Below are 72,089 nucleotides of genomic sequence, written 5' to 3'. Positions count from 1 at the left end.
TTTTAAATGGAACTCTTTTTAAGATGGGGAAACATCTTACTGGTTTATGAAGTTGGTGTGATTTTATGGAACATGTTTTTATTAGTTGTAGAAAATATGTAAATCAAAGATATGAGAATTTGAGACATAGATATGAGGATCCAATAGGTGGCAGTAGTGCAACAACAATGGATGCAAACTTCCGTTACAATGTAAAGGAGAAGAAGAAGAAAAAGTAGGAGAAGAAGAAGTAGAAGAAGACAAAGAGGACAGCACATGGTCTGTTTTGTTGAATGTTTGAGTTTTTCTCTATTAAATATCTCCAGTCCAGCTTAAACCAGTGAATCAGCGAGCAGTGAACTGCAGAAACATTGACAGAGTTTAAAGAAATCATCGTCCAGTCGGAGGAAGAGATGGATGATCAGCGCAGACTGCTTGATTTCTCCCGGACTCCCCAGATCATCTTACACCGAATAGGTAGGAAACAGCAGCGTTTGGATGCAGGTTAAGGTCTAAATGTCTGCACCTTTCTGCATGAGGATCATTTTAGTAAACGCTCTTTTCCCGGATAAATGTTTTGTTAGCAGGTAAATGAACGCAGACATCACAATGAGAATGGCTGATTTATGGAGAGAAAATGGAGTTTCTCACAATCTGAGCTTTGTGCTGCGTCAGTGTTTCGTTGTGTAGTGGAAGTAGTGTCAGTAGTCAGTTAAAACGTTGTAGCTCTGGAAGAAGGGACTTTGTAACGGCAGCCCCAAAACAAATACACACATCATGTGCAAATAAAGTTGCCGAAAGTGAAGAAGAGTCTGTTTCGTGAGTGCAACACTATTTGTGTGTTTGGTTTCCATCCATCCGTTTTCTAACTCGCTTATCGCGAGAGTTGCTGATGCATCTCCAGCAGTTGCATATTTAGGTTTATATTGTACATATTTCATACTTTAGTTGCACTTTTCCCAACTGGATTTTCTTTCATTGTACATGTGTAAATCCAAATGAATTCAAAGTCTTTCTATCTTGTTATTAGAGGATGATCAGGGTCTCTGCTCCAACTCTGTATTTCTAACGGGTTTTGTCCAATTTTAGATATTTTTCCATGTAGAGTTTTTTTTGGGGGCTTCTGGGAGAAGCTTTTTACAATATATCCCACTTTGTTTCAAACTGCTTTTCAGCATTATGGAAGAGGAAGATACAGCGGAAACGCTATAAAACCATCAGAAAAGGTTTGTTTTGGAATGTTGCCATACAAGATGGCGCCCAGCGACGTAAACGTCACACGCAGTGAACAGATAAAAATTAAGAAATCATTTAAAATCAATTTTCTACATCTGGGAAGCAATTTGAACAAATTCGTGAGCTTCACACATTTGAAATTTTAAGTGTCAGGTGTTTTAAACAGACATTTGATGAAGTACATTTGTCGCCTTTCTTGTTGATGCATAAAATATATACATATAGAAAAACTTTCACACATAACATGTATTGCATGCATGAGAAATATTTCACTCAGCAAACTGACAATGACTGAGAGCTCTGGCTCGGATGAAATTTACAGTTCGGACAACCACCTCCATTACATGGTGCATTTTTAGCGACTTGCAGCTTAATGCTTCCTGATGCAAAATACAATGAAATGTCCAAAACTCCCTCCTTTATTTGCAGCTTGTACTTTCTCTCTGAACTTTGTCACAACACCTGTCTTTTTCCCAATCATTGACGGCGCACCATCAGTAGCCAGGCTTTACGGCGCGGGACGGTCCAACAACAGAGTGGAAAATGTCTTCAGATGTCGTGGTGTCGGCCATTTTTATTAATTTTTTTTCTTCAATGGTAATGTCCGGCTGGGGGCATTTAGACCCCGGGCCGGGCTAAATCGTTTGGCGGGCCGCTTCCTGTCTAACTTAGAAAAGCAAATAAGAAAGGAACAAAACTAAACAACTATTAACCTACAAATAAATTCATGTTTATAACTCAACCCCAAGGATTTAAAGTGCACAAAATTAGATTTAACTATTATTCAAAGTAATAAAAGAAGTAATGTATTGAAATATACAGTTTACTATTAAATACTAACAATAATCCCTACGACATTTAATTTTGTAATCAATAAAATTATTTTTTTAATCCGTTCATTTGAGAATTCTCCAAATGTCAGCTGGATTTGTCGACTGATGTGTATCTCTGTCTACGTTGTTGAATTTTCAATGTTATTTTGTTCATTTCTGTCTTAAACTGTGAACAATTTCTACTATTTACTTCAGTAAAGTTAACAATTATTCTTTTTATCTGTTTGCTTGTCCAGATTCCCTGAAGTGTAACGTTTATAACCAGGAGAGGAGATCCACTCTGGATGAGTTAGAACCTCTGCAGGTGAAACAAGAACAGGAAGAGCCAGAAGATCATCAGATAAAAGTGGCAGAGAAAGAAGTTTACTGCACTCAGGGTGAAGAACTGATTGCATTAAAACTGGAGACTGATACCTGCATGGTGGTTCCTGTTGATGAGCAAACATACCAAACTGAATCAGAACCAAATGGGAACCAAGACATCTTAAAAAAGCCTGATGAAACTGAGAACCAACATCAGGACAGAAGAAAACCTTTATCAGGTGTCATCTGTAAAAAACAATTGACTGCCAAATTTGCTGTCAGTGATCATATCAGAATTCATAAGGGTGAAAAACCGTTTTCATGTGTGAACTGTGGAAAAAGTTTTTGTCGAAAACAGCATTTAACTCGGCACATGAGGATTCACACTGGTGAAAAGCCGTTTTCATGTGTGAACTGTGGAAAAAGTTTTAGTCATAAACAGGATTTAACTCGGCACCTGAGGATTCACACGGGTGAAAAGCCGTTTTCATGTGTGAACTGTGGAAGAAGTTTTAGTCATAAACTTTGTTTAACTCGGCACATGAGGATTCACACTGGTGAAAAGCCGTTTTCATGTGTCAACTGTGGAAAAAGTTTTAGTGGAAAACAGCATTTAACTCGGCACATGAGGATTCACACTGGTGAAAAACCGTTTTCATGTGTGAACTGTGGAAAAAGTTTTAGTCAAAAACAGCATTTAACTCAGCACATGATGATTCACACTGGTGAAAAACCATTTTCATGTGTGAACTGTGGAAAAAGTTTTAGTCATAAACTTTGTTTAACTCAACACATGATGATTCACACTGGTGAAAAGCCGTTTTCATGTGTGAACTGTGGAAAAAGTTTTAGTCGTAAACAGCATTTAACTCAACACATGATGATTCACACTGGTGAAAAGCCGTTTTCATGTGTGAACTGCGGAAAAAGTTTTAGTGAAAAAAAGGCATTAACTCAACACATGATGATTCACACTGGTGAAAAGCCGTTTTCATGTGTGAACTGTGGAAAAAGTTTTAGTGAAAAACAGCATTTAACTCGGCACATGAGGATTCACACTGGTGAAAAGCCGTTTTCATGTGGGAACTGTGGAAAAAGTTTCAGTCATAAACAGAGTTTAACTCAGCATGAGGATTCACACTGGTGAAAAGCCGTTTCCATGTGTGAACTGTGGAAAAAGTTTTAGTCATAAACTTTGTTTAACTCGGCACATGAGGATTCACACTGGTGAAAAGCCGTTTTCATGTGTGAACTGTGGAAAAGTTTTAGTCATAAACTTTGTTTAACTCGGCACATGAGGATTCACACTGGTGAAAAGCCGTTTTCATGTGTGAACTGTGGAAAAAGTTTTAGTGGAAAACAGCATTTAACTCGGCACATGATGATTCACACTGGTGAAAAGCCGTTTTTCATGTGTGAACTGTGGAAAAAGTTTTAGTCGAAAACAGCATTTAACTCGGCACATGATGATTCACACTGGTGAAAAGCCGTTTTCATGTGTGAACTGTGGAAGAAGTTTTACTGAAAAAAGGCATTAACTCAACACATGATGATTCACACTGGTGAAAAGCCGTTTTCATGTGTGAACTGTGGAAAAAGTTTTAGTCATAAACTTTGTTTAACTCGGCACATGATGATTCACACTGGTGAAAAGCCGTTTTCATGTGTGAACTGTGGAAAAAGTTTTTTGTCGAAAACAGCATTTAACTCGGCACATGATGATTCACACTGGTGAAAAGCCGTTTTCATGTGTGAACTGTGGAAAAAGTTTTAGTCATAAACTTTGTTTAACTCGGCACATGATGATTCACACTGGTGAAAAGCCGTTTTCATGTGTGAACTGTGGAAAAAGTTTTAGTCATAAACTTTGTTTAACTCGGCACATGATGATTCACACTGGTGAAAAGCCGTTTTTATATGGGAATTGTGGAAAAAGGTTTAGTCAAAAACAGGATTTAACTCGGCACATGAGGATTCACACTGGTGAAAAGTCTTAAAAGTTCACTATAAATGTCATTGTAATAAAAATGTGTTATTTACTGGAGGGTTTACATCTATAAAGTGGTGGAAATTTTTTAATTAAGTTGTTAAATGTGATATTTATTTGCCCCTAGGATGTGTGTTTGTAGCAGTATGAAGCAGGCCGATTTGAGAAGCAAATGCCTGAAGCCGCAGCTACACTGATAGCTTGACTAGACGAAATATGCCAGTCAGAAAGAAAATGTTATCACCTTAGCAGGAGAATGGATCAAAGACTAGAAGTCCTGAGAAACTCTTGTTTTGTAGCCCAGAGAAACAAGAAACAAGAGAAAAGTTTTTATAACCTCAAGAAATTTACAGACAGGATCTTCAAGAGCTACGAAAATGTGCTTGGAAGACAACAGCTGCATGGATGCAGGATGACAACATTGTTTGAGCAGAGACTTGTGAAATCTGGTCTCCTTCTATGCAAATGATTTGTAAGCAACGCCTCAATGTAATAAATATTGAGTTGTATGAGAGCACGTTAGAACTGGCCTGGAGACGGAGATAGCAGACGTCCTGAAGCTGGCTCTCCATTCAATTCTATTGCATTTAAAACTTCAACTGTATCTCTTTCGTCATATTGTGAAATGTTTGATAAATGTTTTGTGTTCAGATCCAACAGTTTCCTTGAGAGATTTACTTGCTGTTGTTTTGTAATTGTTTTGCTTACAAATATACAATATATTTGCTTATATATGCTTACAATAAGTAATTATCTTGTTTGGATTAAAAACATTTAATCATTCTTATTCAGCGTTATTCATTTATGCATTATAACAAGTAATCGTCTCACAAAGTTTCAATGTTCCAGAATCTTATTGTAGCATTCATATTAATGTTATAATATTGTGCTTTTAATGCTTCTTGGGATTTATTTGAACATTGTTCTGCAAAAGCAGTGAAAAGGTCAACTGCCATTCTAAGTGCTCTTGTGGACCATTGTGACTAATTTCATGCATTAACAGAGTTTGACTGGACATGGACTCCCTTCCAGAACATTCTCACAAGATTGGACTTGAGGAATTGATTTGTATTATTCTATTCTGTATAGACAAAGTGTGAGGGATGGATGTTGTTTATCTTAATACACTAATTATCAAAAATACAATGTGCTGTTATGCACTGATGTTACATTTTCTTTGATGATTAGATAAAAAAAATCCATTTAAAAACTTTATGAAATCACTCATTGATTGTTCATGATTTTTTAAAAGTTTGGTTATTATTGTCTTCAGTAATTCTCTGTGTGTCTTTTGTCTTAGTTGTATTTTTGTTTTTTCTGCTCTTTTCTATACGAGGAAAACATTTCACGTTCTGCAACGAGAACGGCACTGAGAAAAATCTGTAGATGTGATGATCGTAGGATCCACAAGGTGGCAGTAATGCAATGACATGAATGCAGTTAGTCATAAAACCCCAAAGAAGAAGAAGACAAAGCAAAAGAGATGAAACGAGGTTATGCTGTTCATAACAGAATTATTTAAATCTGAAGACAAAGGTATAGTTTGGAGAGGAAGCAAGAAGATTTGGAAAATTAGGTGGGATATAAATAAATGGAAGGCATTTATATACAATTGATGTAGTAATGGTTAGAGGAATAAACAAGGGAGGAGATAATAATGAATAGAATAAGAACCAGTCAGTTTTTTTAAATGTAACTCTTTTTAAGATGGGGAAACATCTTACTGGTTTATGAAGTTGGTGTGATTCTATGGAACATGTTTTTATTAGGTATAGAAAATATGTAAATCAAAGATACGATAATTTGAGACACAGATATGAGGATCCAATAGTGGCAGTAGTGCAAGAGCAATGGATGCAAACTGCCGTTACAATGTAAAGGAGAAAAAAGAAGAAGAAGAAAGAAGAAGAAGACAAGTGGACGACACATGGTCTGTGTTGTTGATGTTTGAGTGTTTTCTCGAATAAATATCTCCAGTCCAGCTTAAACCAGTTAATCAACGAGCAGTGAACTGCAGGAACATTGACAGAGTTAAAGAAATCATCGTCCAGTCGGAGGAAGAGATGGATGATCAGCGCAAACTGCTTGATTTCTCCCGGACTCCCCAGATCATCTTACACCGAATAGGTAGGAAACAGCAGCGTTTGGATGCAGGTTAAGGTCTAAATGTCTGCACCTTTCTGCATGAGGATCATTTAGTAAACGCTCTTTTCCGGATAAATGTTTTGTTAGCAGGTAAATGAACGCAGACATCACAATGAGAATGGCTGATTTATGGAGAGAAAATGGAGTTTCTCACAATCTGAGCTTTGTGCTGCGTCAGTGTTTCGTTGTGTAGTGGAAGTAGTGTCGTAGTCAGTTAAAACGTTGTAGCTCTGGAAGAAGGGACTTTGTAACGGCAGCCCCAAAACAAATACACACATCATGTGCAAATAAAGTTGCCGAAAGTGAAGAAGAGTCTGTTTCGTGAGTGCAACACTATTGTGTGTTTGGTTTCCATCCATCCGTTTTCTAACTCGCTTATCGCGAGAGTTGCTGATGCATCTCCAGCAGTTGCATATTTAGGTTTATATTGTACATATTTCATACTTTAGTTGCACTTTTCCAACTGGATTTTCTTTCATTGTACATATGTAAATCCAAATGAATTCAAAGTCTTTCTATCTTGTTATTAGAGGATGATCAGGGTCTCTGCTCCAACTCTTATTCTAACGGGTCGATTTTTTCAATTTTAGATATTTTTTCCATGTAACATTTTTTTGAGCTTCTGGGAGAAGCTTTTTCACAATATAGCCCACTTTGTTTCAAACTGCTTTTCAGCATTATGGAAGAGGATAATACAGCGAAAACGTGATAAAACCATCAAAAAAATTTTGTTTTGGTATGTTGCCATACAAGATGGCGCCCAGCGACGTAAACGTCACACACAGTGACGTCACTTCCAAGCCTCTGGACTTTCAGCAAATGGACCCACAGTTCTTCCTGTCTAACTTAGAAAAGCAAATAATAAAGGAACAAAAAATAAACAACTATTAACCTACAAATAAATTTATGTTTATAACTCAACCCCAAAAATTTAAAGTGTACAAAAATTACATTTAAATATTTTCAAAGTAATAAAAAAATTATATATTGAAATAATACAGTTTACTATTACATACTAACAATAATCCCTACAAAGTTTAATTTTGTAATAAATAAAATATTTTTTTATCAGTTCATTTGAGAATTCTCCAAATGTCAGCTGGATTTGTCGACTGATGTGTATCTCTGTCTACGCTGTTGAATTTTCAATGTTATTTTGTTGATTTCTGTAAAACTGTGAACAATTCTCCTATTACTTCAGTAAAGTTAACAATTTCTCTCTTCTCTGTTTGCTTGTCCAGATTCCCTGAAGTGTAACGTTTATAACCAGGAGAGGAGATCCACTCTGGACCAGGAGAAGTTAGAACCTCTGCAGGTGAAACAAGAACAGGAAGAGCCAGAAGATCATCAGAAAAGAAGAACAGGAGGATCTAGAACACCTGCAGATAAAAGTGAAGAAAAAGAAGTTTACTGCAGTCAGGGTGAAGAGCTGATTGCTAAAACAGGATTCTGATACCTGCATGGTGGTTCCTGTTGATAAGCAAACATACCAAACTGAATCAGAACCAAACAGAAACCAAGACATCTTAGAAAAGGATGAAACTGAGAACCAACATCAGGACAGAAGAAAACCTTTATCAGGTGTCATCTGTAAAAAACAATTGACTGCCAAATATGCTGTCAGTGATCATATCAGAATTCATAAGGGTGAAAAGCCGTTTTCATGTGTGAACTGTGGAAAAAGTTTCAGTCATAAACAGAGTTTAACTCAGCACATGAGGATTCACACTGGTGAAAAGCCGTTTTCATGTGGGAACTGTGGAAAAAGTTTTAGGGAAAACAGCATTTAACTCGGCACATGATGATTCACACTGGTGAAAAGCCGTTTTTATATGGGAATTGTGGAAAAAGGTTTAGTCAAAAACAGGATTTAACTCGGCACATGAGGATTCACACTGGTGAAAAGTCTTAAAAGTTCACTATAAATGTCATTGTAATAAAAATGTGTTATTTACTGGAGGGTTTACATCTATAAAGTGGTGGAAATTTTTTAATTAAGTTGTTAAATGTGATATTTATTTGCACCAAGGATGTGTGTTTGTAGCAGTAGGAAGCAGGCCGATTTGAGAAGCAAAATGCCTGAAGCCGCAGCTACACTGATAGCTTGACTAGACGAAATATGCCAGTCAGAAAGAAAATGTTATCACCTTAGCAGGAGAATGGATCAAAGACTAGAAGTCCTGAGAAACTCTTGTTTTGTAGCCCAGAGAAACAAGAAACAAGAGAAAAGTTTTTATAACCTCAAGAAATTTACAGACAGGATCTTCAAGAGCTACAAAAATGTGCTTGGAAGACAACAGCTGCATGGATGCAGGATGACAACATTGTTTGAGCAGAGACTTGTGACTGAAATCTGGTCTCCTTCTATGCAAATGATTTGTAAGCAACGCCTCAATGTAATAAATATTGAGTTGTATGAGAGCACGTTAGAACTGGCCTGGAGACGGAGATAGCAGACGTCCTGAAGCTGGCTCTCCATTCAATTCTATTGCATTTAAAACTTCAACTGTATCTCTTTCGTCATATTGTGAAATGTTTGATAAATGTTTTGTGTTCAGATCCAACAGTTTCCTTGAGAGATTTTCTTGCTGTTGTTTTGTAATTGTTTTGCTTACAAATATATTCATGCCTTACAATAAGTAATTATCTTGTTTGGATTAAAAACATTTAATCATTCTTATTCAGCGTTATTCATTTATGCATTATAACAAGTAATCGTCTCACAAAGTTTCAATGTTCCAGAATCTTATTGTAGCATTCATATTAATGTTATAATATTGTGCTTTTAATGCTTCTTGGGATTTATTTGAACATTGTTCTGCAAAAGCAGTGAAAAGGTCAACTGCCATTCTAAGTGCTCTTGTGGACCATTGTGACTAATTTCATGCATTAACAGAGTTTGACTGGACATGGACTCCCTTCCAGAACATTCTCACAAGATTGGACTTGAGGAATTGATTTGTATTATTCTATTCTGTATAGACAAAGTGTGAGGGATGGATGTTGTTTATCTTAATACACTAATTATCAAAAATACAATGTGCTGTTATGCACTGATGTTACATTTTCTTTGATGATTAGATAAAAAAAAATCCATTTAAAAACTTTATGAAATCACTCATTGATTGTTCATGATTTTTTAAAAGTTTGGTTGATTATTATTGTCTTCAGTAATTCTCTGTGTGTCTTTTGTCTTAGTTGTATTTTTTTTTTCTGCTCTTTTCTATTACGAGGAAAACATTTCACGTTCTGCAACGAGAACTGGCACTGAGAAAAATCTGTAGATGTGATGATCGTAGGATCCACAAGGTGCAGTAATGCAAAGACATGAATGCAGTTAGTCATAAAACCCCAAAAGAAGAAGACAAAGCAAAAGATGAAACGAGGTTATGGCTGTTCATAACAGAATTATTTAAATCTGAAGACAAAGGTATAGTTTGGAGAGGAAGCAAGAAGATATGGAAAATTAGGTGGGATATAAATAAATGGAAGGCATTTATATACAATTGATGTAGTAATGGTTAGAGGAATAAACAAGGGAGGAGATAATTATGAATAGAATAAGAACCAGTCAGTTTTTTTAAATGTAACTCTTTTTAAGATGGGGAAACATTTTACTGGTTTATGAAGTTGGTGTGATTCTATGGAACATGTTTTTATTAGGTATAGAAAATATGTAAATCAAAGATACGAGAATTTGAGACACAGATATGAGGATCCAATAGGTGGCAGTAGTACAAGAGCAATGGATGCAAACTGCCGTTACAATGTAAAGGAGAAAAAGTAGAAGAAGAAGAGAAGAAGAAGAAGAAGAAGAAGAAGAAGAAGAAGAAGAAGAAGAAGAAGAAGACAAAGAGGACGACACATGGTCTGTGTTGTTGAATGTTTCAGTGTTTCTCGAATAAATATCTCCAGTCCAGCTTAAACCAGTTAATCAACGAGCAGTGAACTGCAGAAACATTGACAGAGTTTAAAGAAATCATCGTCCAGTCGGAGGAAGAGATGGATGATCAGCGCAGACTGCTTGATTTCTCCCGGACTCCCCAGATCATCTTACACCGAATAGGTAGGAAACAGCAGCGTTTGGATGCAGGTTAAGGTCTAAATGTCTGCACCTTTCTGCATGAGGATCATTTTAGTAAACGCTCTTTTCCCGGATAAATGTTTTGTTAGCAGGTAAATGAACGCAGACATCACAATGAGAATGGCTGATTTATGGAGAGAAAATGGAGTTTCTCACAATCTGAGCTTTGTGCTGCGTCAGTGTTTCGTTGTGTAGTGGAAGTAGTGTCAGTAGTCAGTTAAAACGTTGTAGCTCTGGAAGAAGGGACTTTGTAACGGCAGCCCCAAAACAAATACACACATCATGTGCAAATAAAGTTGCCGAAAGTGAAGAAGAGTCTGTTTCGTGAGTGCAACACTATTTGTGTGTTTGGTTTCCATCCATCCGTTTTCTAACTCGCTTATCGCGAGAGTTGCTGATGCATCTCCAGCAGTTGCATATTTAGGTTTATATTGTACATATTTCATACTTTAGTTGCACTTTTCCAACTGGATTTTCTTTCATTGTACATGTGTAAATCCAAATGAATTCAAAGTCTTTCTATCTTGTTATTAGAGGATGATCAGGGTCTCTGCTCCAACTCTTTATTTCTAACGGGTCGATTTGTTCAATTTTAGATATTTTTTCCATGTAACATTTTTTTGAGCTTCTGGGAGAAGCTTTTCACAATATATCCCACTTTGTTTCAAACTGCTTTTCTGCATTATGGAAGAGGAAGATACAGCGGAAAGGTGATAAAACCATCAAAAAATGTTTGTTTTGGTATGTTGCCATACAAGATGGCGCCCAGTGACGTTAACGTCACACGCAGTGACGTCACTTCCAAGCCTCTGGACTTTCAGCAAATGGACCCACAGTTCTTCCTGTCTAACTTAGAAAAGCAAATAATAAAGGAACAAAAAATAAACAACTATTAACCTACAAATAAATTTATGTTTATAACTCAACCCCAAAAATTTAAAGTGTACAAAAATTACATTTAAATATTATTCAAAGTAATAAAAAATTATATATTGAAATAATACAGTTTACTATTAAATACTAACAATAATCCCTACAAAGTTAATTTTGTAATAAATTGACTTAGTTTTGACTGCCGAAGGAGGAACAGCTTATCCTGCTCTCTCGTCCTTACTGATAACTCTGCCTGTGAATTATTTTTTAATTTTAAGGCGACAGTTTTTATAGTTATATTTACATTATTGACATCTTAACTGGATTTTTCCAAACCTAAGGACTGGGGGATTTTCTTACTTTTATTTTCACCTTACTTTTCTTTACCTCCAAGTTAAACCAGGGCAAAATGCCTCCGGCTGACCCCAAGGACATGAGCAGTATTTTACAACGACTTCAGTTTATAGAAATGAAGATTAAACTACTGGAGGTGAACTTTGAGATCAACGCTACTTGTGGAAATGAAACAACTCTTCCTCAAATCAACGGAGAGGTCGGGAGCCCTGCACCGAGCAGCTCACCCTGGAACGCTCTGGGTGCCAAGCCGAAACGGGAGTCTCGCACTGCGGATCCGATGAGACGATTATCAGGGAGAACCCCGCACCTGGACGAATCAGCGTGGCCGGCTCTGAGCCGAAACCCACCTTCAACTTCAACACCTGCTCCGCCAAAGAAAGACAAACAAGCAGCTGCAACCAAAACGCCTCCACCGACCCCACGGACAAAGCACCAGCACCAGCAAGCCTCAAAACATTCTGACTCTGTGGGAATCCCACTGAAAAACAGATTTTCTGCACTCCAGCCTGAGCCTCTGAGTGAAACTTCGCCTTCAAACATCAACAGTGAGGCAAGACCAACACATCCATCCCCCAAAGCTCCCAAGGACAAAGCGACCACCAGGAAAACTAAAGGTAACCCAAAAGTGCTTGTTGTTGGAGATGAGGCAGTAAAGGGAATCAGTCACGTTTGCAATCCAAGGAAAACAAGAGTGATGTGTTTTCCTGGTGACACTGTATCTGATTTAACCAACAAACTGCTCTCTCTAACCACTGATCACCCAGATATTCAGACTTTAGTTGTGCATGTTGGAGCTAACGATCTGGCAAAGCAAAAGTCTGAGATTCTAAAAAAGGACTTTAACATTCTTCTGGACACTATGGGAAAACTGAGAATGAAGTTATTTCTCAGTGGTCCAATTCCATCACCTCAATGGGGAGACGAAAAACACTCCAGGCTGCTCACGATCAACAAATGGCTGATTAAAACCTGCTCTACCAGCTCAGTGACCTTCATCGATAACCTCTGGATCTATTGGCAGCGCTTTCACCTTTTTGGAAGAGGAGGACGCAATCTTAATAAACATGGGATAAAGCTACTCACTGCAAACCTTTTTTATTTTATCAACAAGGACAGCAACAGGATCATCGCGTCAGAAGAACAGGCTCAAGGATGTCTGCCTAGGATGGAACGCTCCCGGATCAGGAGCATGATATTCCAAAACAAGCTGATAAATCGACTGGAGATGGAGCGACTGCTTCCCTCGCTCCTTCCCCCCTTCCTCTCTGCTCCTCCAAACATTCAAAGGATTCAATGGATACCAATGAAGAAATGTCTTCCGGACCAGAGTTTCTTAAATTTACAGATGGAATGAATCAACAGGTTCGCCTCGGCACGTCTCTCCTTAGCACTCACGTAGCAGACCTCACTACATTTAAGCAACCTGCCCCTGACTTCCCAGAGGATCCATCACTCTGCGTTTCTGAGGTCTGAGGCCGGGGACCAGATATTATCTTTACACCCGTCTCCATCCAGAATGTGTCTGGCCCCCGGGTTCTGCAGAACAGGACATTACCTGTCCGGATCACTACAAGAAAATTTACAAAAACCAGAAATATGAAATACAGTGGTCCTAATTCAAACCTCAGAGTGATCCCCTGCCTAAAGGAACCTCAGACTGAAAATCTTTTGGCCTCCAAGCCACTTAAAGTAGCTCTTTTAAATATCAGATCACTCTGTGCTAAAGCTCTATTAATTAATGATTTCATCACTGAGTATAATGTTGATGTTATGTTTCTGACAGAAACATGGTTGAATGACGATAATGACCAAATTGTACTCATTGAATCAGCGCCTCCTGACTACAATTTTTTAAGTGAGAATAGAAAACATAAAAAAGGAGGAGGTGTGGCTTCTATATTTAAAAATACCATAAACTGTAGTAAAATGTCTTTGGGTCATTTCACATCTTTTGAGTATCTTGGAATTCAGGTTAAAGGCTTCAAACGAACTTTGACACTAACTTTATACAAAGCTCCAGCATATGTGGAAAATTTTTTTACTGACTTGAATGATCTTCTTTCTCTCATATGCATTGACTATGATTGTTTAATAATTGTTGGTGATTTTAACATTCACGTGGACAAACCTGAAAACAGAGGAGCAAAAAAGCTCTCTGATATTTTAGAAAATTTTGGTTTAACACAACATGTTAAACAGGCAACACACACTCAAGGACACACACTGGACCTGGTTATCAGTAAGGGTGTGACTATTTCCAATGTCTCTGTAACTGATGTCGCCCTGTCGGATCACTTCGCTGTTATCTTTGAAGGTTCTTTATTCTTTGACCCACTTGGACAAACAGCTGCTGTCACAAAACGTTCTTTCACAGAAAACACAGCAGAAACATTTAATCAAATTACTCTTCCTCCTCACCCTTAAGCTGTAATGATGTAGATCAGTTGTTAGATGATTTTCAGTCTAAAGTTTCATATATCATTGATTCCATTGCTCCAATTAAAGTAAAGGTTTTGACTGGTAGAAAGAAATCTCCATGGAGAAATGCACAAATAGTTCATTCTGCAAGACAACTCTGCCGCAGGGCAGAACGACAATGGCGTAAAACTCAACTTCACGCTCATCACGACATCTACAAAGAAAGACTACGTAACTATCACTTAACACTAAAACATGCAAGGGAGGCTTTCTTTGCAGATATCATAAACAAAAACATTAATAATGCTCGAACTTTATTTGCAACAGTTGACAGGCTCACAAACCCTCCTGTGACGTTACCACCTGAACTCCAATCTAATGTTGCCTGTAATAAGTTTTCTGATTTCTTTTCAGAGAAAATCCAAAAATCAGAGGATTAATCTGCACATCAACTTCAAAGCCAGAACCATTGCTGTACCAAAAACAAAACAAATACAGAAAAAATGACCCATTTTCAACTACTTAATTATAAAACTCTAGAAGAAATTATAAGTCAATTAAGTTCAAGCTCCTGCTGTCTGGATGTCCTTCCCACACATTTCTTTAAGAAAGTCCTGCCTGTTATTGCTACTGATCTGATCCAAATCGTAAACTCATCGCTTACATCAGGTGTTTTCCCCCAGGCTTTGAAAACAGCAGTCATCAAACCACTGTTAAAAAAGAACAACCTGGACAAATCACTATTGCACAATTACAGGCCAATCTCAAACCTCCCATTCATCAGCAAAGTTATTGAAAAAACTGTGTGTAAACAATTAAATAGTTTCCTCATGATGACCAACTGCTTTGACACTTTCCAGTCTGGTTTTCGTGCTCACCACAGCACGGAGACTGCCCTCGTAAAAGTATTCAATGATATCCATATAAATACGGTGTGGGAGAGGGGGTGGGTTCTGGATCTCAGTGCAGCTTTTGACACTGTCGACCATGACATATTACTGAATCGACTTGAAAGTTGGGTTGGACTCTCTGGTTCGGTGCTCGACTGGTTTGAATCCTACATAAAGAACAGGGATTTCTTTGTTTCAATTGGAAACTTCTCATCAAAGAGGTCAAAGGTCACATGTGGGGTACCCCAAGGTTCAATCCTAGGACCCCTCTTATTTAATATTTATATTCTCCCACTAGCTCAGGTCATAACAGGAAATAATATTAGCTACCACAACTATGCGGATGACACACAGCTCTACATTACGATGTCACCAGGTGACTCTGAACCCATCCAATCACTGAATAAATGCTTAGAGCAGATAAATGTGTGGATGTGCCAAAACTTTCTCCAACTGAACAAAAATAAAACTGAAGTCATTATTTTTGGACCTAAAGAGGAACGATCTAGAGTCAATGCACAGCTTCAGTTATTACAACTAAAACCTAGCGATCAGGCCCGAAACCTGGGAGTAGTGATGGACTCGGACTTGAACCTCCAGAGCCACATAAAGACAGTAACAAAATCGGCCTTCTATCACCTGAAGAACATCTCCAGGATTAGAGGACTAATGTCTCAGCCAGATCTAGAAAAACTCATTCATGCGTTTGTCTTTAGTCGCATTGATTATTGCAACAGCATCTTCACAGGCCTGTCCAACAAATCAATCAAACAGCTGCAACTGATCCAGAATGCTGCTGCTCGCGTTCTCACTAGAACCAGGAAAATAGAGCACATAACACCAGTTTCAAAGTCCCTCCACTGGCTCCCTGTAGCTCAAAGAATAGATTTTAAAATACTGTTAGTTTACAAATCACTGAACAGTTTAGCACCACAATACATCAAAGATCTGCTGTTGTTGTATCAACCTTCCAGACTCTCAGGTCTTCTGGTTCTGGTCTGCTCTGCATCCCCAGAACCAGAACCAAAAGAGGAGAAACAGCTTTCAGCATCTATGGACCAAAAATTTGGAACGGGCTTCCAGAGAGCTGTAAAACAGCGGAAACCCTGACTTCCTTCAAATCTCAAGTAAAAACGCACCTGTTTAGAGTTGCATTTGAAATGTAATATGTATGGATTTGATTTTGTGGATATTTAGGTAATTTTTTATTTATTTATTTATTTTTTTTTTTTTTTTTCCTGTTGTGGGCAACGGGGCCCGGCGAATACCCGTGGTTAAACGGACGGCGGAGTCCGGCGGTAACAGGCGCTTAAATTCCGTGTCAAAGGGAAGGGGAAGAAAGGGAAAAAAGAGGGAAAAAAAAAAAAAAAAAACTTGGTATTTTATTCTATGTTGCATGCCTTTGTGTTTTGTGTTTATGATGTAAAGCACTTTGAAATGCCTTGTAGCTGAAATGTGCTATACAAATAAAATTTGATTGATTGATTGATTGAATAAATAAAATATTTTTTTTTATCAGTTCATTTGAGAATTTTCCAAATGTCAGCTGGATTTGTCGACTGATGTGTATCTCTGTCTACGCTGTTGAATTTTCAATGTTATTTTGTTGATTTCTGTCTAAAACTGTGAACAATTTCTCCTATTTACTTCAGTAAAGTTAACAATTTCTCTCTTCTCTGTTTGCTTGTCCAGATTCCCTGAAGTGTAACGTTTATAACCAGGAGAGGAGATCCACTCTGGACCAGGAGGAGTTAGAACCTCTGCAGGTGAAACAAGAACAGGAAGAGCCAGAAGATCATCAGATAAAAGAAGAACAGGAGGATCTAGAACACCTGCAGATAAAAGTGGAAGAAAAAGAAGTTTACTGCAGTCAGGGTGAAGAGCTGATTGCATTAAAACAGGATTCTGATACCTGCATGGTGGTTCCTGTTGATGAGCAAACATACCAAACTGAATCAGAACCAAACAGAAACCAAGACATCTTAGAAAAGCCTGATGAAACTGAGAACCAACATCAGGACAGAAGAAAACCTTTATCAGGTGTCACCTGTAAAAAACAATTGATTGTCAAATATCCTGTCAGTGATAATATCAGAATTCATAAGGGTGAAAAGCCGTTTTCATGTGTGAACTGTGGAAAAAGTTTTAGACATAAACAGAATTTAACTAAGCACATGAGGATTCACACTGGTGAAAAGCCGTTTTCATGTGGGAACTGTGGAAAAAGTTTCGGTCGAAAAGAGTATTTAACTCAGCACATGAGGATTCACTCTGGTGAAAAGCCGTTTTCATGTGGGAACTGTGGAAAAAGTTTTAGACATAAATATAGTTTAACTCTGCACATGAGGATTCACACTGGTGAAAAGCCGTTTTCATGTGTGAACTGTGGAAAAAGTTTTAGTGAAAAAACGGCATTAACTCAGCACATGAGGATTCATTCTGGTGAAAAGCCGTTTTCATGTGTGAACTGTGGAAAAAGTTTTAGTAAAAAACAGAATTTAACTCAGCACATGAGGATTCACACTGGTGAAAAGCCGTTTTCATGTGTGAACTGTGGAAAAAGTTTTAGTGATAAAACGGCATTAACTCAGCACATGAGGATTCACACTGGTGAAAAGCCGTTTTCATGTGGGAACTGTGGAAAAAGTTTCGGTCGAAAAGAGTATTTAACTCAGCACATGAGGATTCACATTGGTGAAAAGCCGTTTTTATGTGTGAACTGTGGAAAAAGTTTTAGTGAAAAACAGAATTTAACTAAGCACATGAGGATTCACACTGGTGAAAAGCCGTTTTCATGTGTGAACTGTGGAAAAAGTTTTAGACATAAATATAGTTTAACTCTGCACATGAGGATTCACACTGGTGAAAAGCCGTTTTCATGTGTGAACTGTGGAAGAAGTTTTAGTGAAAAACAGAATTTAACTAAGCACATGAGGATTCACACTGGTGAAAAGCCGTTTTCATGTGTGAACTGTGGAAAAAGTTTTAGTCAAAAACAGGATTTAACTCAGCACATGATGATTCACTCTGGTGAAAAGCCGTTTTCATGTGTGAACTGTGGAAAAAGTTTTAGTCTAAAACAGAAATTAACTCGGCACATGATGATTCACTCTGGTGAAAAGCCGTTTTCATGTGTGAACTGTGGAAAAAGTTTTAGTCTAAAACAGAAATTAACTCGGCACATGATGAATCACTCTGGTGAAAAGCCGTTTTCATGTGTGAACTGTGGAAAAAGTTTTAGTCAAAAACAGAATTTAAGTCGGCACATGAGGATTCACACTGGTGAAAAGCCGTTTTCATGTGTGAACTGTGGAAAAGGTTTTAGACATGAACAGCATTTAACTCAGCACATGAGGATTCACACTGGTGAAAAGCCGTTTTCATGTGTGAACTGTGGAAAAAGTTTTAGTCAAAAACAGGATTTAACTCGGCACATGATGATTCACACTGGTGAAAAGCCATTTTCATGTGGGAACTGTGGAAAAAGTTTTAGACATAAACTGGATTTAACTCGGCACATGAGGATTCACACTGGTGAAAAGCCGTTTTCATGTGTGAACTGTGGAAAAAGTTTTAGTCGTAAACAGCATTTAACTAAGCACATGATGATTCACACTGGTGAAAAGCCATTTTCATGTGTGAACTGTGGAAAAAGTTTTAGTGAAAAATGGGCATTAACTCAGCACATGATGATTCACTCTGGTGAAAAGCCGTTTTCATGTGTGAACTGTGGAAAAAGTTTTAGTGAAAAACAGAATTTAACTAAGCACATGAGGATTCACACTGGTGAAAAGCCGTTTTCATGTGTGAACTGTGGAAAAAGTTTTAGTCAAAAACAGGATTTAACTCAGCACATGATTTTTCACTCTGGTGAAAAGCCGTTTTCATGTGTGAACTGTGGAAAAAGTTTTAGTCAAAAACAGAATTTAAGTCGGCACATGAGGATTCACACTGGTGAAAAGCTGTAGAAGTATTTTCCGTACATGTCCTATGTTGAGGTTCACTATAGATTTGATTTTGTTAAAAACTAGAATGAAAGACTGGAGGGGTTTCATGTCTATAAAGCTGAAAATTTTAGTATTTAAATGTGATCATATGGACGTTGTGCAACCATCCAACAATAATGATAAACTGTATGTTATTGTACTTATATACTGTTTATATCAGACTGTATGTTGTGTTTGTACAACGTGAAGAGCAAAAGCTCAGCTCAGAGCCCTGAGGAGAGCCAGTACTGATGCTGATAGATGAAGAGACATTGTGGTCCATTGTGACTAATTTCATGCATTAACAGAGTTTGACTGGACATGGACTCCCTTCCAGAACATTCTCACAAGATTGGACTTGAGGGATTGATTTGTATTATTCTATTATGTATAGAGAAAGTGTGAGGGATGGATGTTGTTTATCTCAATACACTTATAATCAAAAATACAATGTGCTGTTATGCACTGACTTTACATTTTCTTTGATGATTAGATAAAAAATCCATTTAAAAACTTTATGAAATCACTCATTGATAGTTCTTGATTTTTTAAAGTTTGGTTGATTATTGTTGTCTTCAGTAATTCTGTGTGTCTTTTGTCTTAGTTGTATTTCTATTTTTTCTGCTCTCTTATATTACGAGGAAAACATTTCACGTTCTGCAACGAGAACTGGCACTGAGAAAAATCTGTAGATGTGATGATCGTAGGATCCACAAGGTGGCAGTAATGGAATGACATGAATGCAGTTAGTCATAAAACCCAAAGAAGAAGACGACAAAGCAAAAGAGATGAAACGAGGTTATGGCTGTTCATAACAGAATTATTTAAATCTGAAGACAAAGGTATAGTTTGGAGAGGAAGCAAGAAGATTTGGAAAATTAGGTGGGATATAAATAAATGGAAGGCATTTATATACAATTGATGTAGTAATGGTTAGAGGAATAAACAAGGGAGGAGATAATTATGAATAGAATAAGAACCAGTCAGTTTTTTAAATTGAACTCTTTTTAAGATGGGGAAACATCTTCCTGGTTTATGAAGTTGGTGTGATTCTATGGAACATGTTTTATTAGGTATAGAAAATATGTAAATCAAAGATATGAGAATTTGAGACATAGATATGAGTATCCAATAGGTGGCAGTAGTACAAGAGCAATGGATGCAAACTGCCGTTACAATGTAAAGGAGAAGAAGAAAAAGTAGTAGAAGAAGAAGAAGACAAAGAGGCACATGGTCTGTTTTGTTGAATGTTTCAGTGTTTCTCTAATAAATATCTCCAGTCCAGCTTAAACCAGTGAATCAGCGAGCAGTGAACTGCAGAAACATTGACAGAGTTTAAAGAAATCATCGTCCAGTCGGAGGAAGAGATGGATGATCAGCGCAGACTGCTTGATTTCTCCCGGACTCCCGAATAGGCACTATATGAGAAATTTGTAGTTGTGATGATCGTAGGATCCACATGGTGGCGGTAATGCGATGACATGAATGCAGTTAATTATAAAATCCCAAAGAAGAAGACAAAAAAAAAACTGCAGCAGAAGAAGAAAACAAAAGAGATGAAATGAGGTTATGGCTGTTCATAACAGAATACGTGAACAAAATAAAAAATGTAATATAATTTTGGATTCCTGCTCATGTGGGTATTTTGGGTAACGAAAGAGCAGATAGGTTGGCTGAGGAGGCTATTAAACAAGAAGTTGTTGATATGCCAGTAAAGTGATTTAAATATGAAGGCAAAGGTATAGTTTGGAGAGGAAGGAAGAAGATTTGGAAAATTAGGTGGGATAATGAAATAAGTGGAAGTCATTTATATACAATTGATGTAGTAATGGTTAGAGGAATAAACAGGAGGGAGGAGATAATTATGAATAGAATAAGAACCAGTCAGTTTTTTTAAATGGAACTCTTTTTAAGATGGGGAAACATCTTACTGGTTTATGAAGTTGTTGTGATTCTATGGAACATGTTTTTATTAGTTGTAGAAAATATGTAAATCAAAGATATTAGAATGAGACATAGATATGAGGATCTAATAGGTGGCAGTAGTGCAAGAGCAATGGATGCAAACTGCCGTTACAATGTAAAGGAGAAGAAGAAGAAAAAGTAGAAGATTTTGATTTGATTTTTACAAACATTTATTTACAATAATAATAAAACAATTTCATTTTTTTGTTGTTTTACAATTATCCTATGTCATACATTACAAAAAAATACATTATAATAAAACATCAGTATAAATTAGTTCATTATTTTCTGAAATGATGCACAACACTGTCACATCCCCATAACTCTAAAAACCCCTGCACATTCCCAGTGGCCCTGTGGAAAGCAAACTCCAAACTCAGCCTCGCCTTGATGTTTACTTTCCACAGAGCCACAACATCAACTTGAGGTCCATCCTGCATCTTGTCTCTTCGAGTTATATATATAGCTAATTTTGCCTCGGCTAATAAATAATTTAAAAGCCTTGACTTAAAACTAGTCGCTTTACTATGACGTACTCCGTTAATAAATAGTGCATCGGTAAAAATCATTTTAAAAAGACTAAAAACAGTCGATAAAAAACTAAAAAAGACTATCAATCGTGTGCAATGTATAAAAACATGAAAAACTCTCTGACAACCTACAAAATGGACACTCATTTATAAAACCAGGACTAATCACCGATAAAAACGCGTTGGTGGCTATAGCACCATGGAGTATCCTCCACTGGAGGTCGCCAATCCTTTTTCTAATCGGCGGTTTGTACATTGTCCTCCAGTGGATTGGTTGTCCTTTCAGTCTTTCAACCCACACGCTGACGTCCCTCTTTCGAAGTGTTCTCTTGTTTAGGATTTTCACACAGTTTTTATATAAAGTCTTTGGTGCCACTTTGCACAAATCCATTTCTGAGTCCATGGTCTTTAGCAGAGGACCGCTGTCCTCTTCAAAGCTTGGACTCAGAAGAACCTTAGGAAAAGGATCTGTTTCTTTTGGCAGGCATTCTCCATCCTTGTATGCCTGCAATAAACTCTTCTCTTTTCCAGTCAATCTTTCTCTTATTCTCATCAGGACACGTTCCATCATTCTTGTAGACCTTACTTTCAGTGCGGCAGCGACCTTCTGGGCATCGCCAAAGTCTGCTCCTGATGCTCGGATCAGCCTCTTTAAGGTCATCATTCCGGCTCTAGACAGCGTCTCTGTTAGTCCCAGGAACGTGTCCTCTCTAACATCCAGTCTTCCTCCGTACACCAAGGGTTCTTCTAATAGCCAATGCAGAGAATCAGTCATTTCCGCTCTACGCAATCTAAAAAGAGCACATGATTTAAAAACGCTCTGATAAAATTGCGGAGTTCCTTTAAACCTTAAAAGACTAAAATTTGTTAAAAACAGAGCAGCATCCAATCCCAAGGAATTCACGCATCTTAGAATGCAACTGGCTACATCCTTCCACACAGGAGATCCTATCAGGTACTTTTGTAAAAACTGTATCCTAAACACAGTGACTCTACTGGCCAGGTGGACAAGGCCCTGGCCCCCCTCTTCTCAGGATAAAAACAACACCGACTGTGGCACCCAGCGACGATTGTTCCAGAAAAAATTAATCATTTCCTTCTGTATTCTTGCCAGCAGCCCTGACGGTGGATCTAGTACAATGAGCTTGTGCCATAGTTGTGATGCGACCAGATTATTAAGCACTAACACTCTTCCTCTGTACGACATTTTTTCATGCAACCATTTCCATTTTGCAAGTTTGTTTGATATTTTTTGTTCTAGGTTTTGCCAGATTTATCAACAAAACTTTTCTCGCCTAAATATTTTAGGCCATCTTTTCTCCAGGTCATGCCTTTGGGGAGAGCCGGGAGTCCGTCGGGCCACTCGCCAACAGCCAGGGCTTCACTTTTTCCCCAATTTACTTTGGTGGCAGACAGCATGGAGAACTTTCTTATGATTTCTGTTAAAACGCTGACGTCTTTTTGATCTTTAATAAAAACCACGAGATCGTCAGCATAGGCAGATAAAACCAATTTGTCTTTAAAACCGGGTAAAACCAAGCCGTGAATGTCTGATCGCATCTTCTTTAAAAGGGGTTCCAGGGAGAGTGCATAGAGCATTCCCGAGAGCGCGCAGCCCTGTCGAACGCCTCTCTAAAAGGAGCACACAGGCTGCCATTGATCTTCAGCACACTCTCAATGTCACCGTACAACACCTGGATCTTGGCAATAAGACCCTCGCTGAACCCAAACCTCCTCATTACTTTCCAGAGGAAGTCGTGTTCAACGTGGTCAAAAGCCTTTTCTTGATCTAATGAAATCAAGCCTGTCTGTAAACCCAAAATATCCCGAATTAGGTAGACATTGTCCACCATGGACCTGCCGGGGACGCAGTAGGTCTGGTCCCGGTGGATGACCTGCTCCATGGCTTTTCCTATTCTCGTGGCCAGGGCCTTCGAGAGGATTTTATAGTCCGTACAGAGGAGGGACACAGGGTGCCAGTTTTTAATCTCCTGCAGGTTGTCCTTTTTCAGCAGCAGGGTGATGACCGCCCTGCGACAGGATAGGGTGAGCGAACCGGTAGCTAGACTCTCGTTGTACATTTCGAGCATGTCCTGGGCCAGAAGGTCCCAGTAGGCCTTGAAAAACTCCACTGTTAGCCCATCAACGCCTGGGGACCTCTGGCCCTGCATGCTCTGGAGGGCTGTGTGGAGCTCTTGTATGCCCAACGGGCGCTCCAGGTCGGTATTGATCTCTGCAGAGATCTGAGGCAGTTCTTCGCAGAACTCCTCCAACAGTTCTTCATTCTCTTTATATTCCCTCTGGAACAGAGAACTATAGAAGTCCACAGCCCTCCTCCTTATCTGCCCCGGTTCGCTCATATGCTGCCCCGTGTCCGACAGTAAAGAGTGGATAATTTTCCTCTGACCTTGTTTCCTCTCTAGGCCAAAGAAAAAGCCAGAGGGAGCATCCATCTCTGTGATTTCCTGCATCTGGGACCTGACCAACGCGCCTTGGACTTTACTCTCCAGCAGGTTGGCCAAAGTTAGCCTTTTAGATTTGAGAGCTTCAAAATACTCTCGATTTCCCGTGGTGTCAGTCGCTCCAAATCCACTATACTCATCTCCGGATCTCTGATAGATCCGGTAATGTCACACGTGACATTGACAGTGTGCTGTTGACTCAGCAGTTTAATTTGGACCTTTCCATAATCCCACCACTGCTTGATTGAACTAAAATCAGCTTTCGTTTTTCTAAAACCGGTCCAAAAATAAGTTAAAACCTCCTTAAAATTCTGATCGTAAGTCAAAGCAGAATTAAAATGCCAGTATGCGCTTCTAGGTAAAATGTTTCTGATAAAAACACTACCTAAAAGCAGCGAATGATCCGTAAAAGCCACAGGTAAGATCTGGCATGTTTTAAACACATTAAAATGGTGTTTAAAACAATAAAAACGATCTAAACGAGCTAAAGAGATTTTACTATCAACAATGTGGGACCAGGTAAACTGCCCTGGAGCCTGTGTGCATCCTCCTCCATACATCCACCAGGCCATGAGACGAGACCAGCTGCTTCAAGACGCGTTGGGCCATCGGATGCAGCTCTGTGTGATTTCGATCTAAAAACTCATTCTCAGTACAATTAAAATCCCCACCTATAAAAACATAATCCTCAGTCCCGCAATCACCCAACCGTTCCCCAATTTTCTCATAAAAACGCTTCTTCTCTGCATTGGCTATCGGAGCATAGATGTTAATTAAAACAAAATTAAAAAGCTCAAACTTTGTCTTCACTAAAAGACACCGTCCTTGTATGATGTGCTCAGTCTCTATGCTAAGTGGGGTAAAAGCTTTAGAAAAAACAAACCCTACACCTGCACTTTTTGAGGTGCCGTGACTCAACACTATTTCCCCCCTCCACTCTTTAACCCATTCTGTTTCAGTCATTTGATCGCTATGTGTTTCTTGTATGAACAAAACATCAATTCTTTTCTGATTGATCATTTGGTAAACCAAAGCCCTTTTTTTAGCCTCCCTCGCCCCATTAAGATTTAAAGATGCAACCTTAAACGAATTCATAATGAGTAAAAGGCTAAAAACAAAATACAAAAAACAACCCGTGAGTAATGTTAAAAAGCTATTATGCATCATTAAAACTGTTTTCTAACTTTCGTCATTATTTTCTTTAACCTAAAAACCTCTGTGTCCGTAAACCCTGATACTTCTTTGTGTTTTGCATAATATCTTGCAGAGGAATAAAATATTTTTAAGTCAGGAAAATAGCTTTCTATTTTTATACCCCTAAGTCCTTTCGTTTCTTTTATGAATGTTCTAAAAGTTTCTACTGGGTATCTTGGTTCTTTACTCCCTTGTGACATTGAGATCTCACTGGTGTCAGAAAAACAGCTCTCCTCATCACTGCTTTCAGACATTTCTTTCCTCTCTCCAGTTACCTTATTAGCCTGCCTGCTGGCCTGCTCTGCGGTCACCACATTCCTTCTCTTACTCCGTCTCCTTGCCGGAGTATTCGCTTCCAAATCCATTTCCTCCTCTGCCTCACCCTTTTCTTTCTCTGTTCCACCTCTTGCAACTGATTTCTCACTGTTTATTTCTTTCACCTTTTCATCCACCTGTCCCTCTCCTCTCTCTCCCATATCTCCACACACTAGATGTATCATGTTCTCTTTCACTCCTTCCTCCTGCCCCCCCTGTACATCTCCACTCTCCCCTTCTACACTCTCACCACCATCACCAGTCAGCCCACCACCACACACCACCGTGCTCTCATTCTCTCTCTCTCACACACACTCCTACCACTTCCCTCCACTAACTCAACACTCACTTTCTTCAAAAACTCCCCACCTACCCTCTGTTCCCTTGCTACCGTTGACACCTTGTCTTTTCTGTTAAAATAATGAAAAGTTGTCTCCAGTGGGAGACAACATGTTTTAAACAATGGCGACTTACAACCAGATAAGATCTTTTTCACCGGTGACACCACTTTTCCATGTCTCGATAATTCCTTTACCAAAAACTTGTCGCTTATGAAAGGAGGAACATTAGATAACAACACCCTAGTGCTCGGTAATGTGAGAGGTGACACCTGTAAAAATAAACCATCAATTGATACACCCTTTCCCACCACCTGTTGTGCGTGCTCCACTTTCTCAACAAACAACACCACTGCCCCATTTATTCGTGCTGCTGACCTGATGCTCCCGTGCCCAATCAATTCACCCACCACCAAACAAACTTCCTCCACGCTGCACAGAGCCAGCACCCACCTTGATGCCGTTCTTCCGTGTCAGCGTGGAGAAAGACCCACCACCGACAACACCCACCATTGTTGCCGTGAGACGCCGGCAAGCCAGGCACGCCCGACGGCCACACCCCCAAACAAACGAACAAAACCCTTAAAACGTGATAAAACTAAACACAAGAAAAAAACAATTAAACAAGTAAATTAAACACCCAAAAAAAACAGTAAGAAAAGACAAAAGATATAGAAAACCACTCGCTCTCGAGCTCTCTTCCTCCGCTCTTCCACTCACGTCCTCCTCACACGGAAGAAGAAGCAGAAGAAGACAAAGAGAACGACACATGGTCTGTTTTGTCAAATGTTTGAGTGTTTCTCTAATAAATATCTCAAGTCCAGCTTAAACCAGTCCAACTTAAACCAAATTTTTGGCTAATTAAAGTTAGCAAAAAAGTTTTTGTGATAGTTTTGTCTTTAAAGTAAAATGAGATTGAAACTGATTTGAAAAGTCGGAAAACAATCAAATCTCTGACCGGCGGTTGCCCATCTTTGTCTCACTTTTCGAGTGCTAGGTGAATGATATTTCACCCTATTTGCTGAAATTATCCAGAATAAACAATGTGAATGTCGACTGTCATAAAGTCTCCAAGAAGAAGAATAGGAGGAAGAACAATGAGATGGCGGATGTTCTGTTTTGTTGAATGTTTGAGTTTCTCTAATAAATATCTCCAGTCTAGCTTTAACGAGTTGTCATGGAAAAATTACAGTAAGGTCACGTCTCCTAGTCATGTCATGTGAAATGTTTGTGAACTCTGACCAAAAGAATTGAATTTCTTGTAAAGAACTATTTGGGTTACTTGTACAAGGCTGGAAGGTTGTTTTCCACAGCTGCATAAGTACCAGACCGTCTTGCCCTGTTTTCCTTCCTTATCATTGTATAAAAACTTGCATGTTGTCTCTGTAGTATGGTTGATTATTATTGTCTTCAATAATTTAGTGTTTCTTTTGTCTTAGTTGTATTTTTCTCTTTTCTGTTGCAGCTTATTCTGTTACTAGGAAAAGATTTTAGGTTCTGCAAAGAGAACTGGCACTTTATGAGAAATCTGTAGCTGTAATGATCGTAGGATCCACAAGGTGGCGGTAATGCGATGACATGAATGAACGACAGTCATTAAACTCCAAAGAAGAAGACAAAGAAGAAGAAAAGGTAGAAGAAGAAGACAAAGAGGACAGGACATGGTCTGTTTTGTTGAATGTTTGAGTTTTTCTCTATTAAATATCTCCAGTCCAGCTTAAACCAGTGAATCAGCGAGCAGTGAACTGCAGAAACATTGACAGAGTTTAAAGAAATCATCGTCCAGTCGGAGGAAGAGATGGATGATCAGCGCAGACTGCTTGATTTCTCCCGGACTCCCCAGATCATCTTACACCGAATAGGTAGGAAACGGCAGCGTTTGGATGCAAGTTAAGGTCTAAATGTCTGCACATTTTTGCGTGAGGATCATTTTAGTAAACGCTCTTTTCCCGGATAAATGTTTTGTTAGCAGGTAAATGAACGCAGACATCACAATGAGAATGGCTGATTTATGGAGAGAAAATGGAGTTTCTCACAATCTGAGCTTTGTGCTGCGTCAGTGTTTCGTTGTGAAGTGGAAGTAGTGTCAGTAGTCAGTTAAAACGTTGTAGCTCTGGAAGAAGGGACTTTGTAACGGCAGACCCAAAACAAATACATACATCATGTGCAAATAAAGTTGCCGAAACTGAAGAAGCGTCTGTTTCGTGAGTGCAACACTATTTGTGTGTTTGGTTTCCATCCATCCGTTTTCTAACTCGCTTATTGCGAGAGTTGCTGATGCATTTCCAGCAGTTGCATATTTAGGTTTATATTGTACATATCTCACACTTTAGTTGCACTTTTATAACTGGATTTTCTTTCATTGTACATGTGTAAATCCAAAGTAATTCAAAGTCTTTCTATCTTGTTATTAGAGGATGATCAGGGTCTCTGCTCCAACTCTTTATTTCTAACGGGTCGATTTGTCCAATTTTAGATATTTTTCCATGTAGAGTTTTTTTTGGGCTTCTGGGAGAAGCTTTTCACAATATAGCCCACTTTGTTTCAAACTGCTTTTCAGCATTATGGGAGAGGAAGATACAGCGGAAAGGTGATAAAACCATCAGAAAATGTTTGTTTTGGTATGTTGCCATACAAGATGGCGCCCAGTGACGTAAACGTCACACGCAGTGACATAACTTCCAAGCCTCTAGAGCAGGGGTGTCAAATTCATTTTGGTTTAGGGGCCGCATTCAGCTCAACCTGATCTCAAGGGGCCGCACAAATTAACTCATTGCAAGATTAAATAGAACTAATGAAAGTGGACTCGTTGATTTTTAAATTAAACAAATTTCACTTTTACAAAAATATATTATGAATAACTTCAGACTTTTTAAGAAAAGTATATACAATTTTGTTAGGGTTAACACCTGTTAAACATACATTAACAAAGACAGAAAAGACAAAAGAGTTAGATTCTTTTTCACTCGCGAGGAGAACGGACAGAGATGTGCTTCAGTTACAATCTCCTACCGCTCTGAAGCATATTTTGTCTGCTCCTCTATTTTATTGTTTCTAGGATCCCTAATCACAAGGACGCTGTAGCTCTAGAGGGAGGGGAAAACAGCTACAGCGTCAAATGTTATTCACTAACTAACACACAATCATTCTGTACTAGATAATCTCCTTCCAGGCACAAAGATTAATAAAATATGTAGTGATCAATGATGGTTTTATTGGAGGCCAGCAACTCAACCGAAGCAGAGCTCTTCACCAAGAGGTAAACCTGCAGGAAGATTTTGTTTCTGCTCTCTGTCAGTGAGGCCTTCTGAGAAAAGAATCAGAGTAAATCAACAATACAAGAAACATTCTTAATTCTATAATGAGATTAACTTTAAGGAAAGCATCAATTAAAGATACATTATAAAGATCAATGAGAATAACAAATAATTGATTAATAATATCACAATTTCTCCAACATTTCCCCCCTGTTTATCAAATATTTGTTCTAATTCTCATATCCTTCCTAAACAGCCACTTCAAACAATTTTCAACTAGGAGTTAATATTTTTTCAAGAAAGCAAACACGTTTACACTCAAAGTTTATACTCAGTCCAAAACTTAGAATCAGGAAACACATCAAAAGAGTCCTCATCAGAGCTTTCTCTGTCAGACTCAGGTTCTCTCGCCAATAAGGGATACATCGGCATCATCTGGTTCCCCATGGGCTAAATTGCTGTAGTGATGAGACTATTAAACAAAGAACGCAGGCAAGGAATACAACAGCATCCACACAAGGTTAGAATGGCAGCAAAGACTGCCATCGACACTAAAGCAGAGGACACAAGGGTTCGGTACTTTCCAAAAACATTCATCCAGTCATCCCACCTGGAAGTATTCACTCCAGTGAACTCCCTCATCTTACCATTAAGGGTACGGAGCCCCTCAATGGCCTTCGTCAGGCTGCCATCAGCCGCTGTGTTGTTGGGTAGAAAAGTGCAGCATCCTTCACCAAAGATTGCACACACTCCCCTCGTTCAGCCAGCACCATGTCAAGTGCAATACGGTTCTGGAAAGCCATCAGTGATGTAGCGGCCAGCTGCTCATGCACCGCCTCGAAGCCTGCCTGTGTCCAGTTGCCCAGTTTTTGTACATTGTAATGGATGTAGTTGATTCTGTCAACGTTTTTGTTTAATGTACACCACCAACAAATTGTGGACTCAAATCCTGCTGCAATTTGGTCGGCCAATTTATACTCATCTGGTACACCACGGGGAACACCAATGGCATCGATGTATGTAGGATCATTGTTCCTCCAGGTCAGGTCTCGCTTCTGCAACTGACGCCACTGCTGAGGCACAACATCAGTTAAAGCATGAATTAGATGATCAGCAGTCATAGGATAAACAGAAACAGGCAATAATAAAGAAATTAATGCAGACATCCCTGTTACCTTCCTAGGTAATCTATTAAAAATTTGTCACCACTGCACCACCACCAGACATCTGCACGAAAGACAGGGTTAAATTCATTGTTCACAGAGAGAACAGTCCAGTGTTAAAACATCATTTGTCATACATCAAGTTTAATCTCTGTATTTTGCTGACGTCATACTTGCCCAGGAGACTAAAACAATGATAACAGAACTAGGTGGAAAACATACCTGAATACTCATCCTCATTCTGTAAACAGTGTTACAAGAAAACATTTTTATTCGTGACGTGAATTGTTCCCAGATGAAAACACAAAATAAAAACAAAAAGATATATTCACTTGTTATTTTCATTAATGTGCAAGTTCGTTCTGCTCCTAAAGACACTACAGGGTTGTGGACAATCTTCACCAGTTTTGAGACGGAAAAAACTATTTGGTTTAACCCCCTTTGTAACCTGGACTTTGCCCTGTAGGTCGGTGAGCGTCCTGAGCTTGCTTCCCATTACTTTTGAAATTAAATTCCTTTTTGCAGTGTGTTAAATGTATCCAAGTTGGCTTTTCCGCTGCATCTGGGTTTTTAGTGAAATGTTCAAACCATTTAGAAAAGCATCAATTATTTCTAAACAATACTTTTGTCCTTCACTTTTATTCAATTCTATGAAGTCCATGTGCATTACTTGAAATGGATATTGCAGAGTAGGAAATTTTTCTCTATGTGATCTTAGATTGCCTGAGAGGTATGTAGCACATATCAAACAGGTCCTACAGAATTTTTTAAATAAGAAATAAATCCATAAGTAGTGTAATGTTGATGTATCCTACCATCCCCCTGTTGAGACATGCGAAACGCCATGGCTCAATATTGCAGCCCACTTATACACATCTTTTTCTTGGTAAAATAGGTTCAGTTTCATATAATTTTTCCAATTTTGCTCCATTTTTTTATCCATAAATCCTTTCATTTTGAGGACTTAATTGTTTGCATGTCTCTTAAAGTTTCTTTCATAAATTTAATTTTTACGTCCACATGTAATACATTTATCTCTCCCTCAGCTGCTTTTTTTTTTTTTTTTTATTTTGTCTTCGAAAGCATTCCCTAGGGACACCTTGTCTGTCCCTGCAGTGTGCGCCGCACATTTACAGATTGCTAGTTGTTTTGGTAGGTGCACGACTTATAATAATTCTTTTAATAATTCTGCATGTTACTTTTGATGTTAATGGGTGAAAAAAACTATAGGAGCTCTAACTTCTACTGCCATAGAAGCAGCAACTACAGCTCTCACACAATGTGGTAAGGCACATGCTACACTATCAAGTTTTGAAGAAAAATATGCTATTGGTCTCATTTTATCACCATGCTGTTAGACTAGCACCGAGGTCATGACATGACCTTTACAATCCACCATCTGAACAAAAGGTTTTTTTTTTATTGATAATCTGGTAACGCTAACGCAGCGCTTGACACGAGGGCCTGTTTTAGTTTGCAAAGTGCTTCTTCTGCTTCATCTGCCCACAACAAAGAAGACATTTTAAAATCTTTTATACATGAATTTATTCAGAGCTGCCACAATTTCTGCATAATTAGGCACCCAGTTTCGACAATAGTTAGTCAACCCCAAAAAGGACATCATTTGTTTTTTTTTGTTTGTGGTTTGGGAGCTTGGAGAATTGTCGTTTTTCTATCCTCCGCTATGGTTCGTCCTCCTTCACTCAAATTATGACCCAAATATTTTACTTTTCGTTTACACAGTTAAAGTTTATTTTGTTAACCTTATGACCTTCTTTAGCTAAATGTTGCAGAAGCGCTAAAGTGTTTTGCTTACAGGTTTCCCTGTCTGGAGAAACCAATAAAACATCAACTATGTACAACAAAACTTGGCTCCCTCCTGGGGGTTGAAAAGTTGACATACTTGCACTCATTACTTGAAAGAGAATTGTAGGGCTTTCACAGTAGCCTTGAAGTAGTCTGGTGTACGTGTATCTTTTCCCTTCAAAAGTAAAAGCAAACCAAAATTGGCTCTCTTTCTCAATTGGTATTGAGAAAAAGGCATTCAATGATGTCTACAACCGTGAATACTTTTGCATCTGATCTAAGAGAATTCAACAATGTGTGTGGATCAGTCACATGTTTTGTGTCTGTGTACAGATAGGTCACAGTTATCTTGGCTGGGGTGACCTGTTGAGTCTCGCTTCATAGTTCCTATCAGGCCCAGGAACTGTTTTGAACCAAAGTGTGACGTGCAAATCATCAGGAGACATTTGATCCTGTAGGGCAGAAATGGCTTTATGCCCCTCTGCCAGAAGTGTTTGTGCAGTGTTGTGTGGGGGTTTGTTGGGCACATCCAATGAATAAAAGTAATACAGTTCCCTGTTGTCCCTGGACAACAAAGAAATCCCCTTCTTTTATTCCTGTAGCTGATCTTGACATTTTCACCACAAATTTTTTACCCCAAGAATGTTTTCTCTACATGTTGTTCTACATGCACCCGTGTCACAGAGGAAATTTACAGGTTTGCCATTTATTAGGAGAGTTATTTCAGGTCTTATGCTGTCCATAGAAAGTAAATCCTGAAGATTTAACTGGACCTCTTCACTCCCCAATTTCTCTGATCTTAATCATGCTGACTGTCCTGTGTTTTTTTTTTTTTTTCTTCTCGGGCAATTTCTGGCTAAATGTCCTTCCTGCCCGCAACACCAGCACCCCGAGTAACTGTGCCTGTAGTTTCCTCCCCCGTCGCCCTTTTAAACCTCTAAGGTTCTGACCTCTGCCCCTAAAGCCTTCTCTTCCTCTCCTCTCCTGATAAAACACTTGTTCCTCATCCTGGAAAAAGGCTCCTGGAACCTTTTCCTTTTCTTTTGTAATTTCTTTCTCCCCACTTTCTCCTTTTTGCGCTACTTCTAACCAAAATTGTACATCATCATACCCTTCCTCGTACAATTTTTATTTGGATTTGTTTTTTTTATCCTGATCTTTAATAACTTTCCAGTTATTTGATTGTAGACTGTCTATTGGGTTAGTTTTACTTATCCCTTTCCCCATTTTTTATTTAAATTTGGACCAGTTTTGCCGACTCCTAGGGAGTCCTAAAAACTGGAGATCTGATTCAGTAGGCCAGCAATTGAAAAAGACCTGTTGTGGTAACTCTCACTTCAACTCTTTCGAGTGGAGAGTTCTTGCCTGTGCATCCACAAGAGGTTTGCTGCTTACAACCCTACTGTTTTATATGAGATAAAATACCAAGTGGTATTTATACCTCCAATCACGCTCACATACACACTTTTTTTTTTGTTTCACGGATTTGAAGCGCCTGTTATCGCCGTCCGTTTAACCACGGGTATTCGTCGGGCCCCGTTCCCACAACAGGTGGGGTTCGTAAGATCTCAAACCACGTGAGGTTGCAAAACCCCGAACCAGGTGAGGTTTGCAAGTCCTCGTCCCAGTAGGGTTTTACAAGACCTCCAGCGAGGTAAGGTTTACCAACCCTTATTTTCTAGTTTATTTTATTTTTTTTTTGTCTTTCATTTTTTATTTTTATCTCTTACATACTGATACGGAACTTAAGCGCCTGTTTTCGCCGGACTCCGCAATCCGTTTAGCCTGCAGGTACTAGTTGAGCTACTGTTACTGCTCACAATAGTACAATTAGTAATTGGGCTGCTGTTACTGCCCAAAACAGTGCAGGTATTTTGTTGGGCTACTGTCATTGCCCACAATAGTACAATTGTTGGTTCCCCAGAACAGGACAAGGCCTCCAGCCTTGAAGCACCAGGCTCCGTTAGCCTATCCACGGATTTTGTGCATTACTTTTACCTGTTAGAGTCTAGAATTGACAGGGTTTTCACTTGTGCGCGCAACAACCTTCAGTCAAAGAAGAAGCCACTCTTCTCTCACACAGAAGAATGACTTACTCTCTAAAACGTCATTCGCCACTTTTTAAAGAAGAATCACTCACCCTCTCTTGTCTTTCCCTGGAGTGTCGTCAACCTTCAGATCCCAGCAGGCAGGCCGAGCCCAGTCCTTTAACAGGTTCTCTTGCCGTGCGCACGGTCTTACTGGGGTCCGCCACACCTGCCGGAATCTTTCCAGTATATGACATCCGGCTCGAAGGACCAAAAATGTTAGGGTTAACACCTGTTAAACATACATTAACAAAGACAGAAAAGACAAAAGAGTTAGATTCTTTTTCACTCGCGAGGAGAACGGACAGAGATGTGCTTCAGTTACAATCTCCTACCGCTCTGAAGCACATTTTGTCTGCTCCTCTATTTTATTGTTTTCAGGATCCCTAATCACAAGGACGCTGTAGCTCTAGAGGGAGGGGAAAACAGCTACAGCGTCAAATGTTATTCACTAACTAACACACAATCATTCTGTACTAGATAATGTCCTTCCAGGCACAAAGATTAATAAAATATGTAGTGATCTTAGCAATGATGGTTTTATTGGAGGCCAGCAACTCAACCGAAGCAGAGCTCTTCACCAAGAGGTAAACCTGCAGGAAGATTTTGTTTCTGCTCTCTGTCAGTGAGGCCTTCTGAGAAAAGAATCAGAGTAAATCAACAATACAAGAAACATTCTTAATTCTATAATGAGATTAACTTTAAGGAAAGCATCAATTAAAGATACATTATAAAGATCAATGAGAATAACAAATAATTGATTAATAATATCACAATTTCTCCAACAAATTTCAACAATAATTTTACTCAGTTAAACATTTATTTAAATGCATTATGCATAAGAACTGATCACAGTGATTGTACAAAGTTGCAAAACATTTATTCAGTTTTTAGAACTTCAAACACTGTCCTGCATGACAAAATACATCAAACAGATAAAAATTTAGAAATGATTTAAAATCAATTTAAATCATTTCCACCCCGACTCGGTCCATCCCGACTCGGTCCACCCCGACTCGGTCCATCCCGACTCGGTCCGGCGCTCCAACAACGGAGCGGAAAATGTCTTCAGATGTCGGTCATGGGCACCAACTCTAGAAAACTCCTCTGACAGTCAACATCAACTCCACGAATAAATATGGCCAGTTGAGCGACATCTGCAACATCAATACTCTCTCTCATCAATGGCAACAGAAAATGCCAGAAATGACTCCGTTTTTCGTTTGAGCTGGTTGTCCAAATTTGCCGATAGTTCTGAAATCCTGTCTGCGACGGTATTTCTAGTCAAGCTAATATTGGAAAAGCTTGTCGCTTCTCAGGACACAACTTGAGCAGCTTCAGCATGCAGTTCTTGCCGAACTCTACCTTACAGTGAGGCTTTGATGCTAACGCTATTTGGCTAGCAGTTAGCTAGCTGGCTTTCACCGCAGCATCACTGGCCTCGACTCTGGGTGAAAACAGATTGCTGTTTCCTCAGACCGTCAACATTTCATTTATCTTCTGATTTCTCAGTTCTCCTTGCAAGTGCTTGTATTTTTCACCATGCTGAGTTTCATAGTGGCGGTGAATATTGTATTCCTTAAGCACCGAAACCTGCTGCAGGCACACAAGGCACACGGGTTTTCCATTCACCTGCATGAACAAATAAGCAGTCATTTTTCTTGAAAAATCCGACACTCTGTGTCTACTTTTCTCTTTTTTGAGAAAGACATGTCGTTGATGAGGCTGCCGGGGCCAAAATAACACGCGGATGAAGCGATAGAATCGAAGCTGTTTACAGAACCTGAAGCTCATTTGAGAATTCTCCAAATGTCAGCTGGATTTGTTGACTGAGTGTATCTCTGTCTACGCTGTTGAATTTTCAATGTTATTTTGTTCATTTGTGTCTTAAACTGTGAACAATTTCTACTATTTACTTCAGTAAAGTTAACACTTATTCTTTTTATCTGTTTGCTTATCCAGATTCCCTGAAGTGTAACGTTTATAACCAGGAAGGAGATCCACTCTGGACCAGGAGGAGTTAGAACCTCTGCAGGTGAAACAAGAACAGGAAGAGCCAGAAGAACATCAGATAAACGTGGAAGAGAAAGAAGTTTACTGCAGTCAGGGTGAAGAACTGATTGAATTAAAACAGGAGACTGATACCTGCATGGTGGTTCCTGTTGATGAGCAAACATACCAAACTGAATCAGAACCAAACAGGAACCAAGACATCTTAGAAAAGCCTGATGAAACTGAGAACCAAAATCAGGACAGAAGAAAACCTTTATCAGGTGTCATCTGTAAAAAACAATTGACTGCCAAATATGCTGTCAGTGATCATATCAGAATTCATAAGGGTGAAAAACCGTTTTCATGTGTGAACTGTGGAAAAAGTTTTAGTCAAAAACAGAATTTAACTCAACACATGAGGATTCACACTGGTGAAAAGCCGTTTTCATGTGGGAACTGTGGAAAAAGTTTTAGTCATAAATATAGTTTAACTCTGCACATGAGGATTCACACTGGTGAAAAACCGTTTTCATGTGGAACTGTGGAAAAAGTTTTAGTCAAAAACAGGATTTAACTCGGCACATGATGATTCACACTGGTGAAAAGCCGTTTTCATGTGGGAATTGTGGAAAAGGTTTAGTCAAAAACAGCATTTAACTCAGCACATGATGATTCACACTGGTGAAAAGCCGTTTTCATGTGGGAACTGTGGAAAAAGTTTTAGTCAAAAACAGGATTTAACTCGGCACATGATGATTCACACTGGTGAAAAGCCGTTTTCATGTGTGAACTGTGGAAAAAGTTTTAGTCAAAAACATAATTTAACTAAGCACATGAGGATTCACACTGGTGAAAAGCCGTTTTCATGTGTGAACTGTGGAAAAAGTTTTCGTCAAAAACAGCATTTAACTCGGCACATGAGGATTCACACTGGTGAAAAGTCTTAAAAGTTCACTATAAATGTCATTGTAATAAAAATGTGTTATTTACTGGAGGGTTTGCATCTATAAAGTGGTGGAAATTTTTTAATTAAGTTGTTAAATGTGATATTTATTTGCACCAAGGATGTGTGTTTGTAGCAGTAGGAAGCAGGCCGATTTGAGAAGCAAAATGCCTGAAGCCGCAGCTACACTGATAGCTTGACTAGACAAAATATGCCAGTCAGAAAGAAAATGTTATCACCTTAGCAGGAGAATGGATCAAAGACTAGAAGTCCTGAGAAACTCTAGTTTTGTAGCCCAGAGAAACAAGAAACAAGAGAAAAGTTTTTATAACCTCAAGAAATTGACAGACAGGATCTTCAAGAGCTACGAAAATGTGCTTGGAAGACAACAGCTGCATGGATGCAGGATGACAACATTGTTTGAGCAGAGACTTGTGACTGAAATCTGGTCTCCTTCTATGCAAATGATTTGTAAGCAACGCCTCAATGTAATAAATATTGAGTTGTATGAGAGCACGTTAGAACTGGCCTGGAGACGGAGATAGCAGACGTCCTGAAGCTGGCTCTCCATTCAATTCTATTGCATTTAAAACTTCAACTGTATCTCTTTTGTCATATTGTGAAATGTTTGATAAATGTTTTGTGTTCAGATCCAACAGTTTCCTTGAGAGATTTTCTTACTGTCGTTTTGTAATTGTTTTGCTTACAAATATATTCATGCCTTACAATAAGTAATTATCTTGTTTGGATTAAAAACATTTAATCATTCTTTTTCAGCGGTTTCATTTATGCATTATAACAAGTAATCGTCTCACAAAGATTCAATGTTCCAGAATCTTATTGTAGCATTCATATTAATGTTATAATATTGTGCTTTTAATGCTTCTTGGGATTTATTTGAACATTGTTCTGCAAAAGCAGTGAAAAGGTCAACTGCCATTCTCAGTGCTCTTGTGGACCATTGTGACTAATTTCATGCATTAACAGAGTTTGACTGGACATGGACTCCCTTCCAGAACATTCTCACAAGATTGGACTTGAGGGATTGATTTGTATTATTCTATTCTGTATAGACAGTGTGAGGGATGGATGATGTTTATCTTAATACACTAATTATCAAAATACAATGTGCTGTTATGCACTGACTTTACATTTTCTTTGATGATTAGATAAAAAAAAATCCATTTAAAAATTTATGAAATCACTCATTGATTGTTCATGATTTTTTAAAAGTTTGGTTGATTATTATTGTCTTCAGTAATTCTCTGTGTGTCTTTTGTCTTAGTTGTATTTTTGATTTTTCTGCTCTTTTCTATTACGAGGAAAACATTTCACGTTCTGCCACGAGAAGTGGCACTGAGAAAAATCTGTAGTTGTGATGATCGTAGGATCCACAAGGTGGCAGTAATGCAATGACATGAATGCAGTTAGTCATAAAACCCCAAAGAAGAAGAAGACAAAGCAAAAGAGATGAAACGAGGTTATGGCTGTTCATAACAGAATTATTTAAATCTGAAGACAAATGTATAGTTTGGAGAGGAAGCAAGAAGATTTGGAAAATTAGGTGGGATAATGAAATAAATGGAAGGCATTTATATACAATTGATGTAGTAATGGTTGAGATAATTATGAATAGAATGAGAACCAGTCAGTTTTTTAAATGGAACTCTTTTTAAGATGGGGAAACATCTTACTGGTTTATGAAGTTGGTGTGATTCTATGGAACATGTTTTTATTAGGTATAAAATATGTAAATCAAAGATACGAGAATTTGAGACACAGATATGAGGATCCAATACGTGGCAGTAGTACAAGAGCAATGGATGCAAACTGCCGTTACAATGTAAAGGAGATGAAGAAGAAGACAGAGGACAGCACGTGGTCTGTTTTGTTGAATGTTTGAGTGTTTCTCTAATAAATATCTCCAGTCCAGCTTAAACCAGTTAATCAGCGAGCAGTGAACTGCAGGAACATTGACAGAGTTTAAAGAAATCATCGTCCAGTCGGAGGAAGAGATGGATGATCAGCGCAGACTGCTTGATTTCTCCCGGACTCCCCAGATCATCTTACACCGAATAGGTAGGAAACAGCAGCGTTTGGATGCAGGTTAAGGTCTAAATGTCTAGTGTTACTTCACTATTGTATCCCACTTTATGTTGGATAATTACATAAAATTCTTATGAAATATATTTTCAGATGTGTTTATGTGATAAAATTTGGAAAAGTTCAAGGGTTAATACTTTTGAAGCCACGTGAGAATCAATGCAGTGAAGATGTGGCGCACCTAAAACTGCCACCCCATTATTTTTTTTGGTTGTATTAATATTTATTAAATAATTTTAAAATATTTTAATGTATGACTTATTCGATTTATTCCAAAAATGAACAAGTTATATTTTGTTTGTTTCGGAGCAGCAGTGGCGAAGCGGAACTTTTGTTTGGGGGACGTTGCTCTCGGGTTGGTTTTACGGTGGAGTTCCGGTTTTCTTTTTCTTTTGTTTTTTTGTTTGGGTGACTTCTCTCTTAAACGATGGAAGTTTTTTATTTACTTCAATGAAGTGAATTCCTAATTTTCTCTGTTTTCTTCTCCAGATCACCTAAAACATAACGTTTATGAGGATGAGCTAAGTCAGCAGGAGAGGAGATCCACTCTGGACCAGGAGGAGTTAGAACCTCTGCAGGTGAAACAAGAACAGGAAGAGCCAGAAGATCATCAGATAAAAGGAGAGCAGAAGGATCTAGAACACCTGCAGATAAAAGTGGAAGAGAAAGAAGTTTACTGCAGTCTTAGTGAAGAACTGATTGAATTAAAACAGGAGACTGATACCTGCATGGTGGTTCCTGTTGATGAGCAAACATACCAAACTGAATCAGAACCAAACAGGAACCAAGACATGTTAAAAAAGCCTGATGAAACTGAGAACCAACATCAGGACAGAAGAAAACCTTTCTCATGTGTCATTTGTAAAAAGCGTTTTGCCTTCAGATCTGCTTTTGAGGCTCACATGAAAACTCATACTGGTAAAAAGCCATTTTTATGTCTGACTTGTGGAAAACGTTTTTGTCAAAAAGAGGTTTTAACTCGACACATGACGATTCACACAGGTAAAATGCCGTTTTTGTGTGTGATCTGTGGTAAATATTTTTGTCAAAAAAGGCTTTTAACTGGTCACATGAGGTGTCATACAGATGAAAAGTCTTTCATGTGTGTGATCTGCGAAAAGCAATTTTCTTTCAAATCTGCTTTCGATGCTCACCAGAGAACTCATAGGAAGGAAAAGCCTTTTTCATGTGGTACCTGTGGACAATCTTTTAGCCAAAAACACGTTTTAACTAATCACATGATGGTTCACATCAGTGTAAAGCCTTTTTCATGTGAGAACTGCGGAAAATGCTTTACTTTCAAGTCTGCATTCAATGTTCATGTGAAACTCACACAGGAGAAAAGCCTTTTCTATGCGTCATCTGTGGGAAAAGTTTTAGTTGCAAACAATATTTATCTGAGCACATGACGATTCACTCAGGTGAAAAGCCGTTTTCATGTATGACCTGTGGAAAGTGTTTTGCTTTCAGGAGTCTAATAATAGCATAAAATACTCATCTGTACTCTGGAGACATTGGTATGACTGCCTCCTGAAACGCTAGTAGCCGTTATTTTCTGTATTTTTTCTACTTTTATCAAATTTTTTTTCTTCTTCTTTTTTAATGTAATTTGGACTTTGAGTCTGTAATAAAATCTATCTAAATCTATCTATAGTCTTCAACTTATTGAGTAAAATCTGCTAAGTGGCTTGACTTAGATAGGTTGGATAAGGAGGCTATTAAACAAGAAGTTATTGATATGCCTGTAAAATGATTTAAATCTAAAGACAAAGGTATAGTTTGGAGAGGAAGCAAGAAGATTTGGAAAATTACGTTGGATAATGAAATAAATGGAAGGCATTTATATACATTTGATGTAGTAATGGTTAGAGGAATAAACAGGAGGGAGGAGATAATTATGAATAGAATAAGAACCAGTCAGTTTTTTTAAATGGAACTCTTTTTAAGATGGGGAAACATCTTACTGGTTTATGAAGTTGGTGTGATTTTATGGAACATGTTTTTATTAGTTGTAGAAAATATGTAAATCAAAGATATTAGAGTTTGAGACATAGATATGAGGATCCAATAGGTGGCAGTAGTGCAACAACAATGGATGCAAACTGCCGTTACAATGTAAAGGAGATGAAGAAGAAAAAGGAGAAGAAGAAGAAGAAGACAAAGAGGACAGCACGTGGTCTGTTTTGTTGAATGTTTGAGTTTTTCTCTATTAAATATCTCCAGTCCAGCTTAAACCAGTTAATTAGCGAGCAGTGAACTGCAGAAACATTGACAGAGTTTAAAGAAATCATCGTCCAGTCGGAGGAAGAGATGGATGATCAGCGCAGACTGCTTGATTTCTCCCGGACTCCCCAGATCATCTTACACCGAATAGGTAGGAAACAGCAGCGTTTGGATGCAGGTTAAGGTCTAAATGTCTGCACCTTTCTGCATGAGGATCATTTTAGTAAACGCTCTTTTCCCGGATAAATGTTTTGTTAGCAGGTAAATGAACGCAGACATCACAATGAGAATGGCTGATTTATGGAGAGAAAATGGAGTTTCTCACAATCTGAGCTTTGTGCTGCGTCAGTGTTTCGTTGTGTAGTGGAAGTAGTGTCAGTAGTCAGTTAAAACGTTGTAGCTCTGGAAGAAGGGACTTTGTAACGGCAGCCCCAAAACAAATACACACATCATGTGCAAATAAAGTTGCCGAAAGTGAAGAAGAGTCTGTTTCGTGAGTGCAACACTATTTGTGTGTTTGGTTTCCATCCATCCGTTTTCTAACTCGCTTATCGCGAGAGTTGCTGATGCATCTCCAGCAGTTGCATATTTAGGTTTATATTGTACATATTTCATACTTTAGTTGCACTTTTCCAACTGGATTTTCTGTCATTGTACATATGTAAATCCAAATTAATTCAAAGTCTTTATATCTTGTTATTAGAGGATGATCAGGGTCTCTGCTCCAACTCTTTATTTCTAACGGGTCGATTTGTTCAATTTTAGATATTTTTTCCATGTAACATTTTTTTGAGCTTCTGGGAGAAGCTTTTCACAATATAGCCCACTTTGTTTCAAACTGCTTTTCAGCATTATGGAAGAGGATAATACAGCGAAAACGTGATAAAACCATCAAAAAATTTTTGTTTTGGTATGTTGCCATACAAGATGGCGCCCAGTGACGTAAACGTCACACGCAGTGACGTCACTTCCAAGCCTCTGGACTTTCAGCAAATGGACCCACAGTTCTTCCTGTCTAACTTAGAAAAGCAAATAATAAAGGAACAAAAATAAACAACTATTAACCTACAAATAAATTCATGTTTATAACTCAACCCCAAAAATTTAAAGTATACAAAAATTACATTTAAATATTATTCAAAGTAATAAAAAAATTATATATTGAAATAATACAGTTTACTATTAAATACTAACAATAATCCCTACAAAGTTTAATTTTGTAATAAATAAAATATTTTTTTTTATCAGTTCATTTGAGAATTTTCCAAATGTCAGCTGGATTTGTCGACTGATGTGTATCTCTGTCTACGCTGTTGAATTTTCAATGTTATTTTGTTGATTTCTGTCTAAAACTGTGAACAATTTCTCCTATTTACTTCAGTAAAGTTAACAATTTCTCTCTTCTCTGTTTGCTTGTCCAGATTCCCTGAAGTGTAACGTTTATAACCAGGAGAGGAGATCCACTCTGGACCAGGAGGAGTTAGAACCTCTGCAGGTGAAACAAGAACAGGAAGAGCCAGAAGAACATCAGATAAAAGAAGAACAGGAGGATCTAGAACACCTGCAGATAAAAGTGGAAGAAAAAGAAGTTTACTGCAGTCAGGGTGAAGAGCTGATTGCATTAAAACAGGATTCTGATACCTGCATGGTGGTTCCTGTTGATAAGCAAACATACCAAACTGAATCAGAACCAAACAGGAACCAAGACATCTTAGAAAAGCCTGATGAAACTGAGAACCAACATCAGGACAGAAGAAAACCTTTGTCAGGTGTCACCTGTAAAAAACAATTGATTGTCAAATATCCTGTCAGTGATCATATCAGAATTCATAAGGGTGAAAAGCCGTTTTCATGTGGGAACTGTGGAAAAAGTTTTAGACATAAACAGAATTTAACTCAGCACATGAGGATTCACACTGGTGAAAAGCCGTTTTCATGTGGGAACTGTGGAAAAAGTTTCGGTCGAAAAGAGTATTTAACTCAGCACATGAGGATTCACTCTGGTGAAAAGCCGTTTTCATGTGGGAACTGTGGAAAAAGTTTTAGACATAAATATAGTTTAACTCTGCACATGAGGATTCACACTGGTGAAAAGCCGTTTTCATGTGTGAACTGTGGAAAAAGTTTTAGTGAAAAAACGGCATTAACTCAGCACATGAGGATTCACTCTGGTGAAAAGCCGTTTTCATGTGTGAACTGTGGAAAAAGTTTTAGTCAAAAACAGAATTTAACTCAGCACATGAGGATTCACACTGGTGAAAAGCCGTTTTCATGTGAACTGTGGAAAAAGTTTAGTGATAAAACGGCATTAACTCAGCACATGAGGATTCACACTGGTGAAAAGCCGTTTTCATGTGGGAACTGTGGAAAAAGTTTCGGTCGAAAAGAGTATTTAACTCAGCACATGAGGATTCACTCTGGTGAAAAGACGTTTTTATGTGTGAACTGTGGAAAAAGTTTTAGTGAAAAACAGAATTTAACTAAGCACATGAGGATTCACACTGGTGAAAAGCCGTTTTCATGTGTGAACTGTGGAAAAAGTTTTAGACATAAATATAGTTTAACTCTGCACATGAGGATTCACACTGGTGAAAAGCCGTTTTCATGTGTGAACTGTGGAAAAAGTTTTAGTGAAAAACAGAATTTAACTAAGCACATGAGGATTCACACTGGTGAAAAGCCGTTTTCATGTGTGAACTGTGGAAAAAGTTTTAGTCAAAAACAGGATTTAACTCAGCACATGATGATTCACTCTGGTGAAAAGCCGTTTTCATGTGTGAACTGTGGAAAAAGTTTTAGTCTAAAACAGAAATTAACTCGGCACATGATGATTCACTCTGGTGAAAAGCCGTTTTCATGTGTGAACTGTGGAAAAAGTTTTAGTCTAAAACAGAAATTAACTCGGCACATGATGAATCACTCTGGTGAAAAGCCGTTTTCATGTGTGAACTGTGGAAAAAGTTTTAGTCAAAAACAGAATTTAAGTCGGCACATGAGGATTCACACTGGTGAAAAGCCGTTTTCATGTGTGAACTGTGGAAAAAGTTTTAGACATGGACAGCATTTAACTCAGCACATGAGGATTCACACTGGTGAAAAGCCGTTTTCATGTGTGAACTGTGGAAAAAGTTTTAATCAAAAACAGGATTTAACTCGGCACATGATGATTCACACTGGTGAAAAGCCATTTTCATGTGGGAACTGTGGAAAAAGTTTTAGACATAAACTGGATTTAACTCGGCACATGAGGATTCACACTGGTGAAAAGCCGTTTTCATGTGTGAACTGTGGAAAAAGTTTTAGTGAAAAATGGGCATTAACTCAGCACATGATGATTCACTCTGGTGAAAAGCCGTTTTCATGTGTGAACTGTGGAAAAAGTTTTAGTGAAAAACAGAATTTAACTAAGCACATGAGGATTCACACTGGTGAAAAGCCGTTTTCATGTGTGAACTGTGGAAAAAGTTTTAGTCAAAAACAGGATTTAACTCAGCACATGATTTTTCACTCTGGTTGAAAAGCCGTTTTCATGTGTGAACTGTGGAAAAAGTTTTAGTCAAAAACAGAATTTAAGTCGGCACATGAGGATTCACACTGGTGAAAAGCTGTAGAAGTATTTTCCGTACATGTCCTATGTTGAGGTTCACTATAGATTTGATTTTGTTAAAAACTAGAATGAAAGACTGCAGGGGTTTCATGTCTATAAAGCTGAAAATTTTAGTATTTAAATGTGATCATATGGACGTTGTGCAACCATCCAACAATAATGATAAACTGTATGTTATTGTACTTATATACTGTTTATATCAGACTGTATGTTGTGTTTGTACAACGTGAAGAGCAAAAGCTCAGCTCAGAGCCCTGAGGAGAGCCAGTACTGATGCTGATAGATGAAGAGACATTGTGGTCCATTGTGACTAATTTCATGCATTAACAGAGTTTGACTGGACATGGACTCCCTTCCAGAACATTCTCACAAGATTGGACTTGAGGGATTGATTTGTATTATTCTATTATGTATAGAGAAAGTGTGAGGGATGGATGTTGTTTATCTCAATACACTTATAATCAAAAATACAATGTGCTGTTATGCACTGACTTTACATTTTCTTTGATGATTAGATAAAAAATCCATTTAAAAACTTTATGAAATCACTCATTGATAGTTCTTGATTTTTAAAGTTTGGTTGATTATTGTTGTCTTCAGTAATTCTGTGTGTCTTTTGTCTTAGTTGTATTTCTATTTTTTCTGCTCTCTTATATTACGAGGAAAACATTTCACGTTCTGCAACGAGAACTGGCACTGAGAAAAATCTGTAGATGTGATGATCGTAGGATCCACAAGGTGGCAGTAATGCAATGACATGAATGCAGTTAGTCATAAAACCCCAAAGAAGAAGACGACAAAGCAAAAGAGATGAAACGAGGTTATGGCTGTTCATAACAGAATTATTTAAATCTGAAGACAAAGGTATAGTTTGGAGAGGAAGCAAGAAGATTTGGAAAATTAGGTGGGATATAAATAAATGGAAGGCATTTATATACAATTGATGTAGTAATGGTTAGAGGAATAAACAAGGGAGGAGATAATTATGAATAGAATAAGAACCAGTCAGTTTTTTAAATTGAACTCTTTTTAAGATGGGGAAACATCTTACTGGTTTATGAAGTTGGTGTGATTCTATGGAACATGTTTTTATTAGGTATAGAAAATATGTAAATCAAAGATTTGAGAATTTGAGACATAGATATGAGGATCCAATAGGTGGCAGTAGTACAAGAGCAATGGATGCAAACTGCCGTTACAATGTAAAGGAGAAGAAAAAGTAGAAGAAGAAGAAGAAGAAGACAGTGAGGACGGCACGTGGTCTGTTTTGTTGAATGTTTGAGTGTTTCTCTAATAAATATCTCCAGTCCGGCTTAAACCAGTTAATCAGCGAGCAGTGAACTGCAGAAACATTGACAGAGTTTAAAGAAATCATCGTCCAGTCGGAGGAAGAGATGGACGATCAGCGCAGACTGCTTGATTTCTCCCGGACTCCCCGAATAGGCACTATATGAGAAATTTGTAGTTGTGATGATCGTAGGATCCACATGGTGGCGGTAATGCGATGACATGAATGCAGTTAATTATAAAATCCCAAAGAAGAAGACAAAAAAAAAACTGCAGCAGAAGAAGAAAACAAAAGAGATGAAATGAGGTTATGGCTGTTCATAACAGAATACGCGAACAACATAAAAATGTAATATAATTTTGGATTCCTGCTCATGTGGGTATTTTGGGTAACGAAAGAGCAGATAGGTTGGCTGAGGAGGCTATTAAACAAGAAGTTGTTGATATGCCAGTAAAGTGATTTAAATATGAAGGCAAAGATATAGTTTGGAGAGGAAGGAAGATTTGGAAAATTAGGTGGGATAATGAAATAAGTGGAAGTCATTTATATACAATTGATGTAGTAATGGTTAGCGGAATAAACAGGAGGGAGGAGATAATTATGAATAGAATAAGAACCAGTCAGTTTTTTTAAATGGAACTCTTTTTAAGATGAGGAAACATCTTACTGGTTTATGAAGTTGGTGTGATTCTATGGAACATGTTTTTATTAGTTGTAGAAAATATGTAAATCAAAGATATTAGAATGAGACATAGATATGAGGATCCAATAGGTGGCAGTAGTGCAAGAGCAATGGATGCAAACTGCCCTTACAATGTAAAGGAGAAGAAGAAGTAGTAGAAGATTTTGATTTGATTTTTACAAAACATTTATTTACAATAATAATAAAACAATTTTATTTTTCTGTTGTTTTACAATAATCCTATGTCATACATTACAAAAAAATACATTATAATAAAACATCAGTATAAATTAGTTCATTATTTCCTGAAATGATGCACAACACTTTGTCACATCCCCATAACTCTAAAAACCCTGCACATTCCCAGTGGCCCTGTGGAAAGCAAACTCCAAACTCAGCCTCGCCTTGATGTTTACTTTCCACAGAGCCACAACATCAACTTGAGGTCCATCCTGCATCTTGTCTCTTCGAGTTATATATATAGCTAATTTTGCCTCGGCTAATTAATAATTTAAAAGCCGTGACTTAAAACTAGTCGCTTTACTATGACGTACTCCGTTAATAAATAGTGCATCGGTAAAAATCATTTTTAAAAGACTAAAAACAGTCGATAAAAAACTAAAAAAGACTATCAATCGTGTGCAATCTATAAAAACATGAAAAACTCTCTGACAACCTACAAAATGGACACTCATTTATAAAACCAGGACTAATCACCGATAAAAACGCGTTGGTGGCTATAGCGCCATGGAGTATCCTCCACTGGAGGTCGCCAATCCTTTTTCTAATCGGCGGTTTGTACATTGTCCTCCAGTGGATTGGTTGTCCTTTCAGTCTTTCAACCCACACGCTGACGTCCCTCTTTCGAAGTGTTCTCTTGTTTAGGATTTTCACACAGTTTTTATATAAAGTCTTTGGTGCCACTTTGCACAAATCCATTTCTGAGTCCATGGTCTTTAGCAGAGGACCGCTGTCCTCTTCAAAGCTTGGACTCAGAAGAACCTTAGGAAAAGGATCTGTTTCTTTTGGCAGGCATTCTCCATCCTTGTATGCCTGCAATAAACTCTTCTCTTTTCCAGTCAATCTTTCTCTTATTCTCATCAGGACACGTTCCATCATTCTTGTAGACCTTACTTTCAGTGCGGCAGCGACCTTCTGGGCATCGCCAAAGTCTGCTCCTGATGCTCGGATCAGCCTCTTTAAGGTCATCATTCCGGCTCTAGACAGCGTCTCTGTTAGTCCCAGGAACGTGTCCTCTCTAACATCCAGTCTTGCTCCGTACACCAAGGGTTCTTCTAATAGCCAATGCAGAGAATCAGTCATTTCCGCTCTACGCAATCTAAAAAGTGCACATGATTTAAAAACGCTCTGATAAAATTGCGGAATTCCTTTAAACCTTAAAAGACTAAAATTTGTTAAAAACAGAGCAGCATCCAATCCAAGGAATTCACGCGTCTTAGAATGCAACTGGCTACATCCTTCCACACAGGAGATCCTATCAGGTACTTTTGTAAAAACTGTATCCTAAACACAGTGACTCTACCGGCCAGGTGGACAAGGCCCTGGCCCCCCTCTTCTCAGGATAAAAACAACACCGACTGTGGCACCCAGTGACGATTGTTCCAGAAAAATTTAATCATTTCCTTCTGTATTCTTGCCAGCAGCCCTGACGGTGGATCTAGTACAATGAGCTTGTGCCAGAGTTGTGATGCGACCAGATTATTAAGCACTAACACTCTTCCTCTGTACGACATTTTTTCATGCAACCATTTCCATTTTGCAAGTTTGTTTGATATTTTTTGTTCTAGGTTTTGCCAGATTTTTTCAACAAAACTTTTCTCGCCTAAATATTTTAGGCCATCTTTTCTCCAGGTCATGCCTTTGGGGAGAGCCGGGAGTCCGTCGGGCCACTCGCCAACAGCCAGGGCTTCACTTTTTCCCCAATTTACTTTGGCGGCAGACAGCATGGAGAACTTTCTTATGATTTCTGTTAAAACGCTGACGTCTTTTGATCTTTAAAAAACCACGAGATCGTCAGCATAGGCAGATAAAACCAATTTGTCTTTAAAACCGGGTAAAACCAAGCCGTGAATGTCTGATCGCATCTTCTTTAAAAGGGGTTCCAGGGAGAGTGCATAGAGCATTCCCGAGAGCGCGCAGCCCTGTCGAACGCCTCTCTAAAAGGAGCACACAGGCTGCCATTGATCTTCAGCACACTCTCAATGTCACTGTACAACACCTGGATCTTGGCAATAAGACCCTCGCTGAACCCAAACCTCCTCATTACTTTCCAGAGGAAGTCGTGTTCAACGCGGTCAAAAGCCTTTTCTTGATCTAATGAAATCAAGCCTGTCTGTAAACCCAAAATATCCCGAATTAGGTAGACATTGTCCACCATGGACCTGCCGGGGACGCAGTAGGTCTGGTCCCGGTGGATGACCTGCTCCATGGCTTTTCCTATTCTCGTGGCCAGGGCCTTCGAGAGGATTTTATAGTCCGTACAGAGGAGGGACACAGGGCGCCAGTTTTTAATCTCCTGCAGGTTGTCCTTTTCAGCAGCAGGGTGATGACCGCCCTGCGACAGGATAGGGGGAGCGAACCGGTAGCTAGACTCTCTACATTTCGAGCATGTCCTGGGCCAGAAGGTCCCAGTAGGCCTTGAAAAACTCCACTGTTAGCCCATCAACGCCTGGGGACCTCTGGCCCTGCATGCTCTGGAGGGCTGTGTGGAGCTCTTGTATGCCAACGGCGCTCCAGGTCGGTTGATCTCCGCAGAGATCTGAGGCAGTTCTTCGCAGAACTCCTCCAACAGTTCTTCATTCTCTTTATATTCCCTCTGGAACAGAGAACTATAGAAGTCCACAGCCCTCCTCCTTATCTGCCCGGTTCGCTCATATGCTGCCCCGTGTCCGACAGTAAAGAGTGGATAATTTTCCTCTGACCTTGTTTCCTCTCTAGGCCAAAGAAAAAGCCAGAGGGAGCATCCATCTCTGTGATTTCCTGCATCTGGGACCTGACCACGCGCCTTGGACTTTACTCTCCAGCAGGTTGGCCAAAGTTAGCCTTTTAGATTTGAGAACTTCAAAATACTCTCGATTTCCCGTGGTGTCAGTCGCTCCAAATCCACTATACTCATCTCCGGATCTCTGATAGATCCGGTAATGTCACACGTGACATTGACAGTGTGCTGTTGACTCAGCAGTTTAATTTGGACCTTTCCATAATCCCACCACTGCTTGATTGAACTAAAATCAGCTTTCGTTTTTCTAAAACCGGTCCAAAAATAAGTTAAAACCTCCTTAAAATTCTGATCGTAAGTCAAAGCAGAATTAAAATGCCAGTATGCGCTTCTAGGTAAAATGTTTCTGATAAAAACACTACCTAAAAGCAGCGAATGATCCGTAAAAGCCACAGGTAAGATCTGGCATGTTTTAAACACATTAAAATGGTGTTTAAAACAATAAAAACGATCTAAACGAGCTAAAGAGATTTTACTATCAACAATGTGGGACCAGGTAAACTGCCTGGAGCCTGTGTGCATCCTCCTCCATACATCCACCAGGCCATGAGACGAGACCAGCTGCTTCAAGACGCGTTGGGCCATCGGATGCAGCTCTGTGTGATTTCGATCTAAAAACTCGTTCTCAGTACAATTAAAATCCCCACTATAAAAACATAATCCTCAGTCCCGCAATCACCCAACCGTTCCCCAATTTTCTCATAAAAACGCTTCTTCTCTGCATTGGCTATCGGAGCATAGATGTTAATTAAAACAAAATTAAAAAGCTCAAACTTTGTCTTCACTAAAAGACACCGTCCTTGTATGATGTGCTCAGTCTCTATGCTAAGTGGGTAAAAGCTTTAGAAAAAACAAACCCTACACCTGCACTTTTTGAGGTGCCGTGACTCAACACTATTTCCCCCTCCACTCTTTAACCCATTCTGTTTCAGTCATTTGATCGCTATGTGTTTTCTTGTTTGAACAAAACATCAATTCTTTTCTGATTGATCATTTGGTAAACCAAGCCCTTTTTTAGCCTCCCTCGCCCCATTAAGATTTAAAGATGCAACCTTAAACGAATTCATAATGAGTAAAAGGCTAAAAACAAAATACAAAAAACAACCCGTGAGTAATGTTAAAAAGCTATTATGCATCATTAAAACTGTTTTCTAACTTTCGTCATTATTTTCTTTAACCTAAAAACCTCTGTGTCCGTAAACCCTGATACTTCTTTGTGTTTTGCATAATATCTTGCAGAGGAATAAAATATTTTTAAGTCAGGAAAATAGCTTTCTATTTTTATACCCTAAGTCCTTTCGTTCTTTTATGAATGTTCTAAAAGTTTCTACTGGGTATCTTGGTTCTTTACTCCCTTGTGACATCGAGATCTCACTGGTGTCAGAAAAACAGCTCTCCTCATCACTGCTTTCAGACATTTCTTTCCTCTCTCCAGTTACCTTATTAGCCTGCCTGCTGGCCTGCTCTGCAGTCACCACATTCCTTCTCTTACTCCGTCTCCTTGCCGGAGTACTCGCTTCCAATCCATTTTCCTCCTCTGCCTCACCCTTTTCTTTCTCTGTTCCACCTCTTGCAACTGATTTCTCACTGTTTATTTCTTTCACCTTTTCATCCACCTGTCCCTCTCCTCTCTCCCCATATCTCCACACACTAGATGTATCATGTTCTCTTTCACTCCGTCCTCCTGCCCCCCCTGTACATCTCCACTCTCCCCTTCTACACTCTCACCACCATCACCAGTCAGCCCACCACCACACACCCACCGTGCTCTCATTCTCTCTCACACACCTCCTACCACTTCCCTCCACTAACTCAACACTCACTTTCTTCAAAAACTCCCCACCTACCCTCTGTTCCCTTGCTACCGTTGACACCTTGTCTTTTCTGTTTAAAATAATGAAAAGTTGTCTCCAGTGGGAGACAACATGTTTTAACAATGGAGACTTACAACCAGATAAGATCTTTTTCACCGGTGACACCACTTTTCCATGTCTCGATAATTCCTTTACCAAAAACTTGTCGCTTATGAAAGGAGGAACATTAGATAACAACACCCTAGTGCTCGGTAATGTGAGAGGTGACACCTGTAAAAATAAACCATCAATTGATACACCCTTTCCCACCACCTGTTGTGCGTGCTCCACTTTCTCAACAAACAACACCACTGCCCCATTTATTCGTGCTGCTGACCTGATGCTCCCGTGCCCAATCAATTCACCACCGCCAAACAAACTTCCTCCACGCTGCACACAGAGCCAGCACCCACCTTGATGCCGTTCTTCCGTGTCAGCGTGGAGAAAGACCCACCACCGACAACACCCACCATTGTTGCCGTGAGACGCCGGCAAGCCAGGCACGCCCGACGGCCACACCCCAAACAAACGAACAAAAACCCCTTAAAACGTGATAAAACTAAACACAAGAAAAAACAATTAAACAAGTAAATTAAACACCCAAAAAAACAGTAAGAAAAGACAAAAGATATAGAAAACCACTCGCTCTCGAGCTCTCTTCCTCCGCTCTTCCACTCACGTCCTCCTCACACCGGAAGAAGAAGTAGAAGAAGACAAAGAGAACGACACGTGGTCTGTTTTGTTAAATGTTTGAGTGTTTCTCTAATAAATATCTCAAGTCCAGCTTATACCAGTCCAACTTAAACCAAATTTTTGGCTAATTAAAGTTAGCAAAAAAGTTTTGTGATAGTTTTGTCTTTAAAGTAAAATGAGATTGAAACTGATTTGAAAACTCGGAAAACAATCGAATCTCTGACCGGCGGTTGCCCATCTTTGTCTCACTTTTCGAGTGCTAGGTGAATGATATTTCACCCTATTTGCTCAAATTATCCAGAATAAACAATGTGAATGTCGACTGTCATAAAGTCTCCAAGAAGAAGAATAGGAGGAAGAACAATGAGATGGCGGATTCTGTTTTTTTGTTGAATGTTTGAGTTTCTCTAATAAATATCTCAGTCCAGCTTTAACGAGTTGTCATGGAAATTACAGTAAGGTCACATCTGCTAGTCATGTCATGTGAAATGTTTGTGAACTCTGACCAAAAGAATTGAATTTCTTGTAAAGAACTATTTGGGTTACTTGTACAAGGCTGGAAGGTTGTTTTCCACAGCTGCATAAGAACCAGACCGTCTTGCCCTTGTTTTCCTTCCTTATCATTGTATAAAAACATCCATGTTGTCTCTGTAGTTTGGTTGATTATTTGTCTTCAATAATTTAGTGTTTCTTTTGTCTTAGTTGTATTTTTCTCTTTTCTGCTGCAGCTTATTCTGTTACTAGGAAAAGATTTTAGGTTCTGCAAAGAGAACTGGCACTTTATGAGAAATCTGTAGCTGTAATGATCGTAGGATCCACAAGGTGGCAGTAATGCGATGACATGAATGAACGACAGTCATTAAACTCCAAAGAAGAAGACAAAGAAGAAGAAAAGGTAGAAGAAGAAGACAGAGAGGACGGCACGTGGTCTGTGTTGTTGAATGTTTGAGTGTTTCTCTAATAAATATCTTCAGTCCAGCTTAAACCAGTTAATCAGCGAGCAGTGAACTGCAGAAACATTGACGAGTTTAAAGAAATCATCGTCCAGTCGGAGGAAGAGATGGATGATCAGCGCAGACTGCTTGATTTCTCCCGGACTCCCCAGATCATCTTACACCGAATAGGTAGGAAACAGCAGCGTTTGGATGCAGGTTAAGGTCTAAATGTCTGCACCTTTCTGCATGAGGATCATTTTAGTAAACGCTCTTTTCCCGGATAAATGTTTTGTTAGCAGGTAAATGAACGCAGACATCACAATGAGAATGGCTGATTTATGGAGAGAAAATGGAGTTTCTCACAATCTGAGCTTTGTGCTGCGTCAGTTTTCGTTGTGTAGTGGAAGTAGTGTCAGTAGTCAGTTAAAACGTTGTAGCTCTGGAAAGGGACTTTGTAACGGCAGCCCCAAAACAAATACACACGTCATGTGCAAATAAAGTTGCCGAACTGAAGAAGAGTCTGTTTCGTATGGAAGCCCGTTTCCGCCACTCTTAAAAAAATAAAATAAAATTATCTCATTATAATGAGATAGTATCTCAAAATAATGAGATAGTATCTCAATATAATGAGATAGTATCTCAATATAATGAGATAGTATCTCAAAATAATGAGATAGTATCTCAAAATAATGAGATAGTATCTCAATATAATGAGATAGTATCTCAATATAATGAGATAGTATCTCATTATAATGAGATAGTATCTCAATATAATGAGATAGTATCTCAATATAATGAGATAGTATCTCATTATAATGAGATAGTATCTCAAAATAATGAGATACTATCTCAAAATAATGAGATAGTATCTCAAAATAATGAGATAGTATCTCATTATAATGAGATAGTATCTCAATATAATGAGATAGCATCTCAATATAATGAGATAGTATCTCAATATAATGAGATAGTATCTCATTATAATGAGATAGTATCTCAATATAATGAGATAGCATCTCAAAATAATGAGATAGTATCTCAAAATAATGAGATAGTATCTCAATATAATGAGATAGTATCTCAATATAATGAGATAGTATCTCAATATAATGAGATAGTATCTCAATATAATGAGATAGTATCTCAATATAATGAGATAGTATCTCAAAATAATGAGATAGTATCTCAAAATAATGAGATAGTATCTCAATATAATGAGATAGTATCTCATTATATTGAGATAGTATCTCAAAATAATGAAATACTATCTCAAAATAATGAGATAGTATCTCAAAATAATGAGATAGTATCTCAATATAATGAGATAGTATCTCAATATAATGAGATAGGAGACTGTGGAGGTTGAACCCCCTTTCGAATTGGTTCAGTCCACCTGGGCCGATTTGACGGTACCATCGGTCGCGCCTGCCGCCTGGAATCACCTAGCTAAATGTAGCTATTTACAACGGTAAGAATTGTGGTTTTGTTAATTTAAATTAAGTCTGCAATATAAGCTAGCATAGTATAAAGTAATCAATTTGTTATACTGACGACGGTAGCTAATTTTGAAGACATCAAAATTAGCTACCGGTTTCTGTTTCTTCACTTCGTCAGTGCACAACTGACTTTTCGTTGATTGTAGTTAATATCTGAGGATTACGTGGTACGTTTATTTGCTGTAATGATACATGTTCAGTCTACCACAAAGTGTAATAACTGGTGAGTAGTTCCTAGATGCTGCATCACGCTCCCAAACCATTGCGACGCCAAAACGATACCTCTAGCCTATGTATTTTTTTAAGTTAACTAAAATATGTCGTGGCATTTTATGTCACGTACTCTGTCAGAATCTCTCTCTTTTATTAAATTTTAAATACTTTATGTACCTGGTCCCCAAGCAAATAAATAAAATAATAAATAATTGTTTTGTCTGTTTGCAAATCAATTTCTTTGATTTAATCAGTAAGTTCAAGTAACAAACAAAACATTATGTGCTTGGTTTTGTACAGTGCAGGTTGTTTCAGAAAGAGAAGAGTGGATGGTGTGCACCAGCTGGATTTTCACAAGCCTTAACTCATCACACAAGCGGTATAAGTGACTTCTCTGCTATAGTGTGTTTCTCCAGTTCTCCATTGAAAGACCTTTATGCTCCTCAGACAGCTTCATTTTATGTTTTCTTTCCTTTTCTACTGCTAAAGACATTGTCAGTATGGAACGGTACAGTTCTTTGTTATTACCAATAAATTTTTCTTATCTTTTCTGTGAATTTAAAGAGGTTTCTCAAGATGTGTCCATTTAAACCACTGTATGCATAAATTTGTGTAATTACACAAATAAAATAACTGTGGTAATAGTTATTATAAAACAAAAGTTTAAAAAGATGCATTCCATTTTCTGTTCACCCTTGTTCCTATTGGGGTTGGGAGTTGCTGCTGCCTCTCCAGCTTCGTTCCAGGCGAGAGGTGGGGTCACTGGACAGGTTGCCAGTCTGTCACAGGGCAACATAGAAACAAACAGGACAAACAACCATGCACACACACACTCACACCTAGGGAGAATTTGGAAAGACCAATTACCCTGACAGTCATGTTTTTGGACAGTGGGAGGAAGCTGGAGTACCCGGGGAGAACCCACCATGCACAGGGAGAACATGCAAACTCCGTGCAGAAAGACCCCGGGCAGGGAATCGAACCTATGACCTTCTTGCTGCAAGGCAACAGTGCTAGTAACTGCACCACTGTGCAGGCCCCCTAGTAAAATCATTTCACAAAAAAATAAATAAATTGCGCGGAATTATGAATGTCCCGGCCCGGGGTCTTTCTGCATGGAGCCTGCATGTTCTGTGCATGTGTGGGTTCTCTCCGGGTTCTCCAGCTTCCTCCCACAGTCCAAAAACATGACTGTCAGGGTAATTGGTCTTTCCAAATTCTCCGTAGGTGTGAGTGTGTGTGTGCATAATTGTTTGTCCTGTCTTTCTCTGTGTTGCCATGCGACAGACTGGCAACCTGTCCAGGGTGACCCCGCCTCTCGCCCAGAACGCAGCTAGAGATAGGCACCAGCACCTCCCGCACTAGGACAATGGTGTTAGAAAATGGATGGATAAATGGCATTATGAATTATAATTAATTTTTCAGGAAAATTATAATTTGTAGTATGACTTGCTTTACATTTTTGGAAACATGATGGTCTTGTATCTTCACCTTCCAGTGTATGATCACAGAATGGATGACCTGAGTGATTTCCTGAGACAAAGAATTATTCCTGAGGAAACTATTGAGACCATGCTGAGAGAGAAGGTACAAGCTAAAAAATAAATCAGTATTTCAAAAATTACAGTTTGTTTAAGGCATGTGTCTAGCAATGTTATATAATTGAATTCAAATAATTTGCATGCAATTCTAGTTCCATAAGTTTTAAAATAAATTATTTTTTATTCTTCTTGTTTAGATTGATAGCAGTGTCATCCAACTCATGACAGATGAAGAGCTAAAGAGTTATTTGCCATCATATGGAGACTGCATCGCCCTATTAGGATACTGTAAAAGGAAGGAAACTGGTCCCCCAAACAGTCGCAAATCAAAACTGTTTGAGCGCCTGAAATCAAAGCTGGGTAAAAGGAAAACTGCCAGATGGAACTCCTGAGATGGGATATGATGACGGAGGAGTCGTCAGAGACTGTCTTTCTGAATTCTGGAAAGAATTCTATGACCAATGTACTACAGGAAACACTTAAAGAGTGCCTTTTCTGAGACATGATTATGGACAGAGCCAGTGGGAGAGTGTAGGCCGAATAATTGTTTTTGGATGGACAAGAGAGAAATATCTTCCTATGAAGATTGCACCTGTCATACTAGAGCAAGCAGCCTTTGGACAGGTAAAAAGTGATGTAGTGGAGAATTTCCTTAAGTGCATGCCTGAATCTGAGCGCTTTGTGTTTCAGTCATGGCAGTCAGACTTCAGCAGTGTTGACCAAGAGGAATTGATAGAGATTCTTGATAACTACAGTTGCAGACGAATGCCAACTGCCAGCAACGTAAATGAAATCCTCCAGGAGCTTGCACACAAAACACTTGTCCAAGAGCCTGCTTATGTTATTGAACAGTGGGCCAAAACACTCAGTAACACTGGGAACAGCTTCCAGGATCTTTCTTCAGTGTATGAAAACTTACAACCAAATGCAAGAAAAGTTTTGAAGTCCATTGTCTTTCCTCAGGAAATGAGTGGTCATCAGAAGGACATTCAAAAGTATGTTAGCACATATATCAGGAACGCAGATTTGCAGCATCTGTCCTTGTTTCTAAGGTTCTGCACAGGTTCAGACCTGTTCTTGGATAAAATTCTTATTGATTTTACAAAGATTCAAGGGTTTCTCAGAAGACCTGTGGCTCACACATGTAGCTGTGTCCTCGAGCTGTCAATCTATTATGATAGCTATCCAGATTTCAGTGCTGAAATGAACAAGGTTTTGGACTCTAATGTATGGGTCATGGACATTATTTAAAGATTTTAAAGTGATGGAGGAAAAGGAAAAAAAAAGAGATTAAGGTGGCTATTTAAAGTAACAAGTTGCCTATCAAAATCTAAGTAGATGTTTTCCCCCAATTTCCTTATCAGAATTTAAGGTTTTACAGATAACAATTTACCAGGGTGATGTTACCATTCCCAAATTTCTACAGATGTTATAAAAAGGGATCACTTATTTGTGAGAGGTGAATGTTTGTTTGTGCAGCACAGCTGTTGGTTTGTTTAAGGGTAGATTGTCAAAACTCTACCATATATGCACAAGTTCTGCAAATTCAGATCTGTTAACTGTCAGTGGAATGTCAAAATAATGGATTTTTCTTTGTTGAAAGAATACAAAATAAATATATTTTGAATAAAGTGTAGGGTCTGTTTATTTTGCTGTTGCACTGTAAACATATTTATTGGCCATAATACTGAAAAACATATATACGGTACAGACCAAAAATTTGGACACAACCTGCAAGAAAGCTCATTTACTAACCTGACAGGTCACACCTGTGAGGTGAAAACCATTTCAGGTGATGACCTCTTGAAGCTTATCAAGAGGTCGTCTGTGATTACTGTGATTTGCATTAATCATATTTACCTTTTGCAGTAATCACAGCAAAAGGTTGCTACTTTTGAAGAAACTACAATAAGGCGCTTTTTCAGTTGGTTCACACTTTTTTGGTTTAGTACACGTGTCAAACTCAAGGCCCGGGGGCCAAATCCGGCCCGCCGTAGCTTTTTATGTGGCCCTCCACAGACTACACTAAATACTAAGTGTGATTAAATATTATATTATCAATCCTATCAATGCAGTTTTTTATCTGTTTACTGCCAATTTATCAACCAATCCCTCCAATTTCTTGAGTATTTAGTTGATGTATGATTATAGTCCATGATTTATACAGCGAGTAAATAAACAGTCACATTTATTATAAGTTCCTGAAGGGAAATCTTCAATAATATTATGTAATTTTAAGAATTCATTGACATATTAACCGTTTGTGAACAGGTTTTATCAACTCATTCTGGCACAACCAGCCCTTTAAGAGCCTTCATGATCTTGATTTGGCCCAAAACGAAAATGAGTTTGACACACCTGGTTTAGTCCATATTTCCACAAGTGTTAATTCATAGTTTGATGCCTTCAGTGTGAATCTACAATGTCAATAGTCATGAAATAAAGGAAACTCATTGAATGAAAAGGTGAGTCCAAACTTTTGGTCTGTACTGTATGTCAAGAGTAATGACAACATTTGTACTCTTATCGAATTAATACCAACTGCAAACAATCATGTTGGTAGGAAAATTGTCACAAATGGTTATCTGTTAGTAATAACATGATTAAAACATTGCCTTGTACATATAACACTTTCCCCGACTAAGTAAGGGTAAGAAACAGAGAACCTGCAAATGCTGCCACTATTTAGTGCTGTTTTGAAGAAGAGGCTTGTATTTTTGCAATAATAAAGAAGATTTAATACATAGAAATTAGTAGATTGACCTTGACCTCAATGTTGAAGGAAACTAAAATGTATTAGTGTTTTTAAATAAACCATAGAAAAATTGTAACTCATTCATGCATTTAAGTTTTACAATCGCAATGTTTACACAGGACATACTGACATAATATCTGACTTGTTAACCTGGGCGATTTAGAGAAACTATTCCCTCAGCCCATCACTGATCATTTGGCGGAGTCTTACATAAAGATTAGTAATTTCATATACATCATCTGTCATTACCAGTCTGTGCTCTGTCATGAGTTCAGTGCATAAGTGAAATACATCGACGTCACAGGGAAAGTCCTTGAAATGACATTCTTCTACACATAGTTCCAGCTTTGTTAGATTAGCAGACTGTAAAAAGTTTGGAACCCCATACAGGTTGGGAACACCATGCATTAATGTGGGACGACCAGGAGGAGCCCGAGGATTATTTGTAGATCGTATTCGATGGTCATTCCATGTATGAACAACTTCATCCAGCTCCATCTGTATGATAAAAAAATTGAAAAAAATAAAATAAAATAGTTGTTAAAAAAAAATTCATGCTTATGTATTATTTGTAACTTATTTCAAATTTGTGTGCTAAAAGTAAGAAGTAAATTTATAGTACCTGTATTGTTTGTAAGAAGCAAAACTGGATCAGTGATTTGTCCAGAAAACTGTCAACAAAATAGCCGTCAGCTTTAAGCTGGTCGAAATGTTCCATCCAAAACTGGGTACATTCACTTCTTAAAGTGCACCACCATCGCTCTATCCTTTGATTTCCTGTACTCGGACCGAGAATAACAGAGTCAAAACCATTTTCATTCTCGGTGTTGTGCAGAAATCTTTGCATCGCTGCCGCATAAGTGTTCTCTGTGCCATGATCCATTCGTATCTTTTGAGGAAATCCATTATACTCCATCACAGCGTCAATGAAATAGCCAGCAATAATGTGAGGATCACTATTAGTCTTATATGCTTCGAGCCAGATCATTTTCCTTGAAAAGCCATCTATGCATCCATTAATACATATCCCATAAGGCTTTAATTTATCGTACCCATCGATGTGCCAGACATAGTTTGGTCCCCGACTGACATATAAGCGTCGTCTCAAGCGATTTTGTGCACGCAGGTCAACCCCGTTGGGATCCAATAGGCGCATCAAAAGACGTACTGTTTCTCTGTCTGTGACTATGCCAGCCATCCAACATTTCTGGTGCATCCACCTGTAGCCGTGCTGTCTCCCAGATCCTTGTAGTTGATGCTCTATAAAAGAGGCCACTTCTGCAACATCTGTCTTATTTTTTCTACGCCAAAGGCGCTTCTTTTGCAGTCTTCTCTCCAGCGTCCGGAGACTTAATTTGACATTATGGGTTTCTTCCAAAACTCCCAAAATTTCAAGATTAGTAAAACCACTTCTGAAGTATTGCTCAATGATGTTATCAATATCCATTTCTTTCTATCAAGCTGAGTATATTTCAAACTATAGGGCCAACTCAAGTTATCTCATTATAATGAGATACTATCTCATTATAATGAGATACTATCTCATTATTTTGAGATGCTATCTCATTATAATGAGATACTATCTCATTATTTTGAGATAGTATCTCATTATAATGAGGTACTATCTCATTATAATGAGATACTATCTCATTATTTTGAGATACTATCTCATTATAATGAGATACTATCTCATTATTTTGAGATACTATCTCATTATAATGAGATAGTATCTCATTATAATGAGATAGTATCTCATTATAATGAGATAGTATCTCATTATAATGAGATACTATCTCATTATTTTGAGATACTATCTCATTATAATGAGATAGTATCTCATTATTTTGAGATACTATCTCATTATAATGAGATACTATCTCATTATAATGAGATACTATCTCATTATTTTGAGATACTATCTCATTATATTGAGATACTATCTCATTATTTTGAGATACTATCTCATTATAATGAGATAATTTTATTTAATTTTTTTAACAGAGTGGCGGAAACGGGCTTCCATAGTTTCGTGAGTGCAACACTATTTGTGTGTTTGGTTTCCATCCATCCGTTTTCTAACTCGCTTATCGCGAGAGTTGCTGATGCATCTCCAGCAGTTGCATATTTAGGTTTATATTGTACATATTTCATACTTTAGTTGCACTTTTCCAACTGGATTTTCTTTCATTGTACATGTGTAAATCCAAAGTAATTCAAAGTCTTTCTATCTTGTTATTAGAGGATGATCAGGGTCTCTGCTCCAACTCTTTATTTCTAACGGGTCGATTTGTCTAATTTTAGATATTTTTTCCATGTAACATATTTTTGGGCTTCTGGGAGAAGCTTTTCACAATATAGCCCACTTTGTTTCAAACTGCTTTTGAGCATTATGGAAGAGGAAGATACGGCGGAAAGGTGATAAAACCATCAAAAAATGTTTGTTTTGGTATGTTGCCATACAAGATGGCGCCCAGCGACGTAAACGTCACACGCAGTGACATAACTTCCAAGCCTCTAGAGCAGGGGTGTCAAATTCATTTTGGTTTAGGGGCCGCATTCAGCTCAACCTGATCTCAAGGGGCCGCACAAATTAACTCATTGCAAGATTAAATAAAACTAATGAAAGTGGACTCGTTGATTTTTAAATTAAACAAATTTCACTTTTACAAAAATATATTATGAATAACTAAAGACTTTTTAAGAAAAGTATATACAATTTCAACAATAATTTTACTCAGTTAAACATTTATTTAAATGCATTATGCATAAGAACTGATCACAGTGATTGTACAAAGTTGCAAAACATTTATTCAGTTTTTGGAACTTCAAACACTGTCCTGCGTGACAAAATACATCAAACAGATAAAAATTTAGAAATGATTTAAAATCAATTTAAATCATTTCCACCCCGACTCGGTCCATCCCGACTCGGTCCATCCCGACTCGGTCCGGCGCTCCAACAACGGAGCGGAAAATGTCTTCAGATGTCGGTCATGGGCACCAACTCTAGAAACTCCTCTGACAGTCAACATCAACTCCACGAATAAATATGGCCAGTTGAGCGACATCTGCAACATCAGTACTCTCTCTCATCAATGGCAACAGAAAATGCCAGAAATGACTCCGTTTTTCGTTTGAGCTGGTTGTCCAAATTTGCCGATAGTTCTGAAATCCTGTCTGCGACGGTATTTCTAGTCAAGCTAATATTGGAAAAGCTTGTCGCTTCTCAGGACACAACTTGAGCAGCTTCAGCATGCAGTTCTTGCCGAACTCTCCCTTACAGTGAGGCTTTGATGCTAACGCTATTTGGCTAGCAGTTAGCTAGCTGGCTTTCACCGCAGCATCACTGGCCTCGACTCTGGGTGAAAACAGATTGCTGTTTCCTCAGACCGTCAACATTTCATTTATCTTCTGATTTCTCAGTTCTCCTTGCAAGTGCTTGTATTTTTCACCATGCTGAGTTTCATAGTGGCGGTGAATATTGTATTCCTTAAGCACCGAAACCTGCTGCAGGCACACAAGGCACACGGGTTTTCCATTCACCTGCATGAACAAATAAGCAGTCAATTTTTCTTGAAAATTCCGACACTCTGTGTCTACTTTTCTCTTTTTTGAGAAAGACATGTCGTTGATGAGGCTGCCGGGGCCAAAATAACACGCGGATGAAGCGATAGAATCGAAGCTGTTTACAGAACCTGAAGCTCATTTGAGAATTCTCCAAATGTCAGGTGGATTTGTTGACTGATGTGTATCTCTGTCTACGCTGTTGAATTTTCAATGTTATTTTGTTCATTTGTGTCTTAAACTGTGAACAATTTCTACTATTTACTTCAGTAAAGTTAACACTTATTCTTTTTATCTGTTTGCTTATCCAGATTCCCTGAAGTGTAACGTTTATAACCAGGAGAGGAGATCCACTCTGGACCAGGAGGAGTTAGAACCTCTGCAGGTGAAACAAGAACAGGAAGAGCCAGAAGATCATCAGATAAAAGAAGAACAGGAGGATCTAGAACACCTGCAGATAAAAGTGGAAGAGAAAGAAGTTTACTGCAGTCAGGGTGAAGAACAGATTGCATTAAAACAGGAGACTGATACCTGCATGGTGGTTCCTGTTGATCAGCAAACATACCAAACTGAATCAGAACCAAACAGGAACCAAGACATGTTAGAAAAGCCTGATGAAACTGAGAACCAACATCAGGACAAAAGAAAACCTTTATCAGGTGCCATCTGTAAAAAACAATTGACTGCCAAATATGCTGTCAGTGATCATATCAGAATTCATGAGTGTGAAAAACCGTTTTCATGTGTGAACTGTGGAAAAAGTTTTTGTCGAAAACAGCATTTAACTCAACACATGAGGATTCACACTGGTGAAAAACCGTTTTCATGTGTGAACTGTGGAAAAAGTTTTAGTCAAAAACAGCATTTAACTCAGCACATGATGATTCACACTGGTGAAAAGCCGTTTTCATGTGTGAACTGTGGAAAAAGTTTTAGTGAAAAACGGGCATTAACTCAGCACATGAGGATTCACACTGGTGAAAAGCCGTTTTCATGTGTGAACTGTGGAAAAAGTTTTTGTCGCAAACAGCATTTAACTCAGCACATGAGGATTCACACTGGTGAAAAGCCGTTTTCATGTGGGAATTGTGGAAAAAGTTTTAGTCAAAAACAGGATTTAACTCAGCACATGATGATTCACACTGGTGAAAAGCCGTTTTCATGTGTGAACTGTGGAAAAAGTTTTAGTCAAAAACAGGATTTAACTCAGCACATGATGATTCACACTGGTGAAAAGCCGTTTTCATGTGTGAACTGTGGAAAACGTTTTAGTCAAAAACAGCATTTAACTCGGCACATGATGATTCACACTGGTGAAAAGCCGTTTTCATGTGGGAACTGTGGAAAAAGTTTTCGTCAAAAACAGGATTTAACTCGGCACATGAGGATTCACACTGGTGAAAAGTCTTAAAAGTTCACTATAAATGTCATTGTAATAAAAATGTGTTATTTACTGGAGGGTTTGCATCTATAAAGTGGTGGAATTTTTTTAATTAAGTTGTTAAATGTGATATTTATTTGCACCAAGGATGTGTGTTTGTAGCAGTAGGAAGCAGGCCGATTTGAGAAGCAAAATGCCTGAAGCCGCAGCTACACTGATAGCTTGACTAGACGAAAAATGCCAGTCAAAAAGAAAATGTTATCACCTTAGCAGGAGAATGGATCAAAGACTAGAAGTCCTGAGAAACTCTTGTTTTGTAGCCCAGAGAAACAAGAAACAAGAGAAAAGTTTTTATAACCTCAAGAAATTGACAGACAGGATCTTCAAGAGCTACGAAAATGTGCTTGGAAGACAACAGCTGCATGGATGCAGGATGACAACATTGTTTGAGCAGAGACTTGTGACTGAAATCTGGTCTCCTTCTATGCAAATGATTTGTAAGCAACGCCTCAATGTAATAAATATTGAGTTGTATGAGAGCACGTTAGAACTGGCCTGGAGACGGAGATAGCAGACGTCCTGAAGCTGGCTCTCCATTCAATTCTATTGCATTTAAAACTTCAACTGTATCTCTTTCATCATATTGTGAAATGTTTGATAAATGTTTTCTGTTCAGATCCAACAGTTTCCTTGAGAGATTTTCTTACTGTCGTTTTGTAATTGTTTTGCTTACAAATATATTCATGCCTTACAATAAGTAATTATCTTGTTTGGATTAAAAACATTTAATCATTCTTTTTCAGCGGTTTCATTTATGCATTATAACAAGTAATCGTCTCACAAAGTTTCAATGTTCCAGAATCTTATTGTAGCATTCATATTAATATTATAATATTGTGCTTTTAATGCTTCTTGGGATTTATTTGAACATTGTTCTGCAAAAGCAGTGAAAAGGTCAACTGCCATTCTCAGTGCTCTTGTGGACCATTGTGACTAATTTCATGCATTAACAGAGTTTGACTGGACATGGACTCCCTTCCAGAACATTCTCATAAGATTGGACTTGAGGAATTGATTTGTATTATTCTATTCTGTATAGAGAAAGTGTGAGGGATGGATGATGTTTATCTTAATACACTAATTATCAAAAATACAATGTGCTGTTATGCACTGATGTTACATTTTCTTTGATGATTAGATAAAAAAATCCATTTAAAAACTTTATGAAATCACTCATTGATTGTTCATGATTTTTTAAAAGTTTGGTTGATTATTATTGTCTTCAGTAATTCTCTGTGTGTCTTTTGTCTTAGTTGTATTTTTGTTTTTTCTGCTCTTTTCTATTACGAGGAAAACATTTCACGTTCTGCCACGAGAAGTGGCACTGAGAAAAATCTGTAGATGTGATGATCGTAGGATCCACAAGGTGGCAGTAATGCAATGACATGAATGCAGTTAGTCATAAAACCCCAAAGAAGAAGAAGACAAAGCAGAAGAGATGAAACGAGGTTATGGCTGTTCATAACAGAATTATTTAAATCTGAAGACAAAGGTATAGTTTGGAGAGGAAGCAAGAAGATTTGGAAAATTAGGTGGGATAATGAAATAAATGGAAGGCATTTATATACAATTGATGTAGTAATGGTTAGAGGAATAAACAGGAGGGAGGAGATAATTATGAATAGAATAAGAACCAGTCAGTTTTTTTAAATGGAACTCTTTTTAAGATGGGGAAACATCTTACTGGTTTATGAAGTTGGTGTGATTCTATGGAACATGTTTTTATTAGGTATAGAAAATATGTAAATCAAAGATACGAGAATTTGTGACATAGATATGAGGATCCAATAGGTGGCAGTAGTGCAAGAGCAATGGATACAAACTGCCGTTACAATGTAAAGAAGAAGAAAAAGTAGTAGAAGAAGAAGAAGAAGAAGAAGAAGAAGAAGAAGAAGAAGAAGAAGAAGAAGCCAGAGAGGCACATGGTCTGTGTTGTTGAATGTTTGAGTGTTTCTCGAATAAATATCTCCAGTCCAGCTTAAACGAGTGAATCAGCGAGCAGTGAACTGCAGAAACATTGACAGAGTTTAAAGAAATCATCGTCCAGTCGGAGGAAGAGATGGATGATCAGCGCAGACTGCTTGATTTCTCCCGGACTCCCCAGATCATCTTACACCGAATAGGTAGGAAACAGCAGCGTTTGGATGCAGGTTAAGGTCTAAATGTCTAGTGTTACTTCACTATTGTATCCCACTTTATGTTGGATAATTACATAAAATTCTTATGAAATATATTTTCAGATGTGTTTATGTGATAAAATTTGGAAAAGTTCAAGGGTTAATACTTTTGAAGCCACGGGAGAATCAATGCAGTGAAGATGTGGCGCACCTAAAAATGCCACCCCAATTTTTTATTTTGGTTGTATTAATATTTATTAAATAATTTTAAAATATTTTAATGTATGACTTATTCGATTTATTCCAAAAATGAACAAGTTATATTTTGTTTGTTTCGGAGCAGCAGTGGCGAAGCGGAACTTTTTTTGGGGGACGTTGCTCCCGGGTTGGTTTTAAAGTGGAGTTCCGGTTTTTTTTTTTGTTTTGTTTTGTTTGGGTGACTTCTCTCTTAAATGATGGAAGTTTTTTATTTACTTCAATGAAGTGAATTCCTAATTTTCTCTGTTTTCTTCTCCAGATCACCTACAACATGACGTTTATGAGGATGAGCTAAGTCAGCAGGAGAGGAGATCCACTCTGGACCAGGAGGAGTTAGAACCTCTGCAGGTGAAACAAGAACAGGAAGAGCCAGAAAATCATCAGATAAAAGGAGAACCGAAGGATCTAGAACACCTGCAGATAAAAGTGGAAGAGAAAGAAGTTTACTACAGTCAGGGTGAAGAGCTGATTCAATTAAAACAGGAGACTGATACCTGCATGGTGGTTCCTGTTGATGAGCAAACATACCAAACTGAATCAGAACCAAACAGGAACCAAGACATGTTAAAAAAGCCTGATGAAACTGAGAACCAACATCAGGACAGAAGAAAACCTTTCTCATGTATCATTTGTAAAAAGCGTTTTGCCTTCAGATCTGCTTTTGAGGCTCACATGAAAACTCATACTGGTGAAAAGCCATTTTTATGTCTGACTTGTGGAAAACGTTTTTGTCAAAAAGAGGTTTTAACTCGACACATGACGATTCACACAGGAAAATGCCGTTTTTGTGTGTGATCTGTGGTAAATATTTTTGTCAAAAAAGGCTTTTAACTGGTCACATGAGGTGTCATACAGATGAAAGTCTTTCATGTGTGTGATCTGCGAAAAGCAATTTTCTTTCAAATCTGCTTCCGATGCTCACAAGAGAACTCATAGGAAGGAAAAGCCTTTTTCATGTGCTACCTGTGGAAAGTGTTTTGCTTTCAAATCTGCTTTTGATGCTCATAGAACTCACACTGTGGAGAACCCCCTTTTAATGCGTCACTTGTGGGAAATGTTTCAGTCAAAAACATGTTCTACTTAATCATATTGTAATTCACACAAATACGAGGCCTTTTTGGTGTCTTATTTGTGGAAAAGGTTTGAGTAAAAAATTTTATTTAACTGTCCACATGAGAAATCACTCGGGTAGTTATTAATTTAGAGCGCAAAAAAAAAAAAGAAATTCTAATAAAAAAGCCTAATTTGTCATTCCTGACCATAACATGGTTGTCATGGGTGACATGAATGCAGACATCTCAGATAAAAACTCAGTTTGCTAAACACCATTTTTTTTTTACAAATTCTAATCTAGTATTGTCAAGTAAAGAGCGTCTGCCAGCTGCTAGCTACATTTATGTAATTGAAGCCTGGCATACTGTGTCTTGGTTGGACCATTGTATGACTACAGCAGATGCTCATCTTGCTATGCTATACCTAAATATCTTATGCAATATGTCCACTGTTGACCACATCCCCTTCGAGGTGTCAACTAAATGTGAACAGTAATCAAATAGCTCATTACTATGCCCAAACTGATCAATTGTTATGTACCATTAAAATACCAAGAGAGGCAGTTACTTGTTCAGACGGTAACTGCTCTATTATTGGACACAGAGCCAATATAACTGGATTATATTCTAATATAATTGAAGCTACTGGGAGCTGGCCTGCCTTATGATAAAAGTAATATAAAGATTCAAAACAGACCAGGCTGCAACACCTATGTGTCTAAATACCACAGTGAAGCTACTACTTCTTGGGCTCTAGCAGGTAAACCTAGGCAGGGCCCTTTATTTGAACATAAAAAGCGGTCTAATGCAAAATACAAATATGCACTATGGTTCATTATCCAGAATAAGAAAACCATGAGGGCTGACTGCGTGGCAAAAAAGCTTATAGGTAAGGATACAAAAGCCTTTTGGAAAGAGGTTAAAACCATCAACAACAGTAAATCCTCTCTCCCTTGCACTGTCAATGGGGCTTCTGGGACGAATATGATTGTTGATTTTTGGCAACGTCACTACAGAAAATTATTTTCCTGTGTATACAGTGAACCCTTTCAAGTTGACAAGGTTAGTACTGTAGAAATGATCAAAACACACGAGGTCTATCAAGCAATTAAGGAACTGTCTGTAAATAAATCTGAAGGAATGGAGTTCAAGGGTCGCCCCTCTTCTTGCCTTGTGTTTCACTGATTTTATTATTCCTGTTTTTATTCCTGATAGCTTGATGAATGTATTTCTACTTCCAGTGATTTAAAAAAAAAAGCTGGTAAAATAGGCAGCTCTGATAACTATAACCTAGTACACACTCTGAAGTCTTTGAACTTATTCTTTTGCCAAAATTTGCAGATTGTTATGTCTGTAGACAATCAATTTGGGTTCAAGACCAACCTGATACATGAGAATTACTGGATAATTATAACAGTAAAAACTCTACAGTTTTTCTGTGTTTTTAGACGCCACTAAGGCTTTTGATCGTGTAAATCAGAAAAAACTAATTTTAAAATTGTGCAACGCTGTTGTGGGCAAATATATAGTAAGATGTCTGTCCTATTGGTGTGCTAATCAAACTATGCAGGTCAAATGGGACAAGTGTATGTCTGCATCCTTTCGTCTGAGATAAGGAAGCATTTTATTTCCTATGTTGTTTAATTTTCATGTGAATGATCTCTCTAATCTCCTGAACCTGTGTAGAACTGGCTGCATGGATGGTGAAACTATTATTAATCATTTAATGTATGCTGATGACCGAGACGTTTTTAGTCCCAGTTCAGCTGGTCTTCAGAAACTGCATCATGTTGGTAACCTACATGATAAATTCAATCCATCAAAAAGTATCTTGATCTGTTGCACTAAGGAGGAAAAAAATAGGGCATTTCAAAATTTCAAGCTGTCTGGGACTCTATTGAATTTCTCTAATGAAGTAAAATATCTTGGTCATGTGTCGACAGACTGTCTGTGATTTACCGTCAGGTCCGAATGTCATCTGCTCAGGCAAATATCCTTGTTTAGATCATATTGTACATCACTGTATACTGCACATTTGTGGTGCAACGTTCAAAGAGCCAGTCTTCAAAGATTGAAGGTGGCTGACAATGACTTTTGTTAAATAAGCCCAGATGGACCAGTGCCAGTGAACTGTTTGTATCCGCTCACGTCAGCATTTTGATGGCTGTTTTAAGAAAGCTTATGTTTAATTTTATTTGTCATATAATCGAGTCTAATAATAGCATTATCCTACTGTTGATGAAATATATTGCAGTAAAATATATTGCAGTAAAATACTCATCTGTACTCTGGAGACATTGGTATGACTGTCTCCTGAAACGCTAGTAGCCGTTATTTTATGTATTTTTTCTACTTTTATCAATTTGTTTTTTCTTCTTCTTTTTTTATGTAATTTGGACTTTGAGTCTGTAATAAAATCTATCTAAATCTATCTATAGTCTTCAACTTATTGAGTAAAATCTGCTAAGTGGCTTGACTTAGATAGGTTGGCTAAGGAGGCTATTAAACAAGAAGTTATTGATATGCCAGTAAAATGATTTAAATCTGAAGACAAAGGTATAGTTTGGAGAGGAAGCAAGAAGATTTGGAAAATTAGGTGGAATAATGAAATAAATGGAAGGCATTTATATACAATTGATGTAGTAATGGTTAGAGGAATAAACAGGAGGGAGGAGATAATTATGAATAGAATAAGAACCAGTCAGTTTTTTTTAAATGGAACTCTTTTTAAGATGGGGAAACATCTTACTGGTTTATGAAGTTGGTGTGATTTTATGGAACATGTTTTTATTAGTTGTAGAAAATATGTAAATCAAAGATATTAGAGTTTGAGACATAGATATGAGGATCCAATAGGTGGCAGTAGTGCAACAACAATGGATGCAAACTGCCGTTACAATGTAAAGGAGATGAAGAAGAAAAAGTAGTAGGAGAAGAAGAAGACCGAGAGGACAGCACGTGGTCTGTTTTGTTGAATGTTTGAGTTTTTCTCTAATAAATATCTCCAGTCCAGCTTAAACCAGTGAATCAGCGAGCAGTGAACTGCAGAAACATTGAAAGAGTTTAAAGAAATCATCGTCCAGTCGGAGGAAGAGATGGATGATCAGCGCAGACTGCTTGATTTCTCCCGGACTCCCCAGATCATCTTACACCGAATAGGTAGGAAACAGCAGCGTTTGGATGCAGGTTAAGGTCTAAATGTCTGCACCTTTCTGCATGAGGATCATTTTAGTAAACGCTCTTTTCCCGGATAAATGTTTTGTTAGCAGGTAAATGAATGCAGACATCACAATGAGAATGGCTGATTTATGGAGAGAAAATGGAGTTTCTCACAATCTGAGCTTTGTGCTGCGTCAGTGTTTCGTTGTGTAGTGGAAGTAGTGTCAGTAGTCAGTTAAAACGTTGTAGCTCTGGAAGAAGGGACTTTGTAACGGCAGCCCCAAAACAAATACACACATCATGTGCAAATAAAGTTGCCGAAACTGAAGAAGAGTCTGTTTCGTGAGTGCAACACTATTTGTGTGTTTGGTTTCCATCCATCCGTTTTCTAACTCGCTTATCGTGAGAGTTGCTGATGCATTTCCAGCAGTTGCATATTTAGGTTTATATTGTACATATTTCATACTTTAGTTGCACTTTTCCAACTGGATTTTCTTTCATTGTACATGTGTAAATCCAAATGAATTCAAAGTCTTTCTATCTTGTTATTAGAGGATGATCAGGGTCTCTGCTCCAACTCTTTATTTCTAACGGGTCGATTTGTTCAATTTTAGATATTTTTTCCATGTAACATTTTTTTGGGCTTCTGGGAGAAGCTTTTCACAATATATCCCACTTTGTTTCAAACTGCTTTTCTGCATTATGGAAGAGGATAATACAGCGAAAACGTGATAAAACCATCAAAAAATGTTTGTTTTGGTATGTTGCCATACAAGATGGCGCCCAGTGACGTAAACGTCACACGCAGTGACGTCACTTCCAAGCCTCTGGACTTTCAGCAAATGGACCCACAGTTCTTCCTGTCTAACTTAGAAAAGCAAATAATAAAGGAACAAAAAATAAACAACTATTAACCTACAAATAAATTCATGTTTATAACTCAACCC

At 38.2% G+C, this 72,089-nt stretch overlaps 2 protein-coding genes, 1 long non-coding RNA gene and 3 pseudogenes across 3 annotated transcripts; all 6 read left to right on the top strand.

The window, feature by feature from the left end:
• Positions 1–3,669, top strand: part of LOC129355890 (gastrula zinc finger protein XlCGF8.2DB-like) — a 5,516-nt pseudogene extending 1,847 nt beyond the window's left edge.
• A 13,577-nt stretch (positions 3,670–17,246) lies between these two features.
• Positions 17,247–19,536, top strand: LOC129355905 (gastrula zinc finger protein XlCGF57.1-like). Its single transcript, XM_055025538.1, has 2 exons — positions 17,247–18,171; positions 18,424–19,536. The coding sequence occupies exons 1-2, from the start codon at positions 17,280–17,282 to the stop codon at positions 19,071–19,073; spliced, it is 1,542 nt and encodes a 513-aa protein (XP_054881513.1). The 5' UTR covers positions 17,247–17,279; the 3' UTR covers positions 19,074–19,536.
• A 16,707-nt stretch (positions 19,537–36,243) lies between these two features.
• On the top strand, positions 36,244–37,857 carry LOC129355921 (gastrula zinc finger protein XlCGF8.2DB-like; annotated as a pseudogene).
• Positions 37,858–43,534: 5,677 nt separating this feature from the next.
• LOC129355922 (gastrula zinc finger protein XlCGF57.1-like) lies at positions 43,535–45,543 on the top strand (annotated as a pseudogene).
• A 9,853-nt stretch (positions 45,544–55,396) lies between these two features.
• LOC129355927 (uncharacterized) lies at positions 55,397–57,052 on the top strand. The gene is made up of 3 exons (XR_008605335.1): positions 55,397–55,634; positions 56,754–56,842; positions 56,994–57,052. It is a non-coding gene; the product is annotated as an uncharacterized LOC129355927 (long non-coding RNA).
• A 6,385-nt stretch (positions 57,053–63,437) lies between these two features.
• Positions 63,438–65,238, top strand: LOC129355919 (gastrula zinc finger protein XlCGF8.2DB-like). Its single transcript, XM_055025563.1, has one exon. The coding sequence runs from the start codon at positions 63,651–63,653 to the stop codon at positions 64,524–64,526; it is 876 nt and encodes a 291-aa protein (XP_054881538.1). The 5' UTR covers positions 63,438–63,650; the 3' UTR covers positions 64,527–65,238.
• The last annotated feature ends 6,851 nt before the right edge of the window (positions 65,239–72,089 follow it).

Source organism: Poeciliopsis prolifica, unplaced genomic scaffold, assembly GCF_027474105.1.
Source record: "Poeciliopsis prolifica strain line A6 unplaced genomic scaffold, Auburn_PproV2 SCAFFOLD150, whole genome shotgun sequence".
In the NCBI taxonomy this organism is placed as follows: domain Eukaryota; kingdom Metazoa; phylum Chordata; class Actinopteri; order Cyprinodontiformes; family Poeciliidae; genus Poeciliopsis; species Poeciliopsis prolifica.
Note: the sequence above shows the minus strand (reverse complement) of the source record. Positions and strands in the feature narration are given on the sequence as shown.

Coding starts and splice junctions, on each gene's coding strand:
- LOC129355905 (XM_055025538.1), top strand. CDS start 17,280: ATGAGGATTCACACTGGTGAAAAGCCGTTTTCATGTGGGAACTGTGGA. Junction 18,172..18,423: donor ATGTGTGAACTGTGGAAAAA/GTTTTAGTCTAA, acceptor ACTGTGGAAAAG/GTTTTAGACATGAACAGCAT.
- LOC129355919 (XM_055025563.1), top strand. CDS start 63,651: ATGGTGGTTCCTGTTGATCAGCAAACATACCAAACTGAATCAGAACCA.